At 33.7% G+C, this 71,328-nt stretch overlaps 8 protein-coding genes and 2 non-coding genes across 11 annotated transcripts; 7 read left to right on the top strand and 3 right to left on the bottom strand.

Moving 5' to 3' along the window:
- The first annotated feature begins 6,550 nt into the window (after positions 1-6,550).
- LOC18048574 lies at positions 6,551-9,419 on the top strand. The gene is made up of 8 exons (XM_006440325.2): positions 6,551-6,702; positions 6,799-6,945; positions 7,061-7,158; positions 8,150-8,222; positions 8,306-8,366; positions 8,454-8,539; positions 8,634-8,723; positions 9,292-9,419. The coding sequence occupies exons 1-8, from the start codon at positions 6,595-6,597 to the stop codon at positions 9,352-9,354; spliced, it is 726 nt and encodes a 241-aa protein (XP_006440388.1). The 5' UTR covers positions 6,551-6,594; the 3' UTR covers positions 9,355-9,419.
- LOC18048573 (pectinesterase inhibitor 9) lies at positions 6,590-14,626 on the top strand. Its single transcript, XM_024189742.1, has 9 exons — positions 6,590-6,702; positions 6,799-6,945; positions 7,061-7,158; positions 8,150-8,222; positions 8,306-8,366; positions 8,454-8,539; positions 8,634-8,723; positions 9,292-9,318; positions 13,388-14,626. The coding sequence occupies exon 9, from the start codon at positions 13,699-13,701 to the stop codon at positions 14,314-14,316; it is 618 nt and encodes a 205-aa protein (XP_024045510.1). The 5' UTR covers positions 6,590-6,702; positions 6,799-6,945; positions 7,061-7,158; positions 8,150-8,222; positions 8,306-8,366; positions 8,454-8,539; positions 8,634-8,723; positions 9,292-9,318; positions 13,388-13,698; the 3' UTR covers positions 14,317-14,626.
- A 6,488-nt stretch (positions 14,627-21,114) lies between these two features.
- LOC18048572 (pectinesterase inhibitor 10) lies at positions 21,115-22,040 on the top strand. Its single transcript, XM_006440323.2, has one exon. The coding sequence runs from the start codon at positions 21,163-21,165 to the stop codon at positions 21,769-21,771; it is 609 nt and encodes a 202-aa protein (XP_006440386.1). The 5' UTR covers positions 21,115-21,162; the 3' UTR covers positions 21,772-22,040.
- A 7,047-nt stretch (positions 22,041-29,087) lies between these two features.
- On the bottom strand, positions 29,088-29,224 carry LOC112100580. The gene has a single exon (XR_002906948.1). It is a non-coding gene; the product is annotated as a small nucleolar RNA Z247 (small nucleolar RNA).
- An 8,261-nt stretch (positions 29,225-37,485) lies between these two features.
- Positions 37,486-38,414, top strand: LOC18047695 (21 kDa protein). Its single transcript, XM_006440322.2, has one exon. It carries the CDS (start codon positions 37,598-37,600, stop codon positions 38,207-38,209), a length of 612 nt encoding a protein of 203 aa, XP_006440385.1. The 5' UTR covers positions 37,486-37,597; the 3' UTR covers positions 38,210-38,414.
- A 3,326-nt stretch (positions 38,415-41,740) lies between these two features.
- Positions 41,741-45,670, top strand: LOC18047694 (elongation factor G-2, chloroplastic). Its single transcript, XM_006440321.2, has 4 exons — positions 41,741-42,180; positions 42,765-44,179; positions 44,531-45,043; positions 45,193-45,670. Exons 1-4 carry the CDS (start codon positions 41,943-41,945, stop codon positions 45,358-45,360), a joined length of 2,334 nt encoding a protein of 777 aa, XP_006440384.1. The 5' UTR covers positions 41,741-41,942; the 3' UTR covers positions 45,361-45,670.
- A 652-nt stretch (positions 45,671-46,322) lies between these two features.
- Positions 46,323-50,182, bottom strand: LOC18047693 (hsp70-Hsp90 organizing protein 3). Its single transcript, XM_006440319.2, has 7 exons — positions 49,118-50,182; positions 48,044-48,332; positions 47,433-47,518; positions 47,101-47,324; positions 46,931-46,997; positions 46,785-46,844; positions 46,323-46,693 (listed from the first exon to the last, which is right to left on the bottom strand). Exons 1-7 carry the CDS (start codon positions 50,012-50,014, stop codon positions 46,580-46,582), a joined length of 1,737 nt encoding a protein of 578 aa, XP_006440382.1. The 5' UTR covers positions 50,015-50,182; the 3' UTR covers positions 46,323-46,579.
- A 3,688-nt stretch (positions 50,183-53,870) lies between these two features.
- On the top strand, positions 53,871-56,873 carry LOC18047691 (NADH dehydrogenase (ubiquinone) complex I, assembly factor 6). 2 transcript variants are annotated; one of them, XM_006440317.2, is made up of 2 exons: positions 53,871-53,983; positions 55,784-56,873. In XM_006440317.2, the coding sequence occupies exon 2, from the start codon at positions 55,806-55,808 to the stop codon at positions 56,709-56,711; it is 906 nt and encodes a 301-aa protein (XP_006440380.2). In that variant the 5' UTR covers positions 53,871-53,983; positions 55,784-55,805; the 3' UTR covers positions 56,712-56,873. The 2 variants fall into 2 exon arrangements, with proteins under 2 accessions (XP_006440380.2, XP_024042700.1); XM_024186932.1 differs by lacking the exon at positions 53,871-53,983 and adding an exon at positions 54,991-55,412.
- A 662-nt stretch (positions 56,874-57,535) lies between these two features.
- LOC18047690 (legumain) lies at positions 57,536-61,594 on the top strand. Its single transcript, XM_006440316.2, has 9 exons — positions 57,536-57,996; positions 58,118-58,282; positions 59,501-59,657; positions 59,880-59,965; positions 60,048-60,247; positions 60,361-60,409; positions 60,502-60,708; positions 60,850-61,056; positions 61,147-61,594. The coding sequence occupies exons 1-9, from the start codon at positions 57,661-57,663 to the stop codon at positions 61,327-61,329; spliced, it is 1,590 nt and encodes a 529-aa protein (XP_006440379.1). The 5' UTR covers positions 57,536-57,660; the 3' UTR covers positions 61,330-61,594.
- Positions 61,595-68,077: 6,483 nt separating this feature from the next.
- LOC112100499 lies at positions 68,078-68,181 on the bottom strand. Its single transcript, XR_002906867.1, has one exon. It is a non-coding gene; the product is annotated as a small nucleolar RNA R71 (small nucleolar RNA).
- Positions 68,182-71,328: the final 3,147 nt, after the last annotated feature.

Genomic DNA, 71,328 nt, shown 5'->3' with positions numbered 1-71,328 from the left:
ATCCTATATTTAATTATTCAATCTTTCGTTTAGTGCCTTTTGGATTATTCAAACTCTATAAACATTAAATATTTAAGATTTGTGACATCATTATTTCTCATCTTTTTATATTCTCTATTATCTAATATATTGGTTGAGATTAAAAAATAATTACATTGCAAAATATTAAAAATAGAAAATAATTATTAGATTACAAAAGATTACATGTCTCTTCCTCTTTCTATTTAAATTCAACAATATGTAACCATTAATAATAATTAATTATAAGTTTTGAAACATTCATTTATTTTATTATGCTAACAACTAAACTTTAGTGGCTGAAAATACATCAACAAATTAATATAGGAAGGAATGTTCCTTCATCTTCCCTCACCAATGCCACTAGAGCCTAATTTTAATGCAATAATCTCATATTTAATTATGCAACCTTTGTTTAGTGTCTTTTAACTTTTTCAAACTTTATAAACATTAAGTATTTAAGATTTATTATGTTTGAGTTTTTTTTAATATTTAACCAACATCCTCTTTAGAAATATTTTCGTGCTTTTATTTTTTACTTATTTAAATTTTTAGTATTGTGTGCTTCATGATGTACTATTTTCTTCATAAGTTGAACAATAATAAAGATAGTTGAATGATAATGGTTAGGGTTTTTAGGATGTGGGAATATGTTAATACCAAGAAGAATGAAGACTTGATTAGTGTGAACATGATTTTTATTAATGAAAAGGTTGTATAAAAAATTTATTCTCTCCTTGTTTTCTCTATTTTTTTCCCAATTGTTTTACACTTAACGTAGCATGTTTTTCTTTTTTGTAGGAAAATCTAATACATACAACAATTAAGAAAAATTTAGTGACAAAGTTTAGGCACATGTTGAGTGATGATGCTTTATACAGTGTCAAGAATTTAAAAGTTGTTTAAACTACACGCGAGTACATACCACTTTCAAATCAATATAAGATTATTTTCTTACTTATAACTTCGCTTAAGTGTTTAGAAGAAGGAACTGCTAAGATTTAGATCAATAGATTCCAATTCATTTCTTTGAATTTGATTGATATACTCATATACGTGTGAATGATAACACAATCCTCTCATGTATTATTTTTAAATTAATAATGTTTGTTAATCTTTAAGTGTTTATTAGAAATTATTGATCCTTATGTTTTAACATATTTATATTATTTTTTCATAATATTACAGATGTTGTCGGAAGTTTATGTGGTATAGGTGATATTGAGATCGTTAGAACTGGTTGAAAAAAAAGATATATAAAAGTTCTAACAATTAGCAAGTTGAATATAACTTGAAACTTATCAACAACTACAAAAGGTATAAGGTCTGTACACTTACACTATACACATTAATATATATTTTTAAAGTTAACAAAAAAATAATTAACTTTCATAAATAACATTAGTTTTATAAGGGTGCCTCATCTTAAAAAAAAATTCATATTTTTTATCAGTTTTATCAAATGCAAAGTAAGAAAAAATGATAATGCTAAATTCTTTTTTCAAAACCACGCGAAATACGGTTCTATTTCCTAGTATCTATATATATATAAAACTGGGACTATAAGAGGTGATGTAACATCACCATTTCTCATCTTTGTATATTTTCTATTATCTAATAAATAGAGAATTTTTCTTTCAAATTTAGCTTTTCATCTTCTCATAATTAATTTGATTATTATTACACAATAACAATTATGTAAATGTTTTAATGAGGCATATTATTTATAATGAACATCCAAGGGGGACTGTTATAAATTTATTAAAATAAATGTGGATGTTCATAATATATATCTCTTAGTCTCCCCACTATCTCTCATTAGCAACATTTAGCTCCCCCTATAACTCCCACTATCTCACAAGGAATTATGATCCATAATTTTTCATTAATTTCATGGAGTGATTATGTAACTATAAAAGGAGAGCTCATCTTTTTGTTTTGTACACACACAATTGGAATGAATAAAATCACTCTATAATATATTCTCTCATTTTATTCTTTATATTGCGTTACTTCTTTATTTGTGTTGCTGGCTACTAGCTTTTTTTTTTGTTTAAACCACCCGATTTCCGACGACCGCATTGGATACTTCTACTATATTCAACATTTCTAACTTTTATTGGTTGATATACGTGTGAATGATAACACAATACTTTGAGGTATTTTTTTAATTATTAATGTTTGTTAATCTTTAAGTGTATATTAGAAATTATTGATCCTTATGATTTAACATATTTATGTTATTTTTCCATAATATTACAGATGTTGTTGGAAGTTTATGTGGTGTAGGTGATATTGAGATCGTTGGAGCTGGTTGGGAAAAAAGGGATATAAAAGTTCTAAAAGATTAGCAAGTTGAATATAATTTGGAGCTTATCAACAACTACAAAAGGTATATGGTTTGTACACTTAACTATACACATTAATATATATATTTAAAGTTAATAAACAAATAATTAACTTTCATAAATAACATTAATTTTATAAGGCTGCCTCATCTTTAAAAAAATAATTCATATTTTTTTATCAATTTAATTAAGTGTAAAGTAAGAAAAAATGATAATACTAAATTATTTTTTCAAAGTCACATGAAGCGCGGTTCTATTTCCTAGTATATATATAAAGCTGGGACTTGAGGATGTGATGTGGCATCACCATTTCTCATCTTTGTGTATTCTCTATTATCTAATAAATAGAGAAATTTTCTTTTAAATTTAACTTTTCATCTTCTCATAATTAATTTAATTGTTATTACACAATAACAATTATGTAAAGATTTTAATGAGGTATATTCTTTGTAATGAACATCCAAGGGGGAGTGTTTTGAATTTATTAAAATAAATGTAGATGTTCATAATATATATCTCTTAGTCTCCCCACTATCTCTCATTAGCAACCTTTAACTTCCCTATAACTCCCACTATCTCACAAGGAATTATGATCTATAATTTTTCATTAATTTCATTGAGTAATTATGTAACTATAAAAAGAGAACTCATCTTTTTGTTTTGTACACACACAATTGGAATGAATAAAATCATTTTATAATATATTCTCTCATTTTATTCTTTATCTTGCGTTGCTTCTTTATTTGTATTGCTGGCTAATAATTTTTTTTATTTTTTTTAAGGTTGCCTTATTTTAAAAAAAATTAATTTATATTTTTTATCAATTTTATCAAGTGTATAATAAAAATAATAATAATATTAATATTTTTTTTAAAGTCGCGTGAAGCGCGGTTCTATTTTTTAGTTAAATAATAAATGAGAACCCTATTACAAGGAATTTATAAAGAATGAATTGGCGAGGTGCCGCCGCGTGTGTGTTTCCTCCGCATCTCAAGGGAAAAGGACGACAAGAATGTGTTGACAAAACAACAAGTCCTCCGTGATTTTGTCGACACGTGTGAAACCATTAAAAGTCTAAAAGCAACTTCCCCCAACTTCGTAAAAATATCACGAAAGTTTACGGCGTTGAAAATGCTTGATGTAATCATGTAATGGAAAATATGGGATGGTAAGTGATCTCAGCGACGCGGTGTGGGTAGCGTACGTTGATCTTTCATTGATCAATTGAATTTTATGTGGTCAAAGTTTTGAAGTTTCTTATAATCAAAGATAAATTATTTGATAATAAACATAACCCCTCTCATAAATCATAATTTTCAATTTCTAGCTGTAGGCCAAGACTTGTGTGTATATAATTGAATTAATTCAAACCAGTTTTGAGTGCAAGAATATGCAATAAATAATTCCTAAAGTTGGGCCACCATTTGCCAATAAAAGGCCGGTGTCATGATAATTATCAAACAAGCCTGAGAGCGTTTGAATCATTCAATTTTTGTGACTCACACCAAAATGATTGTATGTCGTCACGTCGCGTAGCAAGCAACGTACTAAGAAATTGAAGTGTTATTGTTTTATTGTTTTTTTTTTTTTGGTTCGGTATTAATCAGAATTCATGCATTCACATTATTATTATAGAGTGTATTTGTATTGTAGGTAAGTTGCGTCCATTAGAGACAAAATCTACCCGACACTTGAGAAAATTAAATAATTAATATTGTTTGTTAGTGGTTTGAATTATTTGATGTCGAGGAGAGACGACGACGGAGTCAACACTGGGAATATGTGAAGACTAAAATAGGAGTGGCAAAGAAGAGTTATTGACGCAACGCGCACCAACATGACATTGACATTGACATGTATCATTTTGTTTTAGCTTTGAAACGATAATAATTGTTGCGGCGGACTGACCAAAAATAGAGAAGAAAAAGTGCAATTAGAAGTTGTAGAAATGGACGTGGCGTAACAAACCAGCCAAGCCAGCGGCGTCATTCGCCATCACCAACGCGGTATCTGCAAATTTCATCATCTATGGCTGTTAAAAGGAGGAAAAGTAAAAAGAGTGAAGCTATTGGCCCTCCCCCGTAACTTTTCTTGGCAAAGGGGAAAGGAAAAGACATTTGTGTATTGGACGGTAATCAAACCTAAAATGCTCACTGAACCCACATTTTGATAAAATTTCATTTTATGAAGGGAGATTGTCATTTTCTCTCCTATAATAATTAATATATATCATTTTTTTTATTGTTTTTATAATGGTCAAAAATCTTCTGATAGCATAAGTTTACAATATTACCTTTATTTTCAACTACTCTTTTATTTATATTTATTATAAGTTAAATAAATCACATGAATAAAAACTAAATAAAAAATTAAGTATTAAAAACAAGAAATATGTGTTTTGATATGAGTAAAAAAATTAATAATAAAATTTTTTCTTGTACTTATTTATTTTGTGAACATTTTCTTATAATAAATATATAAGAAAATTATTATAAAATGATAAAAAAATTATTATAAGAAAACTTGAATGACAAATAAAAATTTATTATAAAATAATAATAAATTATTTTGCCTATACTTTTTACATTTAATTTTAAAATATTACAAAATGTTTATTATAAGAAATGTTCACAAAATAAATAATTACAAAGAAAAATAATTTTATTATTAATTTTTTTGCTCATATCAAAACATATATTTCTTATTTTTAATACTTAATTTTTTATTTATTTTCTATTCATATAATTTATGTAATTTATAATATATGTAAATAAAAGAATAGTTGAAAATAAGGATAATATTGTAAATTTATAATGTCGGAGGGTTTTTGGTCATTATAAAAACAGTATGGAGATAAATAGTATATGTTAATTACTGTAGAGGGGAAAGTGGCAATCCTCCTTTTACTAAAATATCTATTATGTAAATTGCTGTTACAGGAAAAAAAAAAAAAGATATTTGTTGTTATTATTTGCCATAACCCTTGAGAATATACTATTCAACTTGAACCTATCTACATCCAAAAAGAGGGCTTACCCTGTGATCAAGTCTCATGCTCTTGATGACAAGCTTCGATTATGATTAGAAGCTCCAAGTATATTGATTGCCCACAAAAAAACTAGAGGAAGGAAAAAAAAAAAAAAAACTTTAGTCTTCACTATTTTAAACTTATTTAAATGTCTGTTGTGCAGCTTCTAATTAAATCGTGGAGTTAGTTATTGTACGAAAATTTTATGGGTTATATATCTTATATTTTTCAATCCACGGACAAATGATGTGCCTTTCAAGTTTACTGTGATTCACATAATTATAATAACTCAGCCGTCAGCCCATGTGTTAATCAGGTTGGCTATTTCAAATTTTAATTTTGTTATTCGCCTATACGATTTTTTCCCATAATTATTATGTACTATTTGATTATAATGAAGTTATTATTTGTTTTAAAATAAAATGTTATGAGTTCTACTAATTTTTGTGGTTAATTTTATTTGAACAAATGTTCAGCTGCTTGAGGGAAAAACAAATTGATTATACTGTCTAGATCTTGTTAGTGAGATTGTTTGCTAAAAAAATAAAATGTTTAAATAACAATTAGTTGGTGTTTGAATGGATTTATAGAGTAAAATCTTCATTTTTAAATTTTAGGAGTGGATTTACATAAGAAATGGGTGTAGAGGTTATTTGGAGGAGGAGAAGAAGAATGGATTAATTTGGAAATTAAATTGGAGTTTCAAAATTGCTTCGCATTCGTTTGTGTAAGAAACGAGGATTTTGTTTTTTTTTTTTTGAGGAAATTAGAAGTATGCTAATAATTGGACCACTCTAAAAAGTAATTGCAAGGTCAAGACGGTGCCTTACGGGCTCGCTCCACTTGTTAACCAATTTAGGCCCGTTTGTTTTATGGGCCTCTGCTCTGTACATTTTGAGGCTGTAATTATCACCATTTATCTTATGCAATAAAATGCTTATCAAAGAGGTAAAAAAATAAAATGATACACTACTTTTTAGTTTTATTTATTTACTATTAAATTGCGGAAAATCAATAAACGATAAATTATATTAAAGCAATTGTTATTAACCTCCTACTAAAAGTTAAAACAAATTGTTATTAACCTTACCATTCACGGCTGTGATTCCCGCCAGGAAGGAACTCGCAACTAAAAATTAATGATAATAAATAAACATGAAATGGATAAGAGGCACACATTTTCAGAAACGGTAAACTCCAATGGCCGCTCTCTCACTGGGACTGGGCATAGCCTCCACTGCCATCACCACCGTCCGTACAACCCGGAGACCAGCCCGTACCAAGTTCAGAATCTCCTGCGTTCAGTGGGTAAAGTACTAAACAAAAGAAAATTTACAGTTTTTTTTTTTGTCCTAAAGAAGGCTCCGTTTATACAATTTCAGTAACTGAGTTCTTTGATTGAAGGACCCAGAAGGCATACTGGGGTCGGCCCAGACGGGCCATATCGCAAGATTAGAGTTTAAAAGACGTCTCGAGAAAGATGCTGAGGCACGAGAAGCTTTTGAGCAACATGTTCGTGAAGAGGCTGAGCGTCGCAGAGCTCTTCGCCAAGTAAAATTTTACATCTACATACATGGGGTTCTTGAATCTTGATGCCCATAATTTATAGTTGGTTAACATTGCACTTCTTTTTGTCATGTCTGATATGGTAATGGGTTTGGATTAGTCTCGGGTTTTACCGGATACTGCCGAAGAGATGATAGAGTACTTCCTTGATACTGAAGCTCAGGAGCTTGAGTTTGAAATTGCAAGGCTGAGGCCAAGGTTAGTTCATTTGTTTGATTTATCGTTATATTAAAACAACGAAATGTTTTTAGAAATGCATGCAACTTGATTGACATTTTGCCTCTTCCAAAGTGTATTAATAGATGATGGAGTACAATTCGGTTAAATGCGTCTTTCGATTATAATCATATGTAAATCCTTTTTGTTTCTTCATTTGTCTATGCTTTAGGCAGAATAATTTATATTTTGATGAGAATGAACGGAGTGTGAAAGCTTTAGTAGAGCTCTAACTCCTTCATTCGCTGATAGAAAATGAATTTCCTTGACTTTTCTGTACTTGTAAAGATTATCTACTTTTTGAAGTTTGATGATGAGAAACGATGAGTTCCAACTGCTTGGTCATTCTTCCTTTCTACCTCACCGGGGCACTATACCCTAGTGCGTACCCTGGGAGACTGGGACTTTGATTACCATTTGTGCCACCGTCCTCATTGACTTCCACAGTTCCAGATTACAAAGCTTACTTCCTGGCTTTGGACTACCCCCTTTGACAGTTGGAGAAAAGGAAGAGAAAAAATTAACACTTGTGCCATGTTGGGTTTGAAGAAATGGAGCCAAACAATGGAATTGAAATACACCCTCTTTTGCTCTCATTTCTCTCTCCCGCTCTCCTCTCAGTCTCTTCTTTTCCAACCAAACATGGGCTTAATGTAAGCTTTAAGAATCTGACAGGCATAAGTTTTTTTATTCATTACATTTATATCCACCGTTTTTATTTTGAATATTACGTAAATGTAAACCAAACCCCTCCCTGTACTGATGTGAGCAGAATTTAAATCCCAAACCTCATGTAGTTCGCCAGGAAATCTTGTCGGTCAAACCAACTGGCACCACTTTTATATCCACCTCATTTGGACTGTTGTTTTCTTAGACAATTTAATCTCTTGATTAATGAGATATTTTTTACTTCAAAATCCCTAACTTGAAGTTTTGCCTTCAATAATACCATGGTAACCCATACAATTTGCAGATTGAACCAGGAATTTTTCTCACATCTCAAATTTGAACTAGGCCAACTGCGCTTTGCTGTTTCAAAAACTCAGGTTTGTCCTTCCAACTATATATTTGAGATGAATCCTCTTAGAATGATTGAAAAAATATAGGAAATAGTTGTTGGAACTTGTAGGATATGGAAGACAGATTGATTGAGCTGGAAGCATTACAGAAGGCTCTGCTGGAAGGAACAGGTTTGTTTGTCTCCATAAACCTTGGTGCTGCTGAATTACAAATTTTGCCATGTTTCCATGCCCAACTGCTCCTATTTTCTGTTACAGAAGCCTATGATAACATGCAAGCGGACCTTATAACAGCAAGGAAAAGTCTAACCAAAATCTTGACATCGAAGGATGTGAAAGCAACTGTATGCCTTACTGTATTTGCCTATCTAGTCTCTAAAATTGATACTGTTTGATTGGGTGCTTACCAACTGAATTGAATATTATGTCGCCATGCAGTTACTGGAATTGGTTGAACAGAACAAGATTAATAGATCCTTACTGACACTTCTTGATGAAAACATTGCAAATGCACAAAAGAGTGACCAGGTTAGTGCTGCTGGGAAAATTCTCTCTTATATTCTTCTAGTTAAATCTCTAATGTTGTCATTTCATGATGCTGAGTGTTCAGTATGAAAGTCTCAAAGTTCCCCCAATAAAAAATAGCACCATAGAAAAATCAAGAATGGAGAGAATAGGACAACACAGATTGTCCCGCAAGTTAGGGGTCCATAAGAAATGTCGTATAATCTTGTGTTGACAGTGGATCTTGAAAGTGGTTTTTCTTGGACTTTATATGATTCTCATTGATATTAAGAATTTACAAGACCGACAAAATTTTATAATCTTACCTATATCTTTTACAGTTTTCACAATCACCTATCTCTTGAAACTGGTTTTCTTGGTCTTTTCGTACTTTTGAAGCTTTAAAACTCCTTCATATGAAAATTTGCAATTAGCACTGGGGTCACTTATTTCTCTAACACTATGAATAAGAATCTATGAAACTATTCATAGTATTTAGCAATTGATAGAATATCAGTGATTAGTAAACTGCTGCCTTCAAACTCAGACTAAACCCACAGATCTTAAATAAAGTTTATTTTCTGACCTGCAGAAACAAGTGGCAGCTTTTATGGAAAAGGTTCGTGCGGCTGTTCTCAAATACATGACAGTTTAATAATATTCTTGAGTCAAATAATAAATTTTCATTATCTCAATCCTTATAATGAATTTTCATGAGTTTGGTTTCTCCATTACGGCTATTGACTAACTGCAGTACAGCATTAGGTAGATTAAAATAATAGGAATGAAAGGTGGACTTGGTATGCTTGCATAACTTTACCTACAATAGCATTGTACCATCTTATTTATACTTGATGGGAATACTAACTGGAATTGAATTTTTTTTTTTTTTCAATAAGATAGTAGTAAACCTATATACTCAATTTCTGACAATCATAGTTTACACGAAATACTGTAGGCCATAGAAAAGTTATGGAAGTTGCGTCAAGTCAAAATTAACTTAATTCCTGGTGGAGTGGCTTTCATAAGTTCAACTTAAGTACTTTAGAAGTATAAAGTTCAAATTGAAACCTATCAAAGCATGCCTGATGGCACTAGCTTGCCTGTAAGAAACCGAAGGTGTGAATAAAAGGTTGTGCGTCAAAAATACTAAAGGAAAACTCAGTACAAGCCTTCCAAATCAATGTTTAGGCGATTAATGATTTTCTAAGCTATAAGGATTGATATTTGAAGGTTACTGTAAAGATCAGCGTGGTTCAATCAGTGAAAAAGAGACTACTGTGACATTAAAGTAGAGAATATATTGACAAAAAGAAAAGAGTAGAGATTATATTTTCTCACTTTATAAGGGGGCAACTTCTAATCTGTTAAATTAGTATTGCGTTTACTTATTGGATTATGGGATGGGAATCAGAATCGAAATTGTGAGTCCACCACAATTTGGGAACCATTCTCAAGATTGATCATTTTTTTATAATTAATTAATATATTATTATAATTAATTAATATATTATTATAATTAACTAATTAATATATTATAATTAATTAGTATATCAATATATTAATAATAATTATTAATAATTATAGTTTTTGAATAAATAATCACAATTATTATTATTATTCTTAACAACATTTTAGTAACTTAATTGTTGGGACTCGACTCCCCTTTGATAAGGGTTTATTTGACTCCTCGCTTTAGGAGTAAAATAGATTTCCCTCCCATATTAAAGTGAGGGTTGTTGTTCATGTTGTGCTATCTTAAAATTATAAAGGAGAGTCTCGATTGTCGTCTGATTGTAAAAATATTTGTAGAGTTCTAATTGTGTAAATATATATTTATATATAGGGTTCTATCACTTTGAGGTCACCCCCATGAGGGAAGCATGACCAAGAGCAAGTGATCATTTTGAGTTCGAACTCTATAATATCTTAAATATTATATTAAAAGATATTAAGTGATCATTAAGAAGATGATCGCTCCAACAATTGTTTAAGCTTATTTAGTGATTATTGAGAAGATGATCACTACTCTTGGAATGCTATAAATAGAATGCAAATCCATAAACAAAAAAGATTAAGCAAAGTACAATTTAGAGAAAATTCAAGTCAAAAGAAGCTTAAAGGATTTTTGCAACGTGAATTGAGAGGTTTTTCGGACTTTGTGATCATCTTCCGATCATAAATCAGTAGCACAACTTTGGTTTATCGGTTTTCCGCATATAATCCAGGTATGTGTTTAAATTTGGATTTACAAGTTTTTTTATGTTGATTCTTGCTCAAAAAACAATATTGGTATCAGAGCTAAATAAGTTGTGTTCTGATTTAAGCATGTAAAGCATGATACCCAAGCATGTTCTTTAAGAAAGTTAAATTTTTGTTACAAGAATACATATTAATAGCATGTTACAATTTACTTGCTTTTGATGCCATACAACTAGATTAATAAATAAGTAAATTGTAACATGTCATTAAGGTGTGTTCTTGATAAAAAAAAAATTAACTTTCTTAAAGAACATGCTTGGGTATCATGTTTTATATGCTTAAATCATAACACAACATATATAGCTCTGATACCAATATTGATTTTCGAGTAAGAATCAATATAAAAAACTTGTAAATACGAATTTAAACACATACTTGGATTATATGCGGAAAACCGATAAATCAAGATTGTGCTACTGATTTATGGTCGAAGGATGATCACAAAATCAGAAAATTCTCTCACTTCATGTTGCAAAAACCCTCTAAGCTTTTCTTGACTTGAATGATACTAATGTTGATTATCGAGCAAAAATTAACATAAAAACTTGTAAATCTGAATTTAAACACATATTCGGATTATATGCGAAAAAATAATAAACCAAGGTTGTGCTACTGATTTATGGTCAAATGATTATCACAAAGTCAGAAAATCTTCTCAATTCACGTTGCAAAAACCCTCTAAAATTTTCTCCAAATTGCACTTTGCTTATAGCATTCCAAGAAAAAATGATCACTAAATAAGCTTAAATAATTGTTGGAGTGATTATCTTCTTAATGATCACTTAATATCTTTAAATATTATTTTAATATATTATAAAGTTCTAACTCAAAATAATCACTTACTCTTGGTCATGCTTCTCTCATGAGTGATCTTAAAGTGATAGAACCATATTTACATATACATTTCCAACATCTCCCACTCACACATGATGAGATGTTTATGGTGCAACGAGAACTATCTGTTCAAGCCTCAAAACTCAATTATCATACTAGCAAATGCAACGTGTGACTCATGAACAATAAGTAGGAGCTATATTGCTTTGAATCTCAATTATATTATATACAAAAGAGCTATTCATCATATATTTTAGATTCCATATTATTACATCAAATTCAAGCATACTAAGTCTCGTATCAAAAGCTATGCTGGACAATATACACTATATGTAATCACAATTGTATCAATCATAGATTATACAATCAGTACCAGTGAAAAACATAAGGTTGATGTAAGTAATGAATCTTCCCATCACTTTCATATGTTTTAGTTTCAGATTAACTGCTTTCCTAGACTTGTTTCATAAACCAAATAACATCATAGCTTTAGAAAACAAGTTTAAAGTAGCAAACACTAATCTATCACCTCAAAATATAGTTGATAGTATGTAAGGATACCTATTGAGGTTTATAATACCTCAAAGAAACTTTACACAATGAGAAACCTCAAAGAAACTTTACACAATGAGAAATAAGGGAAAATTTTTTTTTAATTTATTTGGTCATTAAAGCACACGTTGTCTGAAATACGTGCTACAATGAATTCTCTTTTCTGAGAGCATATGTCTAAATTATTTCACAGTACAGATATTAGTTCAGTCGCTACTCAAGCGCCTAACTTGAGTTTTCAATAAGCTTGCTTATTTAAAGCGCCAAATTAAAAGACTCACATCTGGCTTTAATAGATCTTAGTTCAGTCGGTATCGATTGTATAATATAAGATTGATACAATTGTGATTACATAAAGTATATATTGTCAAGCATAGCTTTAGCTTTTGATACAGAACTTAGTAATATATTAGCATATCAAAAAAAAGTAAATAACTTAAGTAAATAGCTTAAGTAAATAACGCAGCATAGATGTGAAGTGTGTAAGGCAAATTGTGCAGTGGGTGGCTAGGTGCTGTACCATATTGCACGTGGGATTGGAGTCGTTGGTGACATGGAATGCTCATATAACTGGGGCAACTTTGAATTGAAAATATGAGTGCCGTTTTGATTTTGATAATCGAGACAGTGACTTGCTTGTATATAACACTTAACAACGGTATGTGTGTATTTAACGCAAGAGCCATCAATCTGTATCCCCAAAAGTTGGTGCATTAAATACAGTATTGAGGTGTGGAGCCCATTACAAAATCTTCAACCTTCCAAATTCCAATCCCTACTAAATTATTTCAAGTATCAGTTTGTGGATAGGTCAGTTAGATGATGTACATTTACGTTTAGATGACAAGATCAAGACTTTAATTAGTTAGATATTTATTTTGTATATTGGTAGACTGTGGTTAGATCATATATTGTCCAGTGTATACTATTATCCTTGGTTGCCAAATCTTGCATTTAATTTTATTATGCTACTGTCCCAAACTTAATCATTTCTTTGGATGATGATACTCCAGTGACGTGTTGGAGCTAAATGATGGTAGGTTAGGCACACGGATTACACGCACGCCAAGAAATATCTTTATTCATAGAAAGAAGATTTAAGGAAATGAAAAGTAAATATCGAAGCTTTTAATTGCATGCCACCGTTTGGAGTGAGATAAATAAATTAAAGGAGCACAAAGAGATTTAAATGTACCAGGAGCTAAGGAAAAGGAGACACGCAATGGCATTTTCTTTTAATTTTTGAAGAAGATGGGCAACGGCCTTTTGAGTTCTATATAAACAATTCCCATCATTTAATCCATTTCTTCTTTCAATAATAGTAGTCTGTCTTTCTGTTGCACCAAGATATATGGCTAAGCTTTCCCTCGTCTCACTAGCTCTCTTCTTCCACCTTTACTTGGCTGGAATGGCAAATTCTGCCATTCCCGGGCATTCCACTCCCGCAAACTTTATCAGAAATTCGTGTAGAGCCTCTCGATATCCAGCGTTATGCGTTCAGTGCCTCTCAGGTTATGGTCATGCCATCCGAAATGAGCATCAGCTTGCTGTAACTGCCTTGTCAGTGAGCTTAAGCAGGGCACGGTCAGCTGCTGCTTTTGTGGGCAAGCTGACTAAAGTTAGGGGAATCAAGAAGAGAGAGTTCCTAGCTGTGAAAGACTGCATAGAGAACATGGGTGACGGCGTAGACCGACTTAGTCAATCCGTCAGGGAGCTTGGCCATGTGGGACGAGCTGTCGGCCAGGACTTTACGTGGCACATGAGTAGTGTGCAGACTTGGGTTAGTGCCGCACTAACTGATGAGAACACTTGCTTAGATGATTTTGATGGTCGTTTCATGGATGGAAATGTAAAGGCTGCGATCAGGAGAAGGGTCACAAATGTTGCCCAAGTCACTAGTAACGCTCTTGCTTTGGTTAATCGATTCGCCGCTAGGCACCAAGCTGCAGCAGTCACCCAGAAGCCTTAGATTTCGTCTAAGGTGACCTCTGCTGTCTTCTGTATAATATGGTATCTCAATATGATATCCCTTAGGTTCGTGCTTAGTCTAGTTTCTGTCTTATATAAGAAAGTTTGGTTTTCTGGGCAACCAACAAAAAGTACAGTCAGTATCTAAACATAAGAGTTTGTGTTCTGCTGTTGCTGCTGCTGCTGCTGTTGTTCTTTTTTTTTTTCCCTCTTTTAAGAGACTTGAATTTTGTTTAAATAGCTTTTTGGAGACTAATTAAATGTAGGATAAATGAAGCTAAAGAGTGTGCCAACTATTGCTTTGAAGATTATCCGCGTCTTGTTTCCTGTATAATAGTGTTAAGCATAATATCCCTCTTGAAATTGCAGGGAGTACATCAACCTTTTTTGAGTTTCATTTGCCGAAAACCCAACTCCCCGTAATTGCTAATTCCTCTTGGCCAGTAGATCCCTCTCTGTCCAGTCCAGAGAAAATAATGTATCTAAAAAAAAATAAAATAAATTTGCAATTGGAAGTGAGTCAGAGAGCTTTTAAATAAACGGATATAAATAAATATTTAGGTGATCCATAGAAATTGAACTTTTATGGAGTTTGGATATGGGAGTACCATACATAGATGAGAGTGAGGGTCCTATTTGAAGCGGTAAAACTTTTATATTATATATAATATACACACACAAAAAGCCACTTTAGTAAGTGGTAAGAACTAGGGTTGTTTAATGATTTAAATTCACTGGATTTCGTTAAATTTAAGTCCAATTTATTTTATATTTTAAATTCAATCCGATCCGGCCGTTGATTGAAATTCAATATAATTCAAATTAATAAAATTAAATCCAATTCAATCTCATCCGATTAATCTAATTAGAATAAAAATTTATAAATAATCGTCGTTAATTGCTCTGAAGAGTTCTAACCACTAACAATTGAAGAAAAAAAGTCAACTCCTTTAAAATTTAATGATTCATGTGTTTTTTTTATTACATGGTTGAAAAAAATAATTGAAATTTGAATGTAAACATTAGTTGTATCTTGTAGTTTGTACATTGTATTATTATTGTATATTTATAGTTATAAAAAAATTAGGTTTTATTTCTTTTAGTAAGTTCAGTATAAAAGTAACGAATGGCTCTTTTAAAAAATAAATAAATAAAATAAAAGTTAATTGGTCGTATTAGATTTTAACACGTTGATACATAAATCAATCTAATAACATTAAATTTTTATTTTACAATCCAATCCAATTCGATTAAAGGTCAATCCAACAAAAATCGAATGCCTATTTAGCTCTTTTCAGTAGCACTTATCGTCATACTTTTCTTTTCTTCTTTTTCACTTTTCTTTTCTTCTTTTTCTTTTTTTTTTTTTTCCTTGAGGGGGGTACAAGATAAATCCAAACTTTAGAAGTTCCACTTCAAAAAATCAGTTGCGTCGCGACGAATAAAACCAGCAAAAACTGTGATACGCGTCGTTTGATAACAATCGACAATCACAATTAGGCCAATTAGCCTTGTAATAAAATTTATATAATTTTCTTAAATTAATTATATTAATGTCTATTTCAACGACAAGTACGTAACTTAGGGGTCAAAGACGGTCCGGCCGGAATCTGCGGGCATAATTAACAAAATAAATTTGAATAAAAAGCATGGACCGTTCGTTATCGACATGGTTATGATTACAACCTCCTTTTGACAAAACTTTTGGATTACTAACTACTTTACCTGACCCAGACGAAACAATCGACCAAATCTCATTATCTTTGACTTGCCACGTCACATTGCACACATCTTTAATCTCCTAAAGCAACAATTAATTCAGGCAATTTTTTATATCAAAGCCTTAGAATCGGCGAAGCAACAAGAAGAAATGGCTTGTTCACAGATGACAAATGGTTCATTAAAAAAAATGAAAATAAAAACAAAAACAAAAACAAATCGTTATCCTGGCAAGTGGCAACTCATTATTATTATTATTATTAGGATAAAGATTAATTTGGGATTATTTCTCATGAAATGGCAATCTCTACTAAAGTATTATAAACACAACTTATCTCTCATTTTGTATGGTAATTTTGTTTAAGGAAAAAAAAAATTATCAACTCATTCTCATTTTTCTTTTATCTTTTGGTGGGTAATTTTCACTATCCTCTCCTCAACTATGTCTAACTCACACTTGAAACAGATTTTATGGCCAATTTCACATTGACCTCCCTTGGACTTAACTAAACTTTACTTTGACCGTTATCATCAAGGTCAATTTTGTAACCTAATTTTAAAAAATCAATATCATGTCTCTCTTTGTTCATGATAAAATGTTGAGTTTTGCCATCCAAATTTATATATATATATATATATACACTTACGTGTGAGTATTCTTATTTTTTTTTATACGGATATATTATTAAACTATATGACTTTATAATTAATTGAACATTGACTATGTTAAACTAAATGGCTTACTAATGTATTTGCAACAAAAAAAAAAATTGAGAGCGCCCACATGAGAGGAAGATTATATATACGCACACTAACAATTTATTTTATTATTAACATTAATTAGTTAATTATGACCAATCATAAAAATCATTTCCATTAATAGTTCTCGCTTCTTCATTAATTTCCTAAATAACATCAACAAGCACTTGGGATGTTTATTATTTAATAAAAAAAATGACATTTCTTTAAAGTATTATGTTAAACAAATTGTGAGCAATCGATTGACATATCCTTTAGTTGTCCGAATTTTTTCAACCATTAGAATTTTTTTTTTTTTTTTTTTAGTGAAACATCTCGGTGAAATTACCAAACGCAAATTTGGGGTGGGGGTGGGGGTGGGGGAGGATATACAAATCTCAAAAGTAATCCTCCACAATGTCCACAAATGCTCAAAGCATTGCCAAACAACTGTAATGGAAAAAATTACAAATAATTGGAATGTTTAATTGTTTGGCTTAATGCATTTGAGGAGAGAATTTTACAACTACATTGTAAGAAGATAATTATGAAAATACAAGTTTATTTTTGTATTAATTTCGTTGATCCTTCGATTTGAGCATCAGTTATTATCATTGACATCCATGCTTGTGTTTGGTTTAAGATTTACTCACACTTAATACCCAATTACTCATGTTCTAAAAGATCTTTTAAAAAATAATAATAATAATAATAATACACGTGTTAACGAGAGGCTAAAATGCAGCTAGCTGCTCACACGTCACGTCACACCAATCAACGCCTATTAGGGAGATTTTTATCCAAGTGTAGTGTGAGTTAAGGGAGCTCGGTGTGGGTTTAGAGTGTACTGTGGGCATATTAAGGGGAGGTCAGTGAAAATTATTATCTTTTGAATAAAAATAAAATAATTTGATATTTATAATAACTTCGAGAGCATTTTAAATATTATTATTTTACGGGGGAGTAGTTCGACATTCATTCAAAGTATTATATAATTTTGGATGAAAGCTAAAACGTTTCAAGTGGCGACAAAGCGATGGCTAAGAATGCCGGGTACAACTGCCTATAAAGGTTAAAAAAAAATAGATAGGCACGCACGGCACATGGGAGGATTAGGATATACACATGTTGCGAAAAAAGATTAATGAGATGGACCCTCTTCGCTTCCCCATTTAACTTCTTTCAAGCCTTGCCAAAAGATTAAAAAATGTTGAAAAAAAGAAAAAGAAAAAGCAAAAGTTTTATTTTTTTAAGAATACTGTATATATAATACTGTTACTGATATTACATCATATATTATAAGTAATATTTACAAATATATTATACAACTGAAACCTTCATCTAATTAATATTTATAAATAAATTATATAATTAAGCCTTTCATCGTGGAATATACTTTTTTAAAATGCTGTTTAAATTTTTTAAACTCTCAATAATATTTAAAAGGTATCGCTTAAATTCTTTAAATATTCTTTAATATTCAAAAAATATTTATTATACTCTTATTTAGATTCTTTAAATTTTTTTTAATATTCAAAAGATATCTACTATACTCATATTTCGTGAGTATACTCATATTTCGTGAGTATAGTAGAAGAAAAAGCTTAAACGCATCGGTGGGGAGCCTCACTTTGATGACCGCCTTTCATTATTGAAGGATCCCAAATAAAAAAAATCAACCTCTCTATTCGCGTGAAAGCAACTTCGGGACAAATTTATGCGGCAGCTAAAACATTAAAAATCTCTTATCTCTTTATGTGCGAGATTTGCTTCCCACGTGGAGAAGCCCAGAGCCCCAAACCTCAACCTCTACTGTCCAAAGTTTGAAAGTTACGATGTTCGATCTCTTCTCCAAAGCCAGCAAACTCAGCGCTAGTCTCAGCAAATATCGTCTCTAATTTTCTTTATTAATTATTCGACCAAGATGGGGTACTGTCAAATATGAAATTTCTGAGAACAAGGGAATCTGATCATGCGGAGCTATCAATGGCCCACCTCGCTCGATACATGTGTAAAATGCGACAAAAATAAAATAATAATGCCGGATTCATTCCAATCCTCATCATTATTTTTATTTTTAGTAGGCTTGTTTTACTATCTTATATGCGTACAAGAAAATTTATTTAGAAAGTTTTTTGAAACTTTTTTTTTGTATTGACGTGTCGGTTTAAATAAGTAGGAAAATTTCATTTAAAGAGTTGTTTTGTGATGTTATAAAACACTTAATAGTCTAATTATCTGAAGGTTATAGTTGGAGTTTATTTATGATGAAGCGTGAATCTCAATCATACATATAAAGTGATAAATAATAAAAATTTATTATAATTCATTATTTATTATTTATCATTTTATATGTGTAATTAAAATTTATACTCTAACATAGATAAACTAACGAGGAAAATGATATTATTCTAATATGATTTCTTCTGAAATTTTTAAAATCTTTTATCATGTGTTTTGTAGTAGTAATATATGAATAAAATTCAATTTTTTATTTATTTGTTAACTATAAATTAATAATTAAATTATTTACTTAGAACATGATCCGATCAGGAAAAAATCTGATCCAACTAACGAACCCTTATCTAAAATCTATTCCTTGCCTTTCTGCTCAGTTCATCCTTAGATAAAACCTCCCAGCTGCAGCTGGCAAGCAGTGCGCGTCCAAACCCATATTTATTACGTGCATTGCGTTTTGGTTAATCAAACGTAGCAGTCAGACGTTGACGTAATATTTGTCGTATGTCACATGGTTATGAAGGCCATACACAGTTGATATGCTCAATTCTTGAATTTTATTATTACCTTTATTTTTCTTGTTTTTGTGAATCGTTCAATTTGAGGACATAATCCTTGCATAAAACCAATGGAATTCTCTTTTTGGCTCATGTGAGATGCGGCCACAGCGTCTATTGGTTATGGTTGCAGCCTTCTTCGATGTGTATTTAAGTATATCATTCATTTAAATGAAAAATGGTTCCTTCACTACTTTGGAAGCACTGGCTTTTGTATTTCGCTGCAAATTTGCCGATCAAGTAAATCACACAATGGATCGCAGAAAAGTCCGCAACAATAGAAATTTTAAAATATATCAGAGATAATAATATAATTAATTAATATATACATAAACATGTATAATTAAATTTAATACAATTATCACTTACATGATAATTTTAAAAAAATATATATACACATATCATAATATCATTTATTTGTTATATGTTTTCATTTACTTATTTTATATATATAGTGTATTTTTTTTTTTTTTGGTTTAAACCATCCGATTTCCGGCGACTGCATTGGGCCCCGACTAATTCGGATTCGGGGTGTAGTCACAGTTAAGGCTCTTTACCCCTCCCAAATGGTGTGTTTAGTGAGGATCGAACCCGAGAGCTCTTCCCACTTACTCAGCCTGCGCCGCCAACTGAGCCACAACCGTTTGGTTTATATATAGTGTATTTTCGCAATCCTTATGAGACTTTTTAGATAATAAAAAAAACAGTTTCAAACACGCCACTTAAAAAAAAAAGAAAAAGAAAAATCCACTGAGTGGAATTACAAAAATGGTATCAAATACAAACAAGGGTAAGTTGTAAAACCCTACGGTTAGAGTGTCATAATAATCTCTGGTTATTGGACCATGTAAGTCATTTCTCAAACAATATGTGGCTTTTTGAGAGGATCTAAAAATAAAATTATTTAAAAATTATATATATACCATCCCAATTCCAAATTAAAGAGACGATATCATACTGAATGAGAATAAGCAATCTCCATTTTCCAAGTTCTAATTTATTAACTGTTTTTATTATTATTAAACGTACACGATATTACCATCCAGGGCAAAAAAAAAAAAGCATTTAAGGAAATTTGTGAAGAATTTGGCGAAACCAAGGGCATTATTACTTGAGCTACCAATTCGTCAAAGAGCATTATTCCTTTTGTACCCTGGAATTTTGCCACCAGTGAAAATTAAGGTTCTTTTACCTCGTGATGGAGTGCTTCTGTGGTCCTTAATTTTACACCCAATTAATGATTATATGAGACAGAATAATTAGCGGTTCCCGGTGTTCCTAAATCACTCCACACAGAAAAATAACAAGTGTAATAATTATATTTTCTTAGAAGTGTACTGTAGTTTTACATTAATTTCTGTTATATAAAAGTAATTATATTAAATTTAAATATATTCTCATTGTGCCTCTAAAAATTATCCATCGGATTATTATTATAATTATATTTACCAATCCAATCGTTACCTGAAATCAGGCTTCTTTTACTCCACAATTAGCGCAGCTAATTGACTGCCTCTCTCTTTCTATAAAGCCACCCTTACTCTACAAAACTCACTATACGAATCTATTTCTTTCTGGAGAGAGAGAGAAAGAGAATGGAAGGTTCATTTTTGAGGCATACACTAGTAGCCCTGCTCATTATTCTCCTTGAATTCTCCACCAACTTAGCCTCAAACCCATCAGATAATTCAAACATAGAGTACATAAGAACATCATGTAGTGGCACAATCTATCGCAGGTTGTGCTACCGCTCACTCTCAGTCTATGCAGCCAAAATCAAAAGCAACCCCAAAACATTAGCCAACACAGCTCTCAACATAACCCTTAAAGCCACAAAATCAACGTCGAGAATGATGGTCAAGATGTCGAGAATCCCCGGCATGATCCCGAGGGAGACCGCAGGGGCAGTGGCAGATTGCATTGAGGTGATCGGTGACTCAATAGATGAGCTCCAAGATTCTATGGACGAACTGGGTCACATCAGGAACTCGAATTTTTGGCTCACAATGGGTGATGTCCAAACATGGGTAAGCGCAGCGTTAACGTATGAAGATACTTGCGTGGATGGGCTTCAAGGTAGGCCCTTGAACGGATATACGAAGACGATGATCAGGAGGCATATTCTTAAAGTTGCACATTTGACGAGCAACGCCTTGGCTCTCATAAATAGTTATGCCGCTGGCAGTAACCCTCCATCTCCCTAAAGGGATCGGATCAAAGCCATTCTAAATCACTAATTAGAAACGCTCTTTCATGCTACTTCATATAGCGTTGTCCTGTATATTTTCGTATCTTTAATTTGTGTCAGACTCAAGAGTGTCGGTCGGTTTTAATTATCCTATTTCTTTGAGATATATTTACATGTGTATAGGACAAAATTGCCATAGGGCTAGCGTGGATTGCAAGCTGATATGTGTGTGATAGACTGTTACTGTAATTTTCTATGTCTATTACAGAAGCAAGATGTAAAATATTCTCTTTTGCACACAGAAAAACTGGGAGCCTGTGTGGGATGCTTCAAGCGATAGAGGTGCGTGTATATCTAAATATCCATCATGTCAATATATATGATTGTACGCAATCGGTGATTATATTCGGCATGAATCCAAATGTGTAGATGCTGTTATATACTTGTTGATTAAACTTCGGATTTGACATTCAATTTACGATATACGATCATAGATATTTATAATCATTTATGGTTCTGCCTGCTTTTGACATCTCCCCTTGCGTTTTGCCTCAATTAGAGGCAAATGAAAGAAAAAGGAGCCGAAATGAATTTCTCGTGCTTTCACGTAACGCCACGTTGCTTGTGCGATCAGATTATTATTGCAGTCCAAGTTGAGAAACGAGTCTAAAATTTCAAGGAGACACGTTAGGTTAATATTTTGATGGGCAATCAGCCAGCACTGTGAAGGCGTCAGCACACAAATTTTATTGGGCAAATTATAAGGTAATTGGTAGCTTGGTCCGCAACTGCATTGTAGCAAACCTAGAAGCTCAATAATGCGTTCACGAACATTACCTGCCTGTAGAGATGGCCAATGGGCCGAATTGCACATGGCATGGCACGCACGTGGGTCATGTCGTACTTAGAATTTTTGGCACGCAAGCCTTAAAAGTACGGCACAATTAAAAATGGGTTAAACATGACATGATAAAAAAATCCGAAATAAGTACGTTTTATTTTTTAATGAAAGTAAATTTAAAATTTTATGATTTTACAAATGACTTTAAATTGAATTTTTTAAATTCATTTAATTCTTAGTTTTAAAAAATACTATAATTGATTTATATTTATAAATTTATTAAATAAATAATTGATATCATGATTTTAGTGAATAAAATTGTAAATATCATGATTTTATAAATATGCATTAATATTATTGTGAACTATAATTTATGACTCTATGTAAGTCTAAGTTAACAATTAAGTTAACCTTTCAGAAAAATTTATTATTATTATTGTTGTTGTTGTTGTTGTTGTTGTTAAATGTTAAAAAAATTCTAATACTATAATGGTGTGTTTACTTGAGGGTTTAGGGAATGAGAATGAATCTCATGTTTACTTAGTAAAATGTAATTTGGAAATGGGAATAAAATATGTGGGTTCCACACAATTTGGGAATAAGGAATGTGAATCTCATTCCCATGGAGGGTTGGGAATGAGAATGAAATATATATTTACTTTTGTATTCCTCTAATTTTTTCATATTTTCTAAATTACCCTTGTTCAAATCACAATTAATTTTATTATTTTAAATGTCATTAATAATAATAATAATAATATTATTATTATTATTAAATTTTATTAACTTTATTATTTTATTTATTATTAATTATTGTTATTATTATTATTATTATTATTATTAATATTATCATTATTAACAATAAAAACAATGATAAAAATAATAATTAATAAAAATAATTAATTTATCATTATTAACAATATTATCATTATTGTTGTTGTTGTTGTTGTTATTATTAATTATTGTTAATATTATTTTTATTAATATTATCATTATTACCATTTATTATTATTATTATTAACTTTATTATTTTAGTTATTATTAATTACTGTTAATATTATTTTTATTAATATTATCATTATTAACATTTATTATTATTAGTATTATTAATTTTATTAATTTTATTTTTTAATTCATATCATTTTTATAATAATATTTATACATATATCTATATAATGAAAATTACATTATTTAATACTGTGGGTATTTTGGTAAATTAATTCTCATTCTCATTTATTTTGCCAAGTAAACACATCAATGACATTCCAGTACATTCACATTCCCATTTATTTTTGCCAAGTAAACATTAGAATCTCATTCTCATTCCAGCCCATTCTCATTCCTAGCCTATTCTCATTCCAGTTTATTCACATTCTATGAAGTAAACGTACCATGAAATTAAACTTAGTAATTAATATTATATTTTCTTGCTATTATTAGTTTATTATCATTAAATATGAACTTGAATTTTAAATTTTCAATTATATTAAATTTGAATAAAGTCATATACCTAAAAAAAGTATATAGATTTAAAAAAAATACGCCAACAACTTAACAAGTGCTCTTAAAATTTTTTTTTAAAAAAAATTATTGGGCTTTTTTCCTTAGGCACGGCACGTGTGCCAGACCGGGCCTAAGTAAAAAAATTTAGGCATGGCATGAGTACGTATGGACCTTACTTTAGTGGACCGGACCAACACGACCCATTAGCCATCTCTACCTGCCTATGGAATAGCAAAGATCAAACGAAATTGGGAGTGAAATGGACTAGTCGTAAAATCGCCGTACTTGAGGTTAATTTGCTTGAAACTGAATGTTCCAAGTGGCAACATTTTTATAGGCATGGGTGACCTTCAAGTTTGCATTATTGTGGGGCGGCCTTGTGGCCCGATAACTGATTATTACCATACATTTCGAGTCGGTGATATGTAGCGAATAAGACTTGCTTCAGTGTTTAATGAGACAAAACGAATAATATTTGGGATTTTTGGTATGGACAAACGTGAAGGATCAGCAGCTAGAAGCAGTAAAAATATATATAATTCTCCCTTAGTACTTTGACAAAGATTGTAAAATATTACTTGTGTATTAAGGAAATGGTATTTGATATGGTGATTGATTAATGCCAAAAAAAGAACTTGGTCACGAAGACATTCCGCATGCAAATCTTGAATCTATAGCATTGTTCATTTCTAGCAGCTGTGTTAAAAAGATTTATTTAAGAACAAAACAATTAAGGAATTAAAGCTTTGAAATAACCTATTACCAATTACAGGCTTCTTCCAGTTGAAGAATGAAAATGATGTTTGGTTACTTAGAAAATAAGAGAAAATGAAAACAGATCTGAGAAAACTTCTTATGCTTTTATTAATCAAATACACGCGTAATGTGTGTTCAATTATTCCTTATATACAAGTACTGAAGTTAAGCTCAACAGCTGAATATAACAGCTTTAACTAATCAATCACGTGTACACATAATTTCATAATCACCAGTCATGACGTGGTATGCCACATCATCAATGCATAACTGATTGATCCTGCTGCTATCATCCTCTGCTCTGTTGGCTACACTACAAGTGTGAGCTTCCTTAACATCCCCCCTCAAGCTCAATGGTCTATTAACAACATTGAGCTTGGAGCGAAAGTAACTGAATTTAGGAAATGACAGAGGTTTAGTAAACACATCAGCAACTTGCTCTTCTGTGGGAATATATCTAATTTCCAGCTCCTTTTTAAGCACTTTGTCTCGGATGTAGTGAACATTTAATTCAATGTGCTTTGACTTAGAGTGGAAAACATGATTCCTAGCTAAGGCACCAGCATTTTGGTTGTCACACCAAAGAACTGGAGGAGGTAACTTCACAATCTTAAGCTCAGAGAATAAAGATTGCAGCCATGACAATTCTGAGCTTGCTGAAGATAGAGCTCTGTATTCGCTCTCTGTGCTGGATTTAGCAACAATAGGTTGCTTTTTAGATGACCAAGAGATTAGGTTGTTACCAAGATATATGCAATAAGCTCCAATGGACTTGCGATCATCAGCATCGCATGCCCAATCAGCATCTGAGTAACCAGTCAATCCAGTGGTTTCAAGTATTCCCTCCTTTTAAATGTGAAGACCATAGGTGATTGTTGCTTGAAGATATTTAAGAACTTTCTTGCAGGCCAACCAGTGTTGAAGTGTGGGAGCACTGAGATATTGGCTGAGCTTATGTACTGAATAGGCAATATCAGGTCTGGTAAGAATAAGATATTGAAGGCCACCAACCAGACTTTCTGTACCTTGTGGGATCCTCAAACTCTTGCCCAAGAGAACCTTGTACAGCTTTTTCAAGCTTGAAACCAATGCTAAAGGGTGTGTCAGAACCTTTGCAATTCAGCATTGAAGCCTTACTCAATAAATCTTTGATATATTTTGTTTGAGAAAGATGCATTCCCTGAGTAGTATAACACACTTCTACCCCAAGAAAATAAGCAACCAGCCCCAAATCTTTAAGAGCAAACATTTTGCTAAGTTTAGTAATGAACACCTCCAGTAGATCAGAATCAGGTCCTGTAATCAGAATGTCATCGACATAGACAAGGACAATGATTAATCCTCTTGTATCATGGTTGATGAAGAGAGAAGTGTCAGCTTTAGAATTGATGAACTGCCAGTCAGTTAGACAGCCTTTGAGCTTTTCATACCAAGCTCTTGGAGCTTGTTTCAGCCCATATAGAGCTTTATTGAGCTTGCAAATGTAGCCTTCCTTAGACTCAAAGCCCTCTGGTTGTATCATAAACACATCTTCAGAGAGTTCTCCATTTAGAAAGGCATTATTTACATCGATTTGCCTTACCTTCCACTCTTTTATAACGGCTAAGCTCAGGATAACTCTGACTGTGGAAGATTTTATTACAGGGCTGAAGGTTTCTGAATAGTTGATACCTGCAGTTTGGTGAAAACCCTTTGCAACCAGTCTTGCTTTGTACTTGGAGATTGAACCATCAGTGTTATACTTAGTTCGAAAAACCCATTTGCATCCAACTGGTTTATAAGAAGAAGATATAGGCACTAAGCTCCAGGTATTGTTCTTCATGAGGGCATCATATTCTTCCTGCATAGCTGCCTTCCACTTAGGATCAGATAATGCCTCAGAGGTGGTGGATGGTTCCAGACTGTTATAGTTGGCAATGAAAGCTTTTGGCTTGAAGATTCCAGCTTTAGCTCTGGTGATCATATTATGTGTAGCTATAAGTGGTTGGACTTGTGTTGGTGGTGATAACTGTTGTGGTGGAACTGATGAGGAAGATGGATTTTGCTGATTTGATTGAGGAATGTGATTATTTGGCTGTATGGAAGAGTTTGAATCAGAAGCTGGTTGTGTGAGTGAGGTAGTGGGAAGGATGTTTACTGGTGTGTTATGAGAAAAATACAGAGGAGAATGATGGTCATTATCAGCTGCATTGGCTTCAAGAGTATCTTGATTGCTATTGGAAACTGGAACTGAAAAATGTTTGAGAAGATTATACTGAAAATCTGAAGATTGATTTCCAGAAGAAGAAACATGAAAAAGTGATGAATATGGAAAGGAAGATTCATTAAACAAAACATGACTAGCTATATAAGTTCTACCAGAAGGGTGTAAGCATTTATAGCCTTTGTGTAAAGGGCTATATCCCAGAAAGACACATTTGGATGTATGAAACTGAAACTTGTGTTTATTATACTCTCTAAGGAAAGGGAAACATGAGCACCCAAATACTCTTAGAAACTTGTAATCTGGTGAAAGTTGAAATAGAGATTCATAAGGAGATTTCATGCTCAATACAGGAGTGGGTAATCTGTTTATAATATAGGCCGCTGTGTGAAAAGAATCCCACCAGAATTTAAGAGGCATGGCAGCTTGTGCAAGTAATGTTAACCCAAGTTCAGTGATGTGTCTGTGTTTTCTTTCCACTAAACCATTTTGATTGTGAGTATAGGGACATGAGTGTCTGAATTGGATTCCCTCAGCAAGAAGATAGTTTACAAAGGATCTGAACTCTCCCCCCCAATCAGATTGAAGACATTTAATGGGTCTGCTAAGTTGTTTTTCGATTTGAGTTTTGAAGATTTTAAAGACATGAAGAGTTTCATCTTTTGTTTTTAATGGAAATATCCAAGTGAACCTGGTGCAATCATCAACAAAACTTACATAATATCTATATCCTTGAGGAGAGATCACAGGAGATGGACCCCATAAATCAGTGTGTAATATTTCTAATGGAAACTTTGTTTTTGTTTCAGTGACAGAAAAATGTAATCTGTGCATCTTTCCCATCTTACAAGCATCACAAGAGTCAAAGGTTCTGTTTCCATTGATAGTCTTAACAAATGAAGATGTTTTAATTACATGATTTAAGACATGAAAGGATGGGTGACCTAACCTTTGATGAAATACAGAGGTGCTTAACAAACACTCAGAATTTATACAGGGAACTGCTGAAGTATGTAAGCAGTTTGTTTTATTTTTGAAATCAGAACTAACACTTGAAAACATTGACAGAGGAGTTAATGGCTCGGTTGACTCAACATTAGCACTGTAACTCTGACCAGATGGTGTGATAAGAGTTTTATTTGAAGACACCAATAGCAATCTGTAGAGACTCTTTTCAGCCTTGCCCTGCAATATTACCACATTCTTCATCTTGTCCTTCACAAAACAAAATTTGTCAGTGAATTCAACCACTATATTATTATCTTTGGTCAGCCTGGAAATACTAATAAGGTTTTTGGTGATTTGTGGTACAAGGAGTATGTCATTTAGCTTAAGTATTGATAAGGCATTATCTTCATTTTCATGCATTTTCAGAACTGCACTGCCTAAGTGAGTTATGTCTAAACCAGCACCATTACCAACAATGAGCTTAGAAATACCTGTGAAGCTTTCAGAAACATGCATGTTGTTCATGTCATTTATCAGGTGATGTGTAGCTCCACTGTCCAGGTACCAGTTTGCATCAGAAGGTCCCTCCATGTTAGCTAAATATGCAGTTTTTGGATTCCTGTTTGGTGGTGGTCTGTATGCTCCAGAGTTAATAAACTCTGTAAGTTTTCAGCAGATGTTTGCAGTGTGTCCAGTCTTGAGACATATTTGACAAGTTGGCTTAGAACTATTCCACTGAGGCTTAATCTGCCCAGATGATCTACCATTATTATAGCCTCCATTACCAGCATTTGGATTCCAATTGCCTCCAGCACCTCTTTGATTATCACTTTGATAAGCTTTGTACTGAGGATCCCCATTACCAGCAGATCCATATCCAGCGCTTCCATAGCTTCCTTTGTAGTGATTAGTTCCAAAACTTCCATTATTTCCAGTATTGTATCCATAACCACTAAAGTTTCTACCACCAGACATATTTCCTTTCTTAAATCCCCTATTCAGAACAAGATTGGCTTCAAAATTCTGTTTCACATCTGCACTAGCAAGCATTTGAGCTTGTTGCTCAATCCTTGCTTCTTGAGTTAAAAGCATGGCATTAGCCTCATTAACATTCATCTTTCCAACACCTACTTGTCCAGTGATATAAGTGGCTACAGAATTATATTCTGGTCCCAAACCAGAGAGTATATGTAGAATTAAATCATTATTGTTTAAAGCACTTCCTGCTGCAGCCATGTTATCAGCTATAGACTTTATTTTAATGAAATAATCATTGATTTTCAAATCATCTTTCCTAGTTGAGTTCATCATGTATCTCAAATGTAAAAGTCTAGATTTAGATTGTGATCCAAATTGTGTTTCAATTGCCTTCCACACCTCAACAGAAGTTTCCAGATTAAACACTAAGCTAATAATACCTTCACTCATTGATGAGAGCAGCCATCCAAGAAGTACTTGATCTTGTGATCTCCAAATTACAGATTCTGGATTCTCCACAGATCTGATATCATCACCAATCCTTTGAGCTATGTGAGAGGGAGGTGGTGTTGCTGAATCATCTATGAACTTTTCAAGTCTGTTACCTCGAATTGAAGCCAAAACTTGAGATCTCCATATCAGAAAGTTGGATTGATCAAGCTTAACTGGAGTGTTGAACGTAAATGAAGAAATTGCTGAGTTAACAGTTGTGTTAAGAACTGGAGCAGAAGATGAAACAAGATTTACTGATGCCATTACTAGATGTGGCTCTGATACCAAGTTGAAGAATGAAAATGATGTTTGGTTACTTAGAAAATAAGAGAAAATGAAAACAGATCTGAGAAAACTTCTTATGCTTTTATTAATCAAATACACGCGTAATGTGTGTTCAATTATTCCTTATATACAAGTACTGAAGTTAAGCTCAACAGCTGAATATAACAGCTTTAACTAATCAATCACGTGTACACATAATTTCATAATCACCAGTCATGACGTGGTATGCCACATCATCAATGCATAACTGATTGATCCTGCTGCTATCATCCTCTGCTCTGTTGGCTACACTACAAGTGTGAGCTTCCTTAACACTTCCTCTTAGCTCTCTTTCTTATGAATTCAAGCCAGTTATTAATGCATGTTAAGCATTAATCAATATTCGACTCTCTTGTCCGTAGGCTGTCCAGTGATAATCCGGGTATCTCAACCATGTTGAGGGTATGGGTTCAGGCCCATGAAGGCTTAGTTTCCCCACATTTAATTTTGTAAGGGGGAAATATCTCCCTGTGTATTCAAAATCCCAAACTCGAAGTTTCACCTTCAACAATGCCACGGCAACATTGCTAGATTGCCGTGCGGATATTAATGATTCAGTATAAAAATCTATGTGGGAACGGGATCGTGTGAGATTAAGATTTCGGGTTAATTTCAAATGGGTGATATATTCAATCTTGGATATACCCGGGATTGGAGGAAAAGAAACACATGCTTGGATGCATTTGCTGAGACGATCTTGAATTAATGCAAAGGTGAAGTCTAATATCCGAAAACGCATTATCAAATTTGCTCATTTAACAAGTAATTAATGCTTTGGCTCTTATCAACAACTATGCCTTGGCCAAAAGCAAATCAACTTATATATTTGACTCACAGAGTTTGTTTCTTAGGAATATGAGAATGAATTATTGAGAAAGATATAATAAATCAACGCTTATAATTCAATAAAAATTGAATTAAAAAATGCCGCTGTTAAGTGTTAAGCCACTTCGTAGGAAATTTGTTACTGAATGATCTTTTAATCTAATGGGGGTTCTTCCTTCTGCATTGCCCATTTGTATCATCTACATATTATAGAATAAGGTAGAAGGAATTTTCTTCTTGATACTTTTATTTACTTTTAGTTTTGTACTTAGAGAAAGTCTATAATTTCTCTATTGTAGTAGAAATTTAATGATGTTATGTCATGTTTATATTTTTCTATTCTGATGGATAAAAGGTCGAGAGTTTAATTTTGCATGCAAGTAAGGTAAGGTTATGTGATAACATGTATAACAAATTGGAAAGCTGAAACAAATTGACCAAATGTGATCTTAACCTATTCAAGCATTCATTTTAATTTAGATTATTTTTCGCATTTCAAACGTATTGATTTTGTGTCATTTAACAATAGTATTAAAGGCCTATTTGGGATTATTTTTGAGAGGCTCAAAAAGTGATTTTAAAAAGCTAAAAATTAATTTTGATGTTTGTTAATTTTTTTTAAAAAATTACTTTTAGTAAAATCATCCCATCCTACAACTAATTTTGAAAAACAAGAAAGAATAGCTTTTCAAAATCTGATTTTGATATTCAATTTTATATTTAATACAATTACATATATATTACCACATATATTATAAAAATATAAAATTATCATTATTTAATTAGGAAATAAAATTATTAAATTTAAAGAGATTGTTATTATTACCAATTATATATTACATAGTAAAATAAAAAAAATTAAAATTAATAAATAATAATATTTATTTTAGTTATTAGTTATTATATATACGCAATAAAATATTGTATATGCATGCTTATAAATGTCTAATTAAAATTTACTTAATATCATGTCTATTTTAATCACTTGTATTCTTACAGTAATTTAACAATCAAATTTACTAAACACATAATTTCTTTCAAAACTTACAGCTCTTTAAAAATAAATTTTGTCAAACGTTTAATGGATTCTCTTTATAACTAATTATTTATACAGCACAACTAATAACAATTATTTTAAAAGTTACAATATTACCAAATTGGCCCATAAAATGTAATTTATTAACTTTCTTTCAATGTCAAATTAAAATAAGATTAGAGTTAGAGTGAGACTATTTGAATCCACTAAATTCCTCACCGCACTCTTTTTTTAATTAAAATTTTCATTCTAAAAATATAATATGATCAATTACATATTTGACCTCATTCTCTCTCCCTCCATCTCCTTTCCTTATCAAAATTCATCATGATATATGAAGTAAATATTAGATTCAACAGATAAAATTATTCAAAAATTAACAAATTAGCACTATTGTAATCTAGACCAAATGAAAATATCAATACCCATCATGTAAAAATAAAAAATAAAGGTTTCTACATAGGGATAGCAAAAATCCTCACGGGGACGGGTACCCTCAGGGATTTTCCCCATTTGGGGAGGGTATGGAGATAATTTCATACCCAATTTCTTATTCGGGGAAGGGACGGGGAATTTTTTTTACCCAATTTCTTATTCGGGGAGGGGACGGGGATGGGGTGGAATCCCCATCCCCTACCCATTTCCCCATTTTAATTTTTAATTTAATTTTTATTTTTTTAAATTACTAGTAAATAAATAATAAATTTTGAATTATAAAATTATAACTACTGGTAAAAATATCAAAATATTTATATTATTAAACTTTTAGGCCTAATTAATTAATTAAAGTCCTAAATTTTTATTTAGGACATTAAAAAGACCGAACAGATTCTATTAGCCCAAAACTTTTGTTTTAATTTGAATATTCATTAAATATTTTAAACTTAAATCTATTTTTTTATTTATTTTTAGATGTTATAATTGCTCACAGCAAATCACAATTTTAATATCTAATCTAATATAATATTTGCTCTTGATTTGCTTTGACTTAACTATTGTGCTGTAAAGGGAATAGTCCACATTTATAAAATGCCCACGCCACCATTGAAAAGTTAATTTTGAATCTAAATTTAATTTTATTTGTAACAATTTTGTATTAGGCTATTAATTTGTTCATGATAGTTTGTATCCATTGTATGCTACGTTACTTACTAATTTAATGTATGTGACTTTTGTAATGGATACTAATGTAAAATATATTTCGAACTTTACTTTTATTTGAATTTTAATATGATTAACTTAAAATCGAAAACAAAAAAAAATATATTAGTTATTCGGGGATCGGGGACCCTCGGGGATCCCCTGTTATTATTCGGGGAGGGGATGGAGATTCTCTTAAATAATTTTGACAGGGATGGAGAGGGGACGGGGACATACGCAAAATATCGGGGATGAGTACGGGGAGATTGGTCATCTCCCCTCCCCTCCCCATTGCCATCCCTATTTCTACATCACTTTAAATCTATTAGAATTTTTTTTTTTTTTGGGTCAAATCTTAGAAGTACAGCCTCTAAATAGTAATAATAGGTAAAAACTGATCATGTTGTAGAGAAAACTAAGAAAAAGATAAGTTGATTTACTAAGAAAGAATAAAAAAAAATTGAAATAGAGTGAAACTATTTTATGTTTTGAACATTGTTATAGTAGAGAGAGAAAGTATTTGATCAAGGGTAATTTTGTAATTTATGAGAATTAATGAATTAAAACAATAGGATATAACTTATAATTATTTTAATTAAAAAAAGTGGGTGTTGAAAGAATTTTTATGGGTTCAAATTGTTCTACCCTAAGAATTATTCACATTAAAGACTCCAGCCAACTTTTTACATATAATTGCAATCTTTTTCCTTCTTCACATAAGAACTAATCATAATATATATTGATGGAGATATATTGGACATAGGGATGACAATGGGGAGGGGAAGGGAGGGGATCAACACTCTCGTTCTCATTCTTAATATTTTGTATATGTCTCTGTCTCTTCCTCATTTCCATCAGAAAATTTTTGAAGGGAGGGGATGATAATTCTCAAATAATAATAGGAGATCTATGAGAGTATTTGATTTTCTAAATAAGTTTTGTTTGGTCAACCCAATAAATTAACAATTCCAATGAAAAATAAAGATAAAATTACAAAAATTTTTATACAACTCTAATATAATTCAATTAGTTAGATTAAATAATTTCTAACTTACATTATTTATTTTTATTGAATTAGTAAATTTAATCTATATCAATTTATGTAAATATATATCTGTACGAGAATTTATTGCTCTGTGTCACTATTCAATGAATGAGCCTCAGTTAGACACTTATACTACAGATCAAATCATGTAAATCTCAGTTTTATCGCTCGATTGACGGACAATGACCAACCAACTGCATTGCAATTGAGGTGGTCGTAATAGCATTTATTTAATCAGAGCGACTTGTTGACGCTTGCCACGTCTCTTTGTTGACGCTTGTTACGTCTTTTTCTTGGAACTTGGAAGAGATGATGATTATTTCTGTATTCCATCCAGGTGGAGAATGTTAACCCGCCTTCATAATCGGAACATATTTGTATATCTATCTTTATGTATTTATTGTCCAACCCGCCATCATCACAAGCAATCAAGCTTTGGCACGTGGCAGGATCGGGTTGTATTTTTCTAACCATTAGTTCATACATTTTTAATCCTCAGGAGTAAATTAATTTATTGAAAACAGCAATTACTTTTATACATATCCTACACTCAAAACTGCAGGAGCATAAAGTATCACTTTCTTTCGTAACCTCTACAAATGGATCGATGGTATCTTCCAAAAGGATGTGGATGAAACCAGAGGTGGCCAACGGCTCATGCCACGCCGGCCCACGCCCATCAAAGAAACCCTACTCATATTTGTGTCGTACTGTATTCATTATGCGCTTCATACTGTATCGTGTCATGTTTATTTTTTTTATTTAGGCGTGGCCTACCACAGGTGCTGTGCCGTGGGCCGTGCCTAATAAAAATAACATACTAATTTTTTTTTTTTAAAAACGTATGTCAAATTGTTTTATTTTTTTCAAGTTTATATATATATATTTTTATCTATGTACCCTTATTCAAATTTAATAGAATAAAGAATTCAAAACTCAAGTTTATTTTTAATAATAATAAATTAATAGTAATAAGAGAGTATAATATTAATTACTAAATTTTACTCTATATTATAATTTTTTTTAGTATTTAACAACAACAATAATAAATTTTTTTAAGGGTTAACTTAATTGTTAACTTAGAATTACGTAGAGTCATATATCATAGTTTATATTAATATTAATACACATTTATAAAATCATGATATCAATTATTTATTTAATAAATTATAAACATAAATCAATTTTATTTTTTTTGAAACTAAGAATTAAATAAATTTAAAAAAATTGAGCTAATAAAATATACTAAAAGATTTAATTTCAAGTTATTTATAAAATCATAAAATTTTAAATTTATTTTCATTAAAAAATAAAACGTACTTATTGCGTACTTTTTTTCGTACCGTGCTTTAGTCCATCTCTAATCGTGTCGTACTTTTAAGGTCCACGTGCCTAAAATTTAAGCTCGGCCCAGTCCATGTGCGTGCCGTGCCGTGCCGCGTACTCTACCGAAACATACTCGTACCGTACTGTACTATACGAACATGTGCCGTACCCATACCGTGTCTCGTACCGTCTGGCCCATTGGCCACCTCTAGATGAAACCTGTCACATGACATTTTCAACAGTAAATTAAAAGCGTTACTATTTGAAAACAACATGTGTAATGTAAATATAATACACTAATAAATTGAATGATTGTGTGAAGATATTTTAAATGTACTGCTTTTGTTGATGAACCCAAACTTTATCTAAATTTCCATAAATTGAGACCATAATCAGTTTGTCACGTCATTATTAAAAAAAAAAAAAAACAAAGAGAGAGCTTAATTAAGTTAAAGCAAGGGAGAGAGATGTCACTGCCAACCATAACAAATTCATACATTTTCAATGGGCTAGCAACTTTGATCATACTTGTTCAAGTTGCAGCTTACGTCAACTCGTATTGCTCAGCTGGTAAGCCAATGCCCAAATAAACAGACGCTCAATTCATCAAAATTGCATGTGGTGCAATTACATACCCCGACTTGCGCTTCAGCTCGCTTATAATTTACGCAACCAAAATCCAATCTAGCCGCAGGCTTTTAGCCATCACAGCCCGTCTGTTTCACTAAAACCACTCAGTCTACTATAGCCCTGATGAAAAAACTGTCCAAGAGCCGTGGATTGAGTCCCAGAGTCGCAGCAGCCATGCGTGATTGGCGTCGGACAGTTGAGCGACTGGGTGGATGAGCTGAAAATGGATTCTGCTGGACGGAAAAGTTTTGAGCTCAGAATGAGTGATGTGCAAACATGTGAGTGAGTGCTGCCTTGACGAACGAGCTACCTGTTCAAATGGTTTTAATGGGAATATTAAGCTAACTGTGAGGACCTGTATTGCGAAGTTTGAACATGTTACAAGTAATGCCTTGGCTGTTATCAACAGATATGCTGCCACTACCAACCATACCATGTCGCCTTAATTAAGTGAGACTTCAGCTTAATTAGTTTCGTAGCTAGCAATTCAATAGATATGCATGCAGTCGTTATGTAGTTAGCTCTTGTCTGCAAATTCTTTTGTCTGAATCATTTTGCTTCTGGGCTGATAATTCTTTCCTTAAGGAAATTGATTTTGAGTTGGATTTGCAATATTTGCATCAACCATGAAATGGATTTGTATCTAGTTTGGGTTGTTCTTAATTATTTGCCCTTAAGTTTGTGGGGATGTAGTGTGTGTGCATTTTCAGTTTTTATGTTTTTTTTTTCTGGGGGGTGGGGTCGACCACAACACTATATACAGAAGATCTATGTCACTGACAATTGGCCCGCTGGTAAATGTTGCCCTTCGGCCTTTTTATTTTTATTTTTATTTTTAAGTATTACATTCTAAAGTGCTTGGTAGTGTGACATTAATCATGCATTTGACGCCCCAAATATTTCATTTTTATTTAATAGCTATTAGTTTCAAAATCAGCATAACTAAGAAGTATTCGGAATTATTTATTCACAGAAATGAACTCAAAACACGTTCCTGAGACCCCGCATATCACAATCACAATGGAAGCCAAAGAGTGCTAGTCGTGGAAAACTCGAGGCCTACGTTAATAGCAGTCTTTGTTGAGCAAACTGCAGCCCTACCTCCCTTCATTTGAAGTAATAAGTCCGCAGAAATTATTAGACAGTTCACTATAGGTTCTTTTCTTAAGATGCCCTTTGATCCAATCCGGTATCCCACTTTGATGATATGTGCTTTGGCTATAGGCTTTTCTTTAACTTTATACTCCATAAAAACCACTTCCCGGACATGGAGTGGCTCTTTGGCTCCAATAATTTAGGTGTCTATGAAATGCAAAGGTAGCCATTCCAATAAAGTTTCCAAGGCTGAACTTTGTTAGAGAGTAGAGTCTTTATACTTGTCTTCCCTTATGAATTTAAACTTTTAAGTGGATTTTTTTACATGATATCAGGAGTCTGACTTTTAAATTTGATTACTCTTGCATGCAAACTCTTTTAATTATTTCTTTTGGACTCTTATCTTTCAGTCCATTTACGAGTTTGTGTCTTAATCCACATTTCATATAAAAAGACTATTAAATTTTTTATTAAATACTATTATTAAATTTTTATTTATCAGTTTAAACTTTTAGGTTAAACTGTTTCCTTATTTAAAGAAAGATAAAAAAAAAAGTTCATTACCCTTTCTTTCAAAAGATTATATTATTTTGTGACAACCACGGTACCACGAGCTTTTTCTATATAATTCGAAGATCTCTCCCTGCACTTAGTGTATTTATCACACTCTCCAGCTACAAAACACACACACAGAGCAAACATGAAAGGCTCACCCTTTTCCCACGCACTAACTCTTCTCATCTTCATTCAATTTGCTACTTACATGAACACTTACTGCTCAGCGGCTAGGCCGGTTCAGAGTGAAACAAACACCCAGTTCATCAAAACCTCATGCCGTGTCACAACTTACCCTGACTTGTGCATCACCACTCTTTCCGGATATGCAACCAAAATCCAGGCGAGCCCCAAATTATTAGCCAGCACAGCCCTCTCCGTGGCGCTTAAAACTGCGCTTGTTACTTCAACAACAATGAACAAACTGTCCAAAAGCCAGGGCTTAAATCCTAGAGAAGCTGCAGCCTTGTACGATTGCGTTGATCAGTTGAGGGACGCAGTTGATGAGCTCCAAAATTCAATCAGTGAAATGGGACGTAATGAGCGCAGTAATTTTGCCCTCCAAATGAATAATGTACAAACATGGGTGAGTGCTGCATTAACGAATGAGGATACTTGCATGGATGGCTTTTCTAGGAAATCCATGAATGGGAATGTTAAGGCTACTGTACGGAGACAGATTTCAAACGTTGCACATTTGACTAGCAATGGTTTAGCTCTGGTTAACAGTTATGCCTCAATTACCTCACCTAAGTGAGATTTTAGCTAGGCATTTAGCCATTGCTCGTTCTGGAGATGTATTATGCCATTTTAGTACTGCCTTTAGCTTGCAATTGGTAACTAATCCCTCTTTTGTTTGCGCCTGCTCATTAATTATTGAAATGGATGCATGTGGGGGCTTGGATGTATTAATGCATATATGTGATTCTGTATTGTCTACTAGTAAACTAAAGATGCAAATGAAGTGCTATGTTTTGTTTCATCGACAGTTTGTTCATGACGGTCTATAATGTGAAAATATTGAGTAAACTTGATGGTTATTAAACTAAATGGAAGAAATTTAGCCGTGACAAGATGTCGAGGGTAGCAAATGATCTCTGCGAAGCCTTTCCTTGGTGCAAAATTCAGTATCAAATGCTGGAACAATTGAATAGGCCGGTTTGTGACATTCTGCTATATATATGTCACAATGGGAGCTCAATTTCGTCTCATTATTTAGTATTAGACATGGGCTGCATTTGATTTCAGCCACTTGAATTGAGATTAATGCACCAAATATTTACTAAGAAATCCATTACATAATCAGCTTGATCACATCAATGCGAAGAACCCACGTGCAATTCCGTTCCCATTTTGGAAAGTGTAACTCTTATAATTCATATATCCCAGGACCCTACTTATCACAATGGAAGCCAGAAAAAGAGGTATTCTGCAACTCTTGCGGTAAGATAGTCACATGCCTTCCTATCTAATTCATCTAGTTCTGGGACGCTGGGCCCTTATTAGGCTTGTATAATTTCAATTCTGCAAAAGGGAAAGCCGGAAAGCTGTTTGCATTCCATTATTATTAGTGTGTTTCTGGCATTATGACGTGCTATATGGGTTGGAGTTGGCCTGCTACTCTTTTTTAGTAAGAGGCTTGTGGCCTGACCATTATAAAGTGCGCTCTCTTTTGGGCACATGTCGTAGTTATACTTCGAAGTGCTTCTGATTTTTTTTAGGCCCCCACTTTGAGGGCCAAGGCTCCAATAATTTCATGGCCATCTATAAGCTAGTGCTTCTGATTTTTTTTTTAATCACTAAAGTATGCTTCTTTTTTGCAAAATTACAATAGATTTTAATTAAATTTAACTGTCATTTAGAACAAATTTTGTACACATATTTTTTCATAATAAAAATATTGTTATTAGATAATTTATTTCTTCATCGTTTAAAATTTATTTTGATTTTATTAAAAAATTATTATATCATATGTTAGGAAAAAAAATATTTAGGGTCCATGATTTGTAAAGATATTTAATTAAATTAAATTCACATTTTCTCTTTTTATATAATGGGCGGGACTATTTGAACCCATTAACCTTCTTTCAACACCCATTTTTTAAAAATTAAAATAATTATCAAATTATAACTTCTTAATTTAGTTGATTAATTCTAAAAAAATATAAAATTACCCTTGGTTAACTACTTTCTCTCTCTGCTTTTATAATGGTTAAAACCTAAAATAGTTTTCCTCTTTTAATTTTTCTTTTTTTAATTATTTTTTACTAAATCAACTTTATCTTTCTCTTAGTTTTTGCTATAGCATTATCATTCTTTACCCATTATTATCACTTAGAGTTTGTGCTTACGAGATTTAATTTAAAAAAAATTGTAATAGATCCAAATGGTACAAGAACTTTTATTTTTAAATTTTGCATGATGGGTATTGATTCTTTCATTTTGTTTGGATTACAATAAGACTAAATTTGCTAAATTTTTGAATAATTTTGTTTGTTAAATACAATATTTACCTCATATATCATGATAAATTTTGATAAAAGGAAGAAGACGGAGAGAAAGAGAATAAAGTCATATAAGTAGTTGATCAAATTATATTCTCATAATAAAAATTTTAATTCAAAAAAAGGTATAGTAAAAAATTTAATGGGTTCAAATAGCTCCACACTTGTATAATTTATTATTTATGGTAATAGTAAAACTATGACTACAAAAGTGGGCAATATAAGGATGTAAAGGGGTGTAGAAAGCATTTCATCGGCGTAGACCCAAAATAACGCTTTATTTTGTAAAGGTATAGGAAGCCCGAAGTCTAAATATTGTTATATCAATGGATTTCGCAGGCCTTCGTTTTTTAGGAACCGAACCATTGATTTCAGAACTGTATCTGCAGTGGATGATACATTCTATTTTTTAGCAGTTTTAGGTAGAGATAGCAAAACCTAGCCTGCGTGTCTTCCTTTAGACGCTTGGGCGAGCTTAAAAAGCCTGGTACTGGACCGGGTTTTTAAGTCCAGACTTTTGAAATTTGGATTTTATATTTTATGATATAAAATTATATGTATTTTTTTTTATTTATCTTATAGTTTCATAATTTCTAAATTTATTTTAATAAAACTGGATATGAAAATATAAATTTTAAATGTTTAAAATTTTAAATATATATATTAGATGGATCAAATAAACATAATTACTTAAAATAATATATATCTCATAATATTTTTTTAATAAAATTTAAATTTCAATTTGAATTCGGATTTTTCAAGTGATGTCCGAGACCGGCGTGCCTCATCACCAGAAATTTCAGTTCGTGAATCGTGTGCATTTATCCACACGTGCATGAAATCCTAGCTTCATGATGGATAGGCTCACAAGCAGCGATATGTCTATTCAGTTTCATCTCCTGTACATGCCACTGTCCCACCTCTCTCAAGTAAAATATGAGGACATGAATTCTAGTTATGTGGCAGCTTTTCAGCCCTTATATCCCATTTTCCTCTTTGCATTTTGGCTGTCTTTCACATTATTAAGGACTTGGTTATGTTGCAATTATATATCGTGTTACAGTTACATCTAGTTATTAGAGCTATTAAAATTTAGAGAAATGATACAGCCACAAACTCTTGTACAAATTTATTTTGTACAAACTAACTTGGCATTAATTCATTGGTTGAATGAAAATATAAATTAATAAAAATAAATCATGTGGGTTAAGTGATATTTAATTCAACCAATCTTATCATGCCACATCAGTTTATACAAAATAAGTTTGTACAAGAGTTTGTGGCTGTATCATTACTCTAAAATTTATTGTTGTACCCTCATCTAAATGGATTCAATAACTAGTTACAACTGTGATACAGTACCACAATTACAACATAATCAGACCCCATTATAATGCCATAAACCCTCATTATCATTATCTTCAATTCATTCCTTAAAAACAATTTTCAATTCAAAATTTCGAACCTTATACTTGAGGAGGCTGCGTACTTGTACAAATATGTAATTTGCTGAAGATTATTATGATGAAGTACGAGAAAAGAAAATGTATTATTATTAGAAAGATGCAAAACGATTAGAAATTTTTTTTTTTGTTAATTGAATATTAATTTTTAAAGGATATACCTTTACTTTTCACTATGTTTTAAAAATTAAATTAAAAACAATAATAATCTTTTCAATACCAGAAAATAAATCAGAAATTAATTATCGAAAATATGAAAATAAAAAAATAAATGTTTCATATAAATGGCTCTTAATTTTCCAAGCGCACAGGCCACTTGAAGAAAACAACAAAAGATAGGCCTCGCTCAAGCGTTAGCCTTAAGGGGAGAAGAGAATAGAAGAGAAGAGAAGAGAACATAACCAAAACCAGAACTGAATTACAACCGCTTACTTTATCTTTTTTCCCTGGCGAGTGGCCAGTGAGACTCCGTCACTTAACAGTTCACAGTTGAGTCCACTGGTGTTAAAGTGAAAAACTAAACATGGCAGCAGAGAGAATGATAACGGCTTCATGTTCATCGGCAGTATGCAACTTCAATATGAATGGCTCTCAAAGGAGGCCTGTGCCTGTGCCTGTGACTGTCCCTCGCTCTCTGGGTCTCCTCCCTTCTCGAGCTTCCCATTTCTTGGGAAGCGTGCGTGTCTTCAGCCCCCGTTCTACTTCCAAGCTCTCTCCCAGAAGCAGAAGACAATTCTCTGTTTTTGCTGTGGCCGCTGAAGGTTCCTCTCTTTCCCTTAAGTCGGTGTTAATTATTGCTTCGTTAGATCAATTTCCTTTATTTGGATTAATTTCGGAATACCCTTTATTTAATTCTTCAAGTTTCAGCGCAAAATTTCTTTCTCTCTTTTTTTTTTGTACACTATCGTAATGGTATTGAAGACGCGTTTTTTAATTTATTTTGGAAAATTTGGCTGTAATATATTCATTGGTCTAAAAAATAATAATGTTACTCAGAGTTTAAACAATATAAAAACTGTAGTAAGTAGAAGGTGGTATTCAGAATTACGTTTTGTGATACTGGGAAATTATTGCAATGAATAGTTGTAACACAAGTAATATGCATTCATCTTACTTTGGAGTACTGGATTCTTTTGTTGATATTATATGGCCGTATCTATCATGGAAAAGCAAAGGCGTCATTATGGTATTGAAATTTTTGATCTTTATTCTTCTGCAACAGTGTTATTTTTGGATTCTTACTTTAATGTTTGCTTGTAAGAGGATGAGTTTTTATTTTGATGGTTGTTTTGGTTTCTGGGTTTAGGCTAACAGCAGAAGTGGATTTCATTTATCTTTTTTGCAGAGTCAAAACGTGTGATCCCCTTGAAAGATTATCGGAATATTGGTATAATGGCTCACATAGATGCAGGGAAGACTACTACAACTGAACGAGTCCTATTTTATACAGGAAGAAACTATAAAATTGGGGAGGTACATGAGGGAACAGCTACAATGGACTGGATGGAACAAGAGCAAGAGAGAGGGATTACCATTACTTCTGCTGCAACTACTACATATTGGAACAAACACCGGATTAACATCATTGATACTCCTGGCCATGTTGACTTCACACTTGAAGTGGAGCGTGCTCTCAGGGTTCTGGATGGTGCTATCTGCTTGTTTGACAGTGTTGCTGGTGTGGAACCTCAATCTGAAACTGTATGGAGGCAAGCTGACAAGTATGGAGTTCCCAGAATCTGCTTTGTCAACAAGATGGATCGTTTAGGAGCAAACTTTTTCCGCACAAGAGATATGATAGTTACAAACTTGGGAGCTAAACCACTTGTAGTTCAATTACCTGTTGGTGCAGAAGATAACTTTAAGGGAGTTGTTGATCTTGTGAAGATGAAAGCTATAATATGGTCAGGAGAGGAATTGGGTGCAAAGTTTGCTTACGAGGATATACCAGCTAATCTTCAGAAAATGGCTCAAGAATACCGGTCACAGATGATAGAAACCATTGTTGAATTGGATGATGAAGCTATGGAAAGCTATCTGGAAGGAAATGAGCCAGACGAAGAAACCATCAAAAAATTAATCCGGAAAGGAACCATTGCTGGCAGTTTTGTCCCTGTGTTATGTGGTTCAGCTTTCAAAAATAAGGGCGTTCAACCATTACTTGATGCTGTTGTTGACTATTTGCCTTCACCACTTGACTTGCCAGCAATGAAGGGAACTGATCCTGAAAATCCTGAAGCAACACTTGAGAGGGCAGCCAGTGATGATGAACCATTTGCTGGACTAGCTTTCAAGATTATGAGTGACCCGTTTGTTGGTTCCCTCACATTCGTGAGAGTGTATGCTGGGAAGCTTTCTGCAGGATCTTATGTGCTGAACGCAAACAAAGGAAAGAAGGAGAGAATTGGTAGACTTTTGGAAATGCATGCCAACAGTAGGGAGGATGTAAAGGTTGCCTTAGCAGGTGACATCATTGCTCTTGCAGGTCTTAAAGACACCATTACTGGTGAAACACTTTGTGATGCAGACCATCCAATTCTGCTTGAACGAATGGACTTCCCCGATCCTGTGATTAAGGTTGCAATTGAGCCCAAGACTAAAGCTGATATTGACAAAATGGCAAATGGCCTGATCAAACTTGCTCAAGAAGACCCTTCATTCCACTTCTCACGAGATGAAGAGATCAACCAGACAGTGATTGAGGGTATGGGAGAATTGCATCTTGAGATTATCGTCGATCGCCTAAAGAGGGAATTTAAGGTATATATTGGCCCCTCCATACATCTGAGTATCATGTTAATGTTAGGTATTTTTTTACTTCACTTTATTGGGTTTAAACCTTATTCATGGTACTTTTTTCTTGGAATATATGATTGATGTTAGTGTATAGGTATATACTTTTACATACAATACTTGTACGCATATCAGTTGTTGTGAATATCAGTATGCACAGTGATATAGTTTTATGTCTGTGAGCAGAAGAGAACTAAAAGATGCAATAAAATTGTTTGACTGATGCTATTCTTATTTCCTGCAAATTGCAAAGAAAAATATGTTCTGGATGCATAGACTTTTTCTTTGTCTTAACTGGTGATCCTTTGGTGCTAATAGGTAGAAGCTAATGTTGGTGCACCCCAAGTCAACTATCGTGAAAGCATTTCTAAAGTCTCTGAAGTGAAGTACGTACACAAGAAACAGTCAGGCGGACAAGGACAGTTTGCTGATATCACCGTGCGATTTGAGCCTATGGAGGCAGGAAGTGGATATGAGTTCAAGAGTGAGATCAAGGGAGGTGCAGTGCCAAAAGAATATATTCCTGGGGTGATGAAAGGACTAGAAGAATGCATGAGCAATGGTGTGCTTGCAGGCTTCCCTGTTGTTGACGTACGTGCTGCACTAGTTGATGGTTCCTACCATGATGTTGATTCTAGTGTCTTGGCATTTCAACTTGCGGCCAGGGGAGCTTTCAGGGAGGGCATGAGAAAGGCTGGCCCTAAAATGCTGGAACCTATAATGAAAGTCGAAGTTGTCACACCTGAAGAACACTTGGGAGATGTGATTGGTGATCTCAACTCGAGGAGAGGTCAGATCAACAGTTTTGGTGACAAACCTGGTGGTTTGAAGGTACATTGAATTTCTTTCTCAGCACTCTGTCCGGATATACATCCATCTGGTTAATTCCTAAGTGTCTTTGATTCTTGATCTTTCTTTCCTTAGTTTTTCCCGCTGCAGTCTAAATTTTCGATTCATGGGATATTTTGGTATTATTGCAGGTGGTTGATGCGCTGGTTCCACTGGCAGAAATGTTCCAATATGTTAGTGCACTCCGAGGGATGACAAAAGGCCGTGCATCATACATTATGCAGTTAGCTAAATTCGATGTTGTCCCTCAACACATCCAGAACCAACTTGCAGCGAAAGAACAAGAAGTTGCTGCTTGAATGAATTTTTCTGAGGAAACAGGAATCACTATATATTTTTTCATTTACTTGATATAAATCAAGGGAAGGTTTCTTTTTGTACTAATTTTATAGATGAGCTGAAAAAAACTTAGAAAGTTGTGGACGTCAATCTCATCATCGCCGAACAACATCTTGTATCATTGTGTTTGTGACGTAGGATTTGAGAAAGATTTGATCTTTTCCATAAGTTATACGGAGAAAGGGTGGTAATCTTAAACCAGAAGGTGTGACAAATCTACCTTATTAGCATACGGAGACTGCAATTTAATAATATGATTGATTTTCTTTTCGGACTACACTGTTAAGCATTTGATCGATAACATAAGTATTATTAAAACTATCATTAAATACACGCTTTATTAATTATTCACATGTGAATCAAAATCGTGCTTGCTATATTTTGTTTTTTATTGATATTTCAGTGTGAAACGTGGTTGATGGTTGTAAGGCCTTCTCTTGTTGCTGGGTTTGTAGCTGCCTGCTAGATGACGGATGCTTTAAAAACCCCAAAACTTGATTGGAAGCTATTTGCTTCTACTTTACTTCGGCGTAATTCATACTAGCACCGTAAGCCATTTTCATGCGACATTTTGATTTTTTATCACCATTTTACTTCATTAGGCTGTTAAAGAAATGCATCGATAATATTTCATTTTTTAAAAATAGCTGGCATTTTCAAGTACGGCCTGTGTGGTTCTGTTATTATCCAATCCAACCCTAAAGGCGCAAACTACTATAATGCACCAACAAAAAATGACTCTTCGATGAGCTCAGTGCACCCGTACTTCGACGATCAATGATCTATTTTTGTCATTGCAAGGCAAATCGAATGAATCAAATGCGTAAAATGTTCATAGCATTCCCCGCAACCGAACATCTAACAAAAGACTGACATATAGTCAGGCGTAAGTACCGCGAACACACAGTTAAGCCCTCTTCAATTTTGTATCTGCCAGCCATGCTTATGTGATTGCTATTATTACATACTCAAATTGTAAATTTCAAACCTGTGAAATACCGGGAACAGATCATAGGCAGGCAAGTGATATCCCCATAAAAGATTATGAAATAAACAACTTTCAAATTTCCAACTGAAAACCGTTTTTAACAATTACTCCACTCAAATTCACACAGAAAATTTAATTCACTGAAGATTAAGCTAAAAAATATCCTTGTCTGTTGTAAAGTTACTCCAAATTTATCTCATCTGGACAATCCCTGCATTGATCAGCTTCTGAATCTTATTCATCACCTGTGGGTTCTTCATGTGATCTTGAGCAGCTTTAGGATTTTCCTGGAAGTCAACCAACACCTGTCCACAAAGTTCATTTAGCCAAATTCATTATGCAGAAATACCAGAACTTTAAATACCTACTGAGGGATTCTAACTCATCTCTTCTTACCTGTCTCATGACTGGGTCAGAGAGTATGTTCTGAATTTCGGGGTCCTGCATTCCCTTGGCCTGCATGATAGAAACAGAATTAAATCACGCCCCAATATTGTTGAAAAATTCATTCATTCTCATCAAGAGATTTAAAAGAGGCTCACTTGTCTCTCCTTCAATTCCTCCGGGCTTAATTCACCACGACCGGCCTTGTTAATTTGCTGCACACATCTGCAACAAATTTTCACCAAACAATTAAAAGGCGACAACGATACAAGCTTAGAATGTGCACTTTCAAGTAACGAAATCTCAAAGCAGTATTCATATATTGTACCTTCTGACGCCATCAAGAAGCTCCTGGTTTTGTGGGTCATGCTTTAGCCCCTCCTGGTATGTTTCTAGAGCTTTGTCATATTCCTTCAAGAAAAACTGAATGGCTCCTTTTCTGGTATAACCCTTAGAGAAGGTTGGATCAAGCTCAATGCACTTATCTGCATCCTTCAATCCCTCAGGCATGGCCCCCAATTTCGTATAGCAGGCAGCTCTGTTACTGTATGTCTGGAAGTCAAAAACCAGCACTTTTTTTCAGCAATTGGCCATCATATATGCTTGAAATAGAGTTTAGCATGCACCTAAACTACAGACAAAAAGGATGAGACTTCATACCCTTGGATCTTTGGGATTCCTTCTCAATGATTCTGTATAATGTTGTATAGCCTCTGGATACTTCTGCTGCTTAAAAAATTCATTTCCTGCAAATCACCAGTGACATCAGGTTTGAGGCCAACAAGAAATATAACAAAGTATCACTCAGTGGCAAAATATGGAAACCATGGCAAATCCAAGTTGAATCCATTAATAGGCATCTGTTAAAGAATGGTAAAGCGCTGCTTTGAGTGACAGCAAAACCATAGTCCCACAGTGAAAGAATAGTATATCCCAAAAGAAACAAGTCAACAGCATCTGTTTAGGAAGGACATAGCTAATCCAAGTTGAATTCATTAATATCAGATATGTTAACGTTGAAGATGCCAAGAACAGAAATCAAGCACCACATTATCTAATATCAAGATGCACAGTAACTTGAAGACAACTTATGACAGGGATGAAGCTTAAATTTACTGTGTCCTGTTTGCTGATGCATGCATGCATGTGCGCGCGCACGCGCGCGTCTGTGTGAGAAATCATGTTATCATGAGATAAACCTGTTAAAAGACTTTAACTAAAGGACAGAAGGCAAACGAGCAACCAAACAAAAAGCCAAATGGAAACTGTACCTTTCTCACGCTCCTCATCAGCTATCTTCGGGTCAAAAATCTCTTGTTGCTCGAGTTCCTTCTTAGCTTTCTCCGCCTCATTAAGTTTTTTCAACGTGTCTGGGTTGCGATGCTCAGTTAGAGCTTTCTGGAAAGTCTCAATAGCAGGTTCATAGTCCTTTGAACATTTTGCCATTTTCACCAGAGCAGTTCCCTTCCTAGTTAAAGCTCTTGCTATCATCTTAAAGTCAGATCTAAGCTCTCTTCCCCTTTCGACAGCCTTGTCACAATCCTTGATGCATTCCTCATACTAAAAAAGAATGATTCTATTAATAGGATTATGATGATTTATAAACAGATTATATAAGAAAAAAAGGGACATGATTTTCTAGTTAAGTGAACTTGAATAAAGACTAACTACATTAAAAACCTTTACTAAGTGGAATCATAAAAATAATTTTAGAGCAATAAGGCTGAGATCAACTACTAAAAACAGCAGAAGCTGTTATGCTTTCTGTTCCAAAGGATTCAAATGTTCCAAACTGTTCAAAACCAACTGAATTAGTAGAGGCTGGTGAAATTTACACTATTTCTCATATTAAAAACTTAAATGATGCAGTTGAACAAAATTATTAAATACATCTCTTATCCAGAAACCAATATAATGATTGATACCATTAAAAACTACCGCCTAACCCTAATTAATTTGTTCAATATGAAAACAACAGGAGGATATATTACTATCAGAAAAGTGTACATAGTGGCACTAAAAGTTCATGAAGTCGTACATGGATGTTTCCCAAATCCCCAAACAAACAAAATCTTCACTGCCATCAAATTTTAGACTATAGCCGCCTCTCACTTAAAGCATATTCCTCTTAACTGTCCTTGTTACTCTCATATGCAGAAATATAAACAAATCAACAGTTGCATAAAACAAGTTAAATTCTGACCGTATCCTAGATTTTACAGTATCATATGTCAATTAATATGACTACTAGCATGCATTGGTCTATAAACTATAATCTATTCAGTTACATACACAAATGAAGAAACATATAAAAGCAAAACAAGCGAAGCAGAAGCAGTCATTACCTTGCCCATTTCGAGATAAACCGCCGCACGATTAGTCAGGTAAGAAATATCCTCATCATCGAGCTCCAGTGCACTGGAGTAATGTTCAATTGCTTTCTCAAATTCCTTCTTCTTATAAGCAGCGTTTCCCGCCTCTTTCTCCTTCAATGCCTTTTCTTTTCTTTCCTTAGCTTCCTTCTCCTCCTCCGTTAGCTCCATTGGCTCAGGCTCGGGCTCAGACTCCGGCTTCCTCGTCTCCTCCTTAGACGTCTCCGGTCCTTTTGGGGCATCTTCGTCCTGCATTTCCACGTCATCACCACCAGTGGGCCCCTTAAACTTCACATTTAATAAAACCCCCAAAGCCTGCATCACCCGCTGGTCCTTCAAGTATAAGTTTAAGTTGTTAGGATTTCTCTGAATATCCTTCATCATATTACGAAAATCATCTTGGTCGAGATAACTTCTCGTAGTCGGATCCGCCGTTAATTTTGCCCACATCTCAGGTCCGGCAAAAGCAGAACCAAATGGATTATCGGCCGGCGGGGAACGAGATCTGAACGACGCGGAGGCCGCCGCTTTAGCATCGGCCAAGCCGGATTTGAGGGCTTCATTGTTAGGATCGATATCAAGTCCTTTCTTGTAGGAGTTAACAGCTTCGATATAGTCCTGTAATCCGAGGTGAGCAGCGCCAAGTCGGCTGTAGCCTTTGGACCAGTCCGGCTTAAGCTCGACGGTCTTCTTGGCGTCGGCTAAGGCGTCGGCGTAGTTGTGGAGAGATGCGTGCGCGGCGGATCGATTGGAATACAGCACGTGATTATCCGGAGATAAAGAGATGGCCTCCGTGAAGTGGCGCACCGCGGCTTCGTAATCCCCGGACGAAAACGCAGCGTTTCCTTTCGCTTTGGCTTCGTCTGCCATGTCAGCAAGGAATTAATTGAAGAATGATTGGCTTGTGGTTGTGGTTGCAGTAATATTTAGAGCAAAGTACTGCCCTTTGAACTTCTCCTTTGTAGCTAAGAAAACGATTAGTTTCAAATATAAAAGAAGAGTGGGAGGGACGAGAGGGTTCTGGGGGAGAGGGATTCTGGAAGGTTCCGTTAAGTGAAGTCGTTTCGCTCGTGCCATCGTGCTCGTGCGTGCCCGAATAGAAAGTGGGTTGTTTGGTTACGGGGATTTGGTTGAACTTATTCCTATAACCGCCGCTTTTTCGAGTTTATTCTTAAAATTATATATGTATAATTGGGCAGTCTGTTTTTTTTTTTTTTTAATGAAAATAAGTTATGCGAGTGAAGAGAATTATTTTAAAATAAATTATAAAATTATGTAGTTTAAAAAAGTTAAATTTTTATTATTTAAAAATGTATGCGCACAAAAAAAAAAGGACATTCGCACTGAAAAATAACTAATATATACACATCATAACACACACACACGCACGCGCGCACACACACACACACACACACACACATATATATATATATATATAGTTTTACTTTTTTATCATTGCATCACTTAATAATAATAATACAAAGTTGAGATTTTTCTTAAATTATCATAACTGGATTTAACTTGAAAGGAATAGGATCCTCTCTTGATCTAATCTTTACTGAGTTTTTAAAGATCTTCTGTTATGTGTCTTTTTAGTGGTTGACTGGTAGTGTATAGGTAAGATTTAACTTCTTTTATTTTTATTTATTTATTAACAACCAATCAGCAATTGAGTTATTTGCTCAGAACATGATCAGATAAGGAAAAAATCTTGGTCAACTTTAAAATATATGCATTCAATGTCCTTTATAACATGTCTTGATTTGCACATAGTTAAAAGAGTAATGACAGACATTCATCTTTTATCCCAAATTTCATCTTAAATGATATGTTATTAATTGATTGGTTGGTAATTTTTTATAAGATCTAAGTGAAGTAATTGTACTACCCTCACTATCCAATTGATAAATACGACGTCATTAGGGATAATTTTTTGAAAAAAATAATTTGGGATGCATAGCATTACTCTAGTTGAAATTCAATTGAAAAATAGCTACTCTAAATAAACATAAAATTTGTTGAGACAACATATACAGGAGACTGATAAAGTGAATAGGTGTCCTTTTACTCTATTACCTAATATGCATTTTATATTGCCAATTCAGGTTTAGTACAAAAATTTCAATTAATTTTTTATGTTTTAATCAATTTACATGAAAGTTATACTTAAAAAATAAAATATAGTATTACAAGTCTCTCCTCTTTTTCTTTTATCTTCTGCTTCTTATGTTATAAGCATGACAAATTGACAAACTAATTTTAGTGCCTGCTTGGTATGACTTATCTACTAGTCATAAGTGCTTATTTAATTTTATAAACTCTTTTTAAAATTTATGTTTTTTTTAGAATAGTTCTTAAAGATTAAATAAGTTATTTTACCTCTACTAACAAAAGATCAAATTTTGGGTTTTTGAAAGTATAGATCAAAAAGTTTTTAAAAATGTTAAAATTTATAAATGTCTTTTATTTATTTGACAATCTTATTTCATTTTTTAAAGCATAAGTTTAAAAAATTTTGTCTATTAAAGTAGTTTTATAATTTTTAATAAAGCTCTTATTGACAACCAAATAACTAAAAAATTTTAGGCAAAAACTCAACTTATAAAAGTTTTACTAATAAAAGTTCTATTTAAAAAGTTATATCAAATGGAGCCTTTGACATTACAAATCAATTAGTTAATTAACTTCAAAGATGGGATTAACTTTTGAATAAGCAATTTAATGGTAGGAATGACAAAATACTTTACGGGTTTGGGGCCTCATGGAGCCCCACCCGAAATGAAAAAAATTTTGAATAATTTTTGGGGAATGAGGACAAAATAATCCCTAAATTTCTAACGGGGTGAGGTTTGGTTTTGTACTCCCCACCCTAATCCCCATTATTTATAATTTTTTTAATTCTTATTTAATAATTTTTATTTTATCAACTATAATGTCAATTAATAATTTTTCTTTTATTTTTTATGTAATATAGACAAGTTATGACTAAAAGAAAACCCTACAATATAATTCTTTTTCAATTCTAAAATATTATTATGTTTTATTTTCACTTTTAAGGTGCTGTTCTGTTTGAATATTTTTTAATTTTAATATCATTTTAAGATATTATTTCAAACTTTTAGAGTTTTTTTAAATAATTTATAATATGTTAATGATTTTATTTTAAGTCTCTAATTTTTTATTTATTAAAATCATGTATCTATACCTACTGTGAAACAGGTAAATGAAAAATGTGATAAAAATAAAGAAATTATTCCCCACATGAAGATTCTTCATCCCCTTCCCCACCCCATTTAATTGATTGGAGAATGGGGTAGGCCTCTCACCCTCACACACCCCATTGCCATCCCTATTCAATGGCTAATTGTCTCTAATGGGCTTGTAAGTTGTAAACTGTAACAATTATGGGGTCTAGAATGAGGCCGAACTCGGGTAAATACAACATCCTATTTTTGTAATGCTTTTTACACCCATTTGATATCCGTATAACGCCCCACTTTTGTAATCATAGACATTGTTCTATTGTTATTAGAAATTACATAAAAGGATAAATATAAATTTAATTAACTAAAATATTTTTATAAATTTTGAATCCTTAATTAATTTTGAATCTTAATATATGATATAATTAATTTATTGACAAAATCAAAGCAATTTTGAACAATGACCAAATAAAAGACCTAATAATCATAATCTTATTATTAAAAGTATGTTTATAATTTAATTTATTTATTTTAAATAATAGTAAGACTATAACGTCCCACTTTTGTAATAATTTCCATACTTCTATTGTTATTTGAAATTACATAAAAGGATAAATATAAATTTAATTAGCTAAACTATTTTTATAAATTATGAACCCTTAATTAATTTTTAATCTTAATACATGATATACTTAATTTGTTGATAAAATCAAAGCAAGTTTGAAACAATGAGCAAATAAAAGACCTAATAGTCATAATCTTATTATTAAAAAGTATGTTTATAATTTAATTAACTTATTTTAAATAATTGTAAAATTAAAATAAATTTTAATTAATTTTATGTCCTTGTTATTTCCTCAAAGAAAGAGCTATAGATAGAAGAAAGTAGGGTTTCTTAAGAGTTTTAAAGGGATGGTGAAAGAAGCTTCACTCCAAAAATAAACAAAGCAATGGGCGATGATCTAAAAACCAAAAGTGTAGAGCTTTTTACACCCCAAAAATTTATTTTGACACCACTCTTGAATTTTGTTCTATAAAATATCCTCAGCTTAATTTGTAGAATACAAACCCAGAAATTAAACACAATCATCTTGTCTTTAAATTTCACCATACAAAGAATATTTCTTTTAATTTTTTATTTATGAATACGGAAAAATCCTAAAATTTTAAATTATTTTTTTTTCTAATTACATAATCTCTATCTCCATAAGTTTTAATTCTTAAAGTTTTAAAAAATTGAATTAAAATATAAGATACAAATATAAATTATAAAATGAGTTTTTTTAATATAAATTATAAAATCAGTTGGGTGTAAGAAATTGTTAAAACAATAATTTATTTAAGTGTTTAATATATTTTCATTCAGAAAAATTATATTGATTATTTAAGTAATTTCAATTGAGAAGGGCTTTTATAAGGAATTTAGGTGTCAAAACGCTACTCAAAGCAAAAACCCGCGCTTATCAGCGTTAATGGGCCTAGCAGGCTAGCAGAACGTTGCACTTTGGGATCAAAGCAAAAGGACTAAGGAGTCCGCTTTACAATATGTTCGCATATGGATTTATTTTATAGAATGAGGCAACGCGTACGTTAATGACTAGTGACCTTGAACTGCTAGCTGCAACAAACTCAGTCGGTGAGCTTCCATTTCTGTAAATTATGTTCAAACCCAATGTGATGACGTGATTTCTTTGCTTCTAGTCATTGCTTTTATTGCATTTCTGATTCTTTATGTTTGTTAATTATTTATTTCATAGACACGCACGATCCCTGTTTGACGAAATTCCGCAAACAAGAATCCTTAACCTTCTTTGATTAAATTCCCTAACAAATGCGATTCTACAAAATTTCCTATACTCATCTTGATAATTCCCAGTGAAGCATGTTAATCGCACGAGCATTCTTTACAGCTGCGTTGCTTTTGAACAGATGCCGTTGCAAAACCCAGTCAGCCCGATCATTTTTTGAGTTGATAACAATTGCTATGCTGGAATCTTATATGTTGAAGCTGTATTACTGTTATCCGAATAATGGACTGATGTTTTTAATATCTGTAGTAGCTGGCACATGTTGATTGGTGGCATTTGTAGAAACCATAAGGAGTTCATCTCGGGCTGTAGTTATGTGTCTGATTATAGGTTTTCATTACAATTTTTGGTAGATTTTATAATATGTAAGATGCGTGGTGGTGGCATCGATGATGGAGTGTTTTGAATCTTATCTACCTTAATAAGCTCTACAACAATGCATCTTTTTTACCCTTCAGTTTAATGGTCTAAACAGAGGAATACAGCATTTGATGTAATATTAGTTGCGAGAATTGATTAGCAAAATTTTGCAAACTATATATTTTAACTTAGATCACAGTCATCTCTGTCAACGCTATCAATGAACTAATTGGAAATCATGGTTAAGTTATCAAACATGTTTTATAGAATCATTAGTTTCTGTATGAGTATGGACAATCCCAACGGTGAAAGCATTTACTCTAGAAACTTGAACATTCAAAGCTCAGTTTCTAATTTTAGAAAAGTCTTTAAAATTAAAATGTGTAAGGTAGTGTGCTTGAGAACAAAATTAAAATAAGCTGAGGTTCATTTAAATTTAGAAATTTCGAGAAATAGTGTGGATGGATATTGTTTTGGGCATCTATTTATTACTGTTGGTTCTGTTTCCCTTTTTAGGAGGTAGGTTCCAGGTCTGTCTGGTCGGGTCTTCAAGTGTTGAATATGAAGACCAAACCATGTGCGGAAATGGTGACTTTTGCTGATGCTAAATGTCAAGCCATTTGAACTCACAATGGGACTAGGTGTTAGGATGAAAAAATCTCAGTTGAATCAGTTGCCCATGTTATTGTCATGTTCTCTGGAGGTTTATCTCATTCTGCAGTTTCAGATTGTGATGTTCTTATCTGAAAATATGATGTTTCTGGAAACTCCCAAGTATAACACTACTGCATCTAGTCAGTCCATTTGTCAATGATTTCATCTCTCGCTAGGGAAGGGATGAGAAGTGGAAACAGCCTGTGATTTGATTGAACACTTAAGTTCATTCTGCTTTAGAAGGTGGTTTGTGTAAATGACGTTCTCCTTTTGCATACATGAGAATGTTTTGTTCTTTTGACTTTAAAAATTTATGTAGGACATTAATGGATTTAGAGTATGCTTTCCCATTTTTGCTCGTATCTTTGATGTTTCTTACCTAAGAGATTTTTGTTTCTAATGAGAAAGAAGGGAAAAGATTTCTGCCTTATCTTTATATGGCAAAATCTTCCTTCTCTATACAATTTTCATTAACATATTTACGAATGGAAAATGCTTTCAGACCAGTGGGCTTATGTTATACAGTGGAGTCTTCCTTCTCTATACAATTTTCTGCGTACCTTATTGTTTACATTGTTATTTAATTTATTCTTTAATAAATTATGTATTTGCAGGAAAAATCACAACAAGGATTTCATGAGTGGTGCTTCAAGTAGCTTACGAGCAGCTTTCTCCCACTGTGTACAGCAAGTGCGAAATTATGATTACCATCACTACCTCTGCCTCCTCGAACTCCCCCCTGAATTACGGAAAACTGCCTTTGCCCTCCGTGCCTTTAATGTTGAAACTTCCAAAGCCATGGATATTGCTTCTGATCCCCGGATTGGTCTCATGCGCCTAGTCTGGTGGAAAGAGGCAATAGACAAAATCTATGTTAGGAAGCAAATTGAGCACCCAGTAGCTCAAGCTCTTGCATCAGTTTTATCTGAAAATAAAATAAGCAAGGGATGGCTGAAAAGGTCTGTGGAAGCTCGAATTAATGATGCAAACAGAGAGATTAGTGATATCCCAGAAAAGATTGAAGATTTGGAGAAATATGCTGAGGATACTGTATCAACTCTTCTGTACACGACACTTCAAGCTGGTGGTATAAAGTCCGCTGCAGCTGATCACGCAGCATCTCATATTGGCAAGGCAAGTGGCCTTCTTTTGCTACTTAAGTCATTACCGTATCATGCTAGCCGCAACCGCCACTTTTCTTATATACCAGCTGAAGTGGCAGCCAACCATGGTTTGCTTGTTAAGGAGGGGGGTCGATCGGAAATCCACTTGGATTCTCGTGAGGGTTTATGTGATGCTGTTTTTGAGATGGCATCAGTGGCAAATGTCCATTTGCTGAAGGCTCGTGAACTATCTGGGGCGGTGCCAATTGAGGCCCGTCCGGTTCTTCTTGAGTCTGTGCCTGCTCAAGTTCTTTTAGACTCCCTGAATCGGGTGCAATTTGATGTTTTTGATCCAAGGTTAGCACGAGGGGTGCTGGGTATTTCTCCATTGTGGTACCATGTGAAATTGAAGTGGTATTCCTGGAGGGGGAAGTACTGAAAGATATCTAATACTTTTTACAGATTGAGTGGGTCATTTACCTTTGGGTAGGAACCCTGCGATATAAACCAAGCGTTAAGTGTGTCTTTGTTTCGATAGCTTCATTGCGGAACACATACCATCTTCTGAGCGGTGACATTTATGCTAATTGTGATTTTGTTATGTTTTTGTCTTGATAAAAACGCAGCATAGTCTTGAAACCTTATGGTCAAGAATCATTTAGGCTGCATATTCACCATTCTTGTTATCACTGGCTCTGGCTGGAGGAATAACCTGTTTACTAATCAGTTTCATTGTCCGAATTGACAACCATAATATATAACAAGTCTGCTCTTGAAAATTTTGCTTAAAAAAAAAAAAGAAAAAGAATTCAGCTCTAGTTTCATTTCTTGATATAAGATGAGAGGCCCTGTAATTCCTATTTATTTATTTAGTTATTCTTCCAAGATATTCGTATTTCTTGTTCAACATATCATTGTTTTAGTTTTGCAGTGGCTGAACAATCGAGTCTAGGCATTCAAAAATGCCCCCAGGGATTGTGTCTGTACTGATGAATTTGGGCCATTGTTTTCGTTTCCATTACGCACGGTATTTGATATTTATAACAAAATGTCATTTGCGGGGGATTTCATTAGAGGATGATGAAGAGGAATTGGACAAGCACACTATTTTTATTTTATTTTTTCAATTTTATTGTTGAAGATGCATAACATTATTAAAAAAAATGATAATAAAAAATTAATGAAAAAAAAAAAAAAAAACGATGGCTTGAGGTACTGGAAAGTGCATAGGTTCCAGAAAAAAGAATGAAGCAAACAAAGAAACTCCAAATTCCCGAAGTAAAACAAACGTATGTTGGCAACGTAGTGTTTGGGGAGTGGGGACCCATTTTTGATCAGCGGTCAAAACGTGTCAATCCCTGCTTTTGCATGGCACCTTCCACCGCCTTATGCTCTTTAAGTACGACTTTCTCCGTTCTTACCACCTCACTCTCCCTCTTTTTGTGCTGTTTCTTGATTGCTTCTTCATCACTAATTTTCTCAATTTTTTCCACGCACTCTCTATGGCCACTGCCCATCATCGCTCTGTATTCTTTTTGCTAGTACTAGTACTGGTTCTTTTTACAGGAGGAGTTCAAGCTGCACGGTTCAACCGAAGGGACTCAGCAATCCTGTTGCCTTCTGAGAAGCAAGAACCGCCGGCGGAGGAAGGTGGTGAGCCTGTTGGCACTAGATGGGCGGTTCTTGTGGCTGGATCATCTGGCTATGCAAATTACAGGCATCAGGTGTGTGTGTGTGTGTGTAGTCCTATTTTTACGGTTTTTTTTTTGAACCGTTAATTAACTTAATTAGCTAGCATTTGCATTTTATTATGGCAATTAAACTTGTATGACGAAATTGTTGCAGGCCGATGTGTGCCATGCATATCAGTTGCTGAGGAAAGGTGGGTTGAAAGAAGAGCACATAGTGGTGTTCATGTACGACGACATAGCCATGCATGAGCTTAATCCCAGGCCTGGTGTGATCATCAACCATCCACAAGGTGAAAATCTTTATGACGGTGTGCCGAAGGTATTTACCAAATCTTTTTCGTTAATTTTAAATAAAATATTCCTTCCTATGTAATTAGGAAAGCAACCACTAATTTAATATCTAATCCTATTATCTCTTTCTTTAATCTTGACAAAGACCTTAATATGCTAATCTTGACTTTGGTGTTATGAGTTGGTTTCATTTTGTCAACATTCAATAATGCTCCTCTTTGATAGTGATGGCCACTAAATGGTGTATTAATTTTCATTGGCGCTTCGTCAGTTTTAATTGTTTTTCTTGATGTCTAATCATGAACAGTATCCCTAGCTTAAATTACAATAATGTGAAAGTAATGTGAAAGCTCCTGAAACAATTTAATATCAAACGTAACAACTATTCCACTTTAATGAAAATGATGTGGTTCTGTAATCTTTTTGGTCCTTTCAGTTGCTGAATCACAGTGGTTAATTTTCTAAATCCGGGGGCGGAAGAATCCAGAAAGTTAATCAGTTGGCAGCCTGGCTTTGGGCTACATCAGCTTTTGAGCAAACAAAGAAACTAACTTCCTTTTTTATTTTTTTATTTTTTATTTTTAATTCCACTTTGCACATACGGCATATTCTATGTCACTCTTTCACATGTACAAACACATACTTCTAAACAAATTTTCTTTGAGGTTGGTGTGACAATCTTCTAGGAGTTGGTACAAGGAAAGTTCGATCCCCCAGATGTCTTATAGTCCCCTATGATTCACTGCAAGACATCTAACCAACTAGGATATCCTTTTGGGAACTAATTTTTGTACTGTCCTCGACAATGCTTTGTATTGAACATTTCAGTAGTTAGTTGCTGTAGATTAGTTCTAATAATCATGTTAAATTTTAGAAAGTAAAGTTGTTTTTGGCCTCCATTACTCTTTTAAGTGAATAAAAACTAATAAAAACATCTTAATTGGTTGATCAAAAAAGCATTTGGTGGCACGTCTGAGACTTGATATCATGTGGATTGCAGTACAGATCATTGGTTTTTAGTTTTCTTCGGGAGAAGTTGCTCTACAATATTTGTTATCATTCAAGACAACTGTGTTATTTTCCACTTATATGTTATTGTCTTTCAATCTAAACGTCCGGAGTTCCACTATGTGTTAATGAAGCTGATGAGGCAGAAATTTTCCTTAGTTGAAGTTTCATCGTTCACATTAATTGATATTATAGTTCACTGACCAAATTGTGTTATCAATGGGGATAATCACGGCAGGATTATACTGGCGAGCATGTGACTGCTCAGAATCTGTATGCCGTACTTCTTGGTGACAGGAAAGCTGTAAAAGGTGGAAGTGGCAAGGTCGTGAATAGCAAGGCCAATGACAGGATCTTTATATTCTACTCTGATCATGGAGGCCCTGGAGTTCTTGGTATTTTTTTTTTTTTTTCTGTACTTAGTACTTTATGTAGTCTTATATTGTGTTATTTTACACTACAGTAAATGGCGTGATATTAGCTTTAACATGGTTTCATGGTAGCTACAATCTCAAAATTTGGTTTTCATTCCCCTATTTTGGGATTAGCGTTAACAAGTGACCCGTGAAGAATATAAGTGCTTTTCTAGCTAGTTAATCTTCCATTTGGGATCGTAGGGATGCCAAATATGCCTTATGTGTATGCCATGGAATTCATTGATGTCTTGAAGAAGAAGCACGCTGCGAAGAGCTATAAAGGGATGGTAAAGTGATCAGTGGCTCAGAACTTGTGTGTTATAAAGATACAAATTATGATTATTTACAAAGTTTTATGCTGCCACACAGGTTATATATGTGGAGGCCTGTGAAAGTGGTAGCATTTTTGAAGGTGTAATGCCCAAAGATCTAGATATATATGTCACTACTGCATCAAATGCACAAGAGAGCAGCTTTGGGACTTATTGCCCTGGAATGGATCCTTCTCCACCTCCAGAGTACATCACTTGCTTGGGGGATTTGTACAGTGTTGCTTGGATGGAGGACAGGTATTCCATATTGCTCCTCGAAAGAACAAGCAAACTTTTAGGCTGTAAACGATCATGTGATTCTATATTGATGAAGTTTCCAAACTGAATATGTATTTATAAATTTCCTGCAGTGAGACTCACAATTTGAAGAGAGAGACCATAAGTCAACAGTATCAAGCTGTAAGATCAACAATATTTAGACTATCAACATCTTCAGCCGCAATTTCTGTTAAATACAAGAATAATTACAAGCTTTACTTATGTTCATGCAGGTGAAGGAACGGACTTCCAATTTTAACAATTACAATTCTGGATCTCATGTGATGGAATATGGGAACACAAGCGTCAAATCAGAGAAGCTATACTTGTATCAAGGTTTCGATCCTGCCAGCACCAACTTTCCTCCGAACAAGCTTCAGCCTGATCAAATGGGAGTTGTCAACCAGAGAGACGCAGATCTTCTCTTCATGTGGCATATGGTGAGCCTTTCCCTCTTTAATCTATTTGGTTAATCTCAAAGCTCATATTAAGCAGCTCTTCAGGTTTCCTGTTCCATTTGGAGTTAATAGCAGCAGGTCGATGTCTGGATGACATGCAAATTTGATTGCTTTGTTTTACAGTACAAAAATGCAGCAGAGGGATCAGAAAAGAAATCAGAAATGCTTAAGCAGATTACAGAGACAATGAGGCACAGAAAACACTTAGATGCAAGTATTGATATGATTGGAGTAATTTTATTTGGACCAGATAAGGGTTCTAGAATTCTTAATTCCGTTGGAGCACGTGGCCTGCCTCTTGTTGATGACTGGCAATGCCTGAAATCAATGGTAACGCTTTCTTTTTATAAAAAAACAAACTCATATCATTTTATGATTCTTTTCCCTCTTGTGATATATGCTTGAATTTTATATTTGCAGGTTCGTGTTTTCGAGACTCACTGTGGGTCACTCACTCAATATGGCATGAAACACATGAGGGCATTTGCCAATATCTGCAACAGTGGTGTGTCCCAAGCCTTGATGGAAGAAACTTCTGAGGCTGCGTGCAGTGGCAATGAGCTGAGGCAATGGCATCCAGCAATTAGAGGTTATAGCGCTTGATATTGATCTGATAACATTTAAGCAGAAGCTTATTACTGTTGGTTCTTGTATTCAATAGTTGCGCTTTCTTCCTTGGTGCTGTCTAAATGTAAAGGACGTTTAGTGTGGACTGTGGAGGCGACGGAGTCGTAGAACTGGCTTTAAAAGACCCTATTCCTATTGTATTTCCCACCCTTGATGTACAGTTGTGTTAGTTTTTCTTAGTCAACTGCAGAAATAATAGAAAACTTGCATTGTTCACCTGCAATACAGAAGAAGTTGCTCACTAACCGGACTCGAGATCCATGAATGAAGCTGGGCCCAGAATGGGTCATTAGAGCCCAAGATATTCAATCTGGTCTTACGGGTCTTGTGTCCAAATGTAGGCTTGAAATCAAACTAGGTCCTACGACCCACATTTATGGGAGTGCCCATTTCACTCCCGGAAGGGCCAAATCAGGAAAATTATGAGGGCAGAAGCAGATGCTTTAAAATGTGCGTGTATAAGAATAGGTGTGGGATTCTACTGGTGCTTTGAATTGGTGAATACAAGTGGCCCACGCATAAGATGACCATTCTTATGAATACCTGAGCTGATGTCGCGAACTGCCCAAAGTTTCGAGCCAAAAGAGGCTAACTTTGCAAGCCGAGTACTCATTCCGTAACACTAAGGTGCATTCCGATGTCATTTTTATGTGTCTAATTCTATTCTATAGTTCATACTATTATTTGAACTCACGACCATTATTTGCATCTCCAAGATCAGCGACACTGTCTTGGTAATTCTTTTTTTTTCCCTTCCCAATCAATATAATTGATTTGAAATCTAGTCTGGAAATCTCTTATTAAAAATGATAAGAGAAGCTTACTTGTAAATTAAAATCTATCGTAAAGAACAATAAAGAGACCTACTCTAAATTAAAAAAATAAATAAATTATTTTCACGATTATATGTGGTGACTTCAACCCTTAACCTCAAAAATAAGGTAATCACAAGGAGTGACTGTCTTGAGGAGGATGAAAATTGGACAAAAAAATTGAACAACGACGACAACAGGAAGATGATGCAGGAAGAATGTCTTGCTAGGGCCATTTTACAGCTTCATCACTTCTTTTAGTGGCTTGGTCCACATGTATTCTGGAAGCATGGGAATAAGGGACCATATTTTGCACCCTAAACTTAATTCAACCCGAACAATTCAATAATAGTAACTCTTTCAAGTCTCCGGATATGACTTGTGTGGCCGACTTTGCATAAAATAATTTCTTTTGCATGGGACCCGAGATTTGCTATTTGGGCAAGTTGTTCTCAGCACGCATAATTCAACAGCTTGCTTGTGCCGTCTCAATTGTGGGCTTCGCAATTCGCAAGTCCTGAAAAAGAAAGCGGGGCAACTTGTACTTGCTTTACGACAATTCTAGGCTGCGTAAATTATACTCCCCAATTTTTTTGTCTAACCTTAACTAATAACCTTGGATATTTGGAAAGAATTGCAAGAAATCCCAAGAAACATGTTATACTCTTATGCATGTTTTTGTTATATTTCACTACATATTAATTTGAACGGTAAATATTGCTTAACTTGTTAATCTATATAGGCAGAAAACAAAAATAAAGAAATTATTTCAATGATCAGTTTTGGAAGCTATCGAACAATCTTCCTTCTAACTTGTTTCATATTCTTGTGATGTGTTGGATCAATTGCGAGTCATACTAGTGTGAAACATTGGATTAATATCCAATCTTTTCTCCTATGATCAGACCATCATTTTTAATAAATGGCTGACCAATTGTTGGAGGTTTATGGATGGCTTGAATAGGTATTACAGAATTCCCCCTTGAATAGATGGTTGGATCATGATTCTCGTGAAAGCTTATTTTTTCCAATCCGTTAATTAAAATTAATGTCTGTTTCAATGACAAATTCATATAATTCATATATAAAGCAAGATCAACACAAGTCGTCGATACGTCACTATAGTGTTTCCATTTCAGATTAACATATAGAATTGGATTATTGAGCTCATTGAAATTGAGAATCATGTTGATTGGCTACGTGAAGTGGACGTAACCCTTTACTATCTCTCTCCCTTTATCTGCAAAAGTTACTTAACAAGGCATTAGTGACATTTTAATTGTTTTAATTTCCAATAACATGTGCATTTTTTTATACACACACATATATATAGCTGGGTAAGTAGTTATTGATGTCAGATGTTTATTTTTGAATATATATATATATATAGGGTGGGGCTATATGCACTCTAAAAATTACTTTGAACACTCTATTACTATGTACACTCATATATTAATTTTAAGAAAATAAATTATACTTTGTACACTCTTTAAAATGCCAAAAAAGCCCTCACTTAATCCTTTTTAAATTAATCATCTTAATTACTCTACACACTCATGAAAATACTATATACACTCAAACAAATAAATCAATTAAACAATATATCCTTTGGCCAAATCATAGTCATACAAAACAGAATTAATCGTCCAAAAAATTATATTAAGAAATCTATTGATAATTGCTGTCAACATCTATTATTACTTCTTTTGTAGCTACGCCACCACCAATTATTTCCTTGAAATGTTGTATGCGATGATTATATATCGTCTCCCATCCTTTGGCACAAAAACTGTGAAATATTTGCCAATTGATTGCTACAGGGGGGATAGGATGGCTTGGTAACAAGAACACCTACATATGTTTGATTAATTTCAATTAGTAGAATTGCTTATTAAATTCAACATAAAAATTGAAAAGTATTAAAAAAATACCTCTACAAAATTATTGTTATTTACAAAACCAATAGCAATCTCTTTACGAGAATCTGTAGGTATTGACTTAGACCTAAGAGGAAGGAAGGTAAGGCATTGCTTCATCGATAAGTGGAATACCACAACGTTGTAGGCTGATGCAATAAGATGTCCCATGTCAGGCATTGTCATCCATTTGTCAGATCCAGGACAGTTCTCAAAATATGATATTGCATGAATTAATTCATTGAGTCTCTCATATGTCCCATATAAATGGCTATAATGCTCCATCTTCAAATGCAACTCATTTAGCATATCTTTCCTCACTTGTAACCATCCATTCTCACCAAAACCCATTAAGTCGGCTATCGCTCTAAACCCACAATTACATCAGGTGCGACATCTTTAATATGATGAATGTATGATTGTAATGCAACTAGAAATTCATTAACAAATGGATTTGACTTGAACGATTTTTTTTATACACCTAGCAACAAATATGAGGAAAAAAATGTGAAAATACAAACTATAGTTAAGAAATAAGTGTATGTGCGTGTGTATATATAATGCTAATACAATTAAAACAATATCTTTTGCTAATATATATAATAATTCTAATACAATTAAAATAATACCTTTTGCTTTGGTTGCTTATTTCCATTAACTTTCACTGCAGGTCTCATGAATGCAACTGTAGGCGAACAAATTTCTTTTCCTGATAAAACAATCTCAAAAGCAGATGGGTCATGACGGGTTGATGCAATAGCTTTTGAATTTGGTCGACCACGTGTATTTTTCTTAGCTTCTGGTTCTATAAGAGATGTAGAATGAGGATTAGCAATTTCTGTCAACTTTTGTAGAATATGTAACTTCGTATCATCATCATTCTCATTAAAGCGTTTGGCAATCAAGTCAAATATCGGTCAGTAACTCATCTCTGCCTTTCTCTTATTATGATTACGAATCAAGTCAAGTTTCTTCCAATGTGAATCAATACATTCTAAAGGTATAGGTCGACTTTCCTTTTTATATTCTACAATCTCATGAGCACAAGGTAAACTGTGCGTACTACGAATTGTACAACCACACGCGGACACATTAATACCAATGGAATTAGCATGCTTCGACTCAGTTAACACCATTTGTAATGCAGCTATAGAAATAAAGCCTTGAAGCTCTTTAAATTCAGCAGGTTTGAATGGATGTTGTACTATTGTCAAACTTTTTTCAAATGAAACTTTGATGTTCGTGTGTAATAATTATAATAAAGAATGGATCTTTGTACAAGATGTCTCAAAATTACCTTGACTCGTGCCAAGCTCGTTTTTAAGCCTCGAATGTAAACTTTCCACCCTAGTACTAAAAATTAAAATTTTATTAATATATATTAATTTTAAATTGATAAGCTAACTATGAAGTGGTGCATGAAAATAAAATTATACTTATTTGTTGTTAAGTTTCCGAAATGCATGATCTTGTATGTCCATGCTGAAACAAAATTTTCCTTGTATTTATCCAACCATGTAGATGTCACATACTCGATTGTTTGTGGATAGGATATAAAATCTTGCTGCAGAGCATTGAGGCGAGTAATAAATTCATCTTCACTGGAAGAAAGTAACAATACATTCCAACTCATCATAAACTTCTCCCATATCTCTTTTATTGTGAACAATTTCTTGCACTTTGCAATTACATTTTTTTTTATATGCCATCTACATAACAAATGTTTTGCATTGGGAAATACTCTTTCAATGGTATTAACTAAAGCTAAGTCTCTATTGTTGAGTGTTAGAAAATGCATATTTATAAAGGAGAAAACCGTCATTTTACATTTCAAGTCTTACTAACAACTCTTACTTTTATGTATTTAACCTTCTTGTGATTTAATTACATGTGTTTTATTTTAATTACGTATTTTATGTATTTTAGGGGCATTATAGTCATTTCACAATAAAGGAGAGATCAGACGGCAAAACGGACATCACTTTTGAACTCAGGACGGTCGAAAATCTTAGGAGGAGCATAAAATGAAAAATGGCACTATTCATATGTACGGTACTATTCACGTGTACGGTACTAACTACGTTATTGTTCACAACACTGTTCGCATAGACGGATCGATGACGTGCCATTGACCGATGATGTGGCATTGACTGATGAGGTGTCACGATCCTGTTGGGCTAAAATTCTTATGTACTGTTGATGATGACGTGGCAGCATATCAGTGGATGAAAAATCTCGCGTACGGTACATGCATCACACAGGATTATTTTCAATCAAACCGCGTTACTGTTCATCCGAGTCAAATCGTATTACTGTTCATCCACGTGGTCAAACCGTGGACTGTTGACTGATGACGTGGCGTAATCTTGAGCATCCAAACTGTTTTTAATCCGATGGCCATGATTTACTCCATGTATCTATAAAAAGGGCCTCTTCCCCTCCTAATTTGATATCTCTGAATCCATTTTTGAACTCTGTTTTCTGTAATTCTCTCTCCATCTTGTATTTTCTTCGTATTTTAATAAATTTTCATTTTGCCCCTAGTTCAATTATGAGTGGCTAATTTTCTTTCAAGCTTGGGTTGAAGGTGAAGTCTCAACATGTGTCATGGGCTTAATTTGGTAAATTTATTTTCTCTTCCCCTCTAGTTTTTGTGGATGTTTTGACTTATCGTCGATAAATAATAATAATCTTGTCTAGATACCACATTGGTTACACCGGCTCTCTAGTATAAGGTTATTATTATTTGGCACGATAAGCCCTTAGCACCATATTGATTAGAGCGTGGTTCATGAGGTGTGGATTCCCCTCTCATGATTTAATTGGCATTAATACGAATTATTTAGCCCATGATGCATGTTGATACGGATCCAGATACCCAAGTACGTCAATTTAATAGATTTTCTCTTCAATTTATTCTCTCCATTGCAATTCCAATTTTAGAATTTATTCTCGCCATTTTAATTTAAGTATTAGCATATTCCAAATCATTTCCACCATAAATCCAACTATCCATTTACAAAATTAATTCTATATATAATTAAAATCCACCTCTTCGTGGGATCGACACTCGTCACCATTGATCTATACTACAATAGATTCGTGCGCTTGCGAGTACATTAAAATTTGCACAACAAGTTTTTGGCGCCGTTGCCAAGGAGGTAAGTAATTTTAATTCATAGAATTAATTTTTGTGAATAATTTCTTTTAATTGTTTTCTTGTAAAAAGAAAAAAAAAGAAAAAAAGAGTGAATTTACATTTTGAGCTAAGAATTTTATTTATTTATTTTCTCTCTTCTTTAAAATTCTGTAATTTAATTTTGAATTTATTTTTCTTTGTAATTTTTTTTATCTTATTAATTTATTTTTATTTAATTTATTTCACGTATTTGTTTTTGTGTATTTTTATAGAAAGTTTGTAATAGCGTAATAAGGTTAGTATCATAATTTCTCCATCTTTTTTATTTTTATTTATTTTGTTCCCATCTTTATTTTTTATTTTATTTGTTTTGCATGCATGGTCGAATGTCATTATTACCCAATTTTGAACCTATAGACCTTGAACTTGAGAAAACACTTCGCACACAAAAGCACATTAAAAATAAATTTGGAATGGATTTACAAGCACCACAGGAGAGGCCATTTAAGGACTACTTCAGTCCCTTAGCTAATTTGAGCATATCATGTATAAGATACCCAAATATAGCTGCTAGAAGTTTTGAACTAAAACCTAGTGTGCTAAATTGTCTCCCCACATTCTATGGCTTAGAAAATGAGGACCCATATAATCATCTGAATGATTTTCATGCTATTTGTCAAACTTTTAAATACGAGAATTTTTCAGATGATGATGTTAAACTCAGATTATTCCCATTTTCTTTAAAGGATAGAGCTCGTTCATGACTTAATGCATTGCCTGCCAATAGCATTGCATCATGGGAACAAATGGTAACTAAATTTTTGAATAAATATTTCCCAGTGCATAAAACCAATGCTATTCGCAGGGAAATCTCGGAGTTTACCCAGAGAGAGGATGAGCAATTTTTCGAAACATGGGAGCGATTCAATGGGCTACTCTTGAAGTGTCCACATCATGGGTACGAGAAATGGCACTAATGCCAATACTTTTTGGAGGGATTACTACCAAATGTGCAAGAATGACTAATGGCAACAAGTGGAGGAGAGCTAATGTCAAAAAGTGCATCAGAAATTTGAGAATTCTTCCAGCGACAAACAGATAATTCCCAACAACGGAGTCGATCACTCAGGACTACTAGAAGAATTAAAGGAGTGAATGAGGTTTAAATTGACGAATCAACTTCAGAAATCAAAGAAGTCAAGGAGATGGTTGAAGGTCTTGCTCGACAAATAGCATCGTTATCGACTGCTAAATCAACAGAATCACATGACCATGACTCATACTCAGATCAAGCCAATGCCATAGGTGTAATAAGAAAACCATCGAATTATAACCCATACTCCAACACATATAATCCTGGATGGAGAGACCACCCCAATTTTCATGGTCTCAAGGATTCCAACAGAATGGACCAGCAGCTCCAGCTCCACCAATGCAACCAATTCCGCAAATTCCTCAAGCCTCTCAGCCCCCATTTAGACCATACAATCAGAACCAGAACTACTCTCAACCTAGACCATGGGAGGATTCATTCCAGAATCTCAAGAATCTTACTCACTCTATATTGAGTAACAAAACCGCACCATTGATGGACTACGAAATGAATTGAGAGCGGGCTTCAACTCACAAGCCCAATCAGTTTCAAGCCTCGAGAAGATGGTGGGACAACTTGCTTCTTCAGTTCAGACCTTGGCAATGACCGTTGAGAAAGGTAAGTTTTCAAGTCAACCAGTGCCTAACCCTAAAGGAGTGCATGAAGCAAGTACCAGTTCACCGCAACAGCATGGAGAGGTTAAAACAGTCATGACCTTGCGAAAAGGAAAAGAAGTCGACAACAAAGTGGAGATGCCGGTAACAAAAGAAAATCAAATTGTACCTGTGAATGTTGAGGAATCATCACCGGAGGAGAAAGAAGAAACCAACCCACGAGAATACGTTCCCAAACCTCCATTTCCTCAAAGGTTAACTAAAGGCAAAAAAGGAAAATCCACAGGTGAGATTCTCGAAATCTTCAAACAGGTAAGTGTTAACATCCCTTTGCTTGATGCTATTAAACAAGTTACATCTTATGCCAAGTTTCTTAAAGACCTTTGTACTAAAAAGAGAAATATGTATGTTCAAAAGAAGGCATTTTTAAGAGAAAACGTTAGTTCTATACTCCAACATAAAATTCCTTTAAAATGCAAAGACCCAGGCTCCCCCACTATCTCATGTAGCATAGGGAACCACACAATTGAGAATGCTTTGTTGGATTTAAGAGCTAGTGTAAATTTGTTGCCTTATTCAGTATTCGTGAAACTTGGACTGGGAGAATTACACCCAACTCCAGTGGTGTTACAGCTTGCAGATCGGTCCACGAAAATACCTCGTGGTATTGTGGAGGACGTGCTTATCCAGGTAGACAAGTTCTATTTTCCTGTTGATTTCATTGTAATTGACACTCAACCAATACAGGATTCAAGGAAGCACATCCCCATTATTCTAGGCCGACCTTTCTTGGCAACTGCGGATGCTCACATTCAATGCAGGACCGGAAATATGCAGTTGTCCTTCGGCAACATGACTATGGAGCTGAACATTTTCAACATTGCCAAACAACCTCACAATGCAGATGATGGAATTGTTGATGTGGATTTAATTGAAGCATTAGTTGATGACACTTTTATTTCAAACCTTAGTGATGATCCTTTACAAACATGTTTAACTCACTTTGGTTTGGATTTTGATATTGACAGATCGGTCGATGAGGTCAACGCTTTACTTGACTCAGCACCATCCATGGACACTAATAAATGGAAGTCAAGAGTTGAGCAACTAGCACCATCAGAGAAGAAACTCATCCCATCATCAGAATCACCACCGAAACTCAAGCTCAAACCATTACCCAACACTCTGGAATATGCATTTTTGGGAGAAGAAAGTACTCTGCCGGTAATCATCTCATCATCCCTCAATGACGAACAAAAAGGTAAGTTGTTGGATGTTTTGAAAGAGCACAAAGGGGCATTAGGATGGACCATAGCAGACATAAAAGGTATAAACCCAGTAGACTGCATGCATTACATTCACCTCGATGAAAATGCTAAATCTACTAGGGAAATGCAACGTCGGTTAAATCCTAATATGAAAGAAGTTGTTAGAACTGAAGTCCTTAAGCTATTAGATGCAAGTATCATTTACCTCATTTCTGATAGTTCATGGGTCAGTCCTGTGCAAGTTGTCCCTAAAAAGTCAGGAGTCACTGTAGTTGCCAATGCCGATAATGAATTGATACCCACTAGAGTGACTACAGGATGACGTGTATGCATTGATTATAGGAAGTTGAATTCTGTCACACGTAAAGACCATTTTCCTTTACCATTTATTGATCAAATGCTTGATAGATTAGCAGGACATGAATTTTATTGCTTTCTATATGGCTATTCAGGATATAATCAGATCCCCATAGCACCAAAAGATCAAGAAAATACCACTTTTACTTGCCCTTTTGGCACATTTGCATATAGGAGAATGTCATTTGGATTATGTAATGCATCTGCTACATTTCAACGATGCATGTTGAGCATTTTTTCTGATATGGTTGAACGATTCCTTGAAGTCTTTATGGATGATTTTTCTGTCTTTGGTGATTCGTTTGATCAATGTTTACATCATCTGACACTAGTTCTGCAGAGATGTATCGAGAAGAATTTAGTCTTAAATTGGGAGAAGTGCCATTTTATGGTAAAACAAGGTATTGTTCTCGGTCACATCATTTCGAGCAAAGGTATTGAGGTTGACAAAGCCAAGGTGGATCTCATTTCTAATCTTCCTCCACCAAAAACAGTCAGAGAAGTAAGATCTTTCCTTGGGCATGCTGGTTTCTATAAACGATTCATTAAAGATTTTAGCAAAGTTTCTAGACCCTTATGCAATTTACTTGCTAAGGATCTACCTTTTATCTTTGATGATTCATGTCTTGTTGCGTTTGAAAAATTAAAGCATTTGTTGACATCATCACCCATCATTCAGCCCCCGAACTGGAGCTTACCATTTGAGCTCATGTGTGACGCATCTGATTATGCAGTAGGAGCAGTATTAGGACAAAGAGTTGATCGAATTCCCCATG

The sequence above is a fragment of the Citrus clementina genome, unplaced genomic scaffold (assembly GCF_000493195.1).
Source record: "Citrus clementina cultivar Clemenules unplaced genomic scaffold, Citrus_clementina_v1.0 scaffold_3, whole genome shotgun sequence".
NCBI lineage: Eukaryota > Viridiplantae > Streptophyta > Magnoliopsida > Sapindales > Rutaceae > Citrus > Citrus x clementina.
Note: the sequence above shows the minus strand (reverse complement) of the source record. Positions and strands in the feature narration are given on the sequence as shown.

Bases quoted from the DNA above. Each gene is read 5' to 3' on its own strand.
- LOC18048573 (XM_024189742.1), top strand. From the start codon at position 13,699: ATGGCTAAGCTTTCCCTCGTCTCACTAGCTCTCTTCTTCCACCTTTAC.
- LOC18047695 (XM_006440322.2), top strand. From the start codon at position 37,598: ATGAAAGGCTCACCCTTTTCCCACGCACTAACTCTTCTCATCTTCATT.
- LOC18048574 (XM_006440325.2), top strand. From the start codon at position 6,595: ATGGCCGCTCTCTCACTGGGACTGGGCATAGCCTCCACTGCCATCACC. The intron at 7,159-8,149 runs GTTAGTTCATTT...TACAATTTGCAG, and splicing joins ATTGCAAGGCTGAGGCCAAG to ATTGAACCAGGAATTTTTCT. The intron at 8,223-8,305 runs GTTTGTCCTTCC...TGGAACTTGTAG, and splicing joins TTGCTGTTTCAAAAACTCAG to GATATGGAAGACAGATTGAT.
- LOC18048572 (XM_006440323.2), top strand. From the start codon at position 21,163: ATGGAAGGTTCATTTTTGAGGCATACACTAGTAGCCCTGCTCATTATT.
- LOC18047693 (XM_006440319.2), bottom strand. From the start codon at position 50,014: ATGGCAGACGAAGCCAAAGCGAAAGGAAACGCTGCGTTTTCGTCCGGG. The intron at 47,519-48,043 runs GTACAGTTTCCA...GGTGATTTGCAG, and splicing joins TGATGAGGAGCGTGAGAAAG to GAAATGAATTTTTTAAGCAG. The intron at 47,325-47,432 runs GTATGAAGTCTC...TTTGACTTCCAG, and splicing joins GGAATCCCAAAGATCCAAGG to ACATACAGTAACAGAGCTGC.
- LOC18047694 (XM_006440321.2), top strand. From the start codon at position 41,943: ATGGCAGCAGAGAGAATGATAACGGCTTCATGTTCATCGGCAGTATGC. The intron at 44,180-44,530 runs GTATATATTGGC...TGGTGCTAATAG, and splicing joins GCCTAAAGAGGGAATTTAAG to GTAGAAGCTAATGTTGGTGC. The intron at 45,044-45,192 runs GTACATTGAATT...GTATTATTGCAG, and splicing joins ACAAACCTGGTGGTTTGAAG to GTGGTTGATGCGCTGGTTCC.
- LOC18047690 (XM_006440316.2), top strand. From the start codon at position 57,661: ATGCTCTTTAAGTACGACTTTCTCCGTTCTTACCACCTCACTCTCCCT. The intron at 60,410-60,501 runs GTAAGATCAACA...ATGTTCATGCAG, and splicing joins TAAGTCAACAGTATCAAGCT to GTGAAGGAACGGACTTCCAA. The intron at 61,057-61,146 runs GTAACGCTTTCT...TTATATTTGCAG, and splicing joins GGCAATGCCTGAAATCAATG to GTTCGTGTTTTCGAGACTCA.
- LOC18047691 (XM_006440317.2), top strand. From the start codon at position 55,806: ATGAGTGGTGCTTCAAGTAGCTTACGAGCAGCTTTCTCCCACTGTGTA.